Below are 72089 nucleotides of genomic sequence, written 5' to 3'. Positions count from 1 at the left end.
GGTGCTTTGATCTCCCCACCATCATTAGCATTATTAGTGTACCTTATCCTATCCATATCCATTTTTTCAAGGAGGCTAACAAAATTAGTATGAGAACCAAGCATATTAAATTTAGCAAAGACCTTTCTAGCCTCTCTTGCTAGACCACCAAATTCTCTAAGAAGGGTTTCTAAAACAAAATCTTTCTTTTCCCCCTCTTCCAAATCACCAAGTGTAAGAAACATGTGTTGGATTATAGGATTGAGATTAACAAATTTAGTTTCCAACAAGCGAACTAAAGCAGCAGCAGCAATTTCATAAGTAGGAGCAAGTTCTACCAAGTGTCTATCTTCAAAATCTTCAACGGTACTAACATGGGTGAAAAATTCTTCTATATTGTTCCTCCCAATTATAGACCCTTGTCCTACCGGTATGTTCTTTGTGGTAAAATTAAAAGGAAACATGATGAATTAAGTAAAGTAAATGCAAGTAACTAATTTTTTTGTGTTTTTGATATAGCAAACAAGACAAGTAAATAAAGTAAAGCTAGCAACTAATTTTTTTGTGTTTTGATATAATGCAGCAAACAAAGTAGTAAATAAAATAAAGCAAGACAAAAACAAAGTAAAGAGATTGAGAAGTGGAGACTCCCCTTGCAGCGTGTCTTGATCTCCCCGGCAACGGCGCCGGAAATTTGCTTCGGCGCGGAGTTGACGTGGGAGTTAGAAATCTTTGTGGAGTAACTTTTCTTCGGTTCCCCGGCAACGGCGCCGGAAATTTGCTTGATGCGTGTAGTTGACACGTCCGTTGGGAACCCCAAGAGGAAGGTGTGATGCGCACAGCGGCAAGTTTCCCTCGGTTAGAAACCAAGGTTTAATCGAACCGAGTAGGAGTCAAGAAGCACGTTGAAGGTTGATGGCGGCGGGATGTAGTGCGGCGCAACACCGGAGATTCCGGCGCCAACGTGGAACCTGCACAACACAACCAAAGTACTTTGCCCCAACGAAACAGTGAGGTTGTCAATCTCACCGGCTTGCTGTAACAAAGGATTAACCGTATTGTGTGGAAGATGATTGTTTGCGAGAGAAAATAGTAAAACAAGTATTGCAGCAGATTTGTATTTCAGTATTAAAGAATGGACCGGGGTCCACAGTTCACTAGAGGTGTCTCTCCCATAAGATAAAAGCATGTTGGGTGAACAAATTACAGTCGGGCAATTGACAAATAGAGAGGGCATAACAATGCACATACATGGCATGATAAGTATAGTGAGATTTAATTGGGCATTACGACAAAGTACATAGACCGCCATCCAACTGCATCTATGCCTAAAAAGTCCACCTTCGAGTTATCGTCCGAACCCCTTCCAGTATTAAGTTGCAAAGCAACGGACAATTGCATTAAGTATGGTGCGTAATGTAATCAACAACTACATCCTCGGACATAGCGCCAATGTTTTATCCCTAGTGGCAACGAGCACAACACAACCTTAGAACTTTCTCGTCATCGTCCCAGGTGTCAATGCGGGCATGAACCCACTATCGAGCATAAATACTCCCTCTTGGAGTTAAAAGTAAAAACTTGGCCAGAGCCTCTACTAGAAACGGAGAGCATGCAAGATCATAAACAACACATATGTAATAACTTGATAATTAACATGACATGGTATTCTCTATCCATCGGATCCCGACAAACACAACATATAGAATTACGGATAGATGATCTTGATCATGTTAGGCAGCTCACAAGATCCAACAATGAAGCACAATGAGGAGAAGACAACCATCTAGCTACTGCTATGGACCCATAGTCCAGGGGTGAACTACTCACTCATCACTCCGGAGGCGACCATGGCGGTGTAGAGTCCTCCGGGAGATGAATCCCCTCTCCGGCAGGGTGCCGGAGGAGATCTCCGGAATCCCCCGAGATGGGATCGGCGGCGGCGGCGTCTCAGTAAGGTTTTCCGTATCGTGGTTTTTCGCATCAGGGGTTTCGCGACGGAGGCTTTAAGTAGGAGGAAGGGCAGAGTCGGGGGCCTGACGAGGGGGCCACACCATAGGGCGGCGCGGGCCCCCCCTTGGTCGCGCCGCCTTGTGGTGTCGCCACCTCGTGGCCCCACTTCGTATGTTCTTCGGTCTTCTGGAAGCTCCGTGGAAAAATAGGCCCCTGGGTCTTCGTTTTGTCCAATTCCGAGAATATTTCGTTACTAGGATTTCTGAAACCAAAAACAGCAGAAAACAGGAACTGGCACTTCGGCATCTTGTTAATAGGTTAGTTCCAGAAAATGCACGAATATGACATAAAGTGTGCATAAAACATGTAGGTATCATCAATAATATGGCATAGAACATAAGAAATTATCGATACGTCGGAGACGTATCACCAGCCTCGGAAGCCTCTGAGTGATACTGCATGTGGAACTGCTCTTCCAACTGCTTCCAAGTCCGGATTGAGTCTGGTGGCAGCGATGTGTACCACCCGAAAGCCGATCCTGTGAGGGACTGTGCGAAGAACCTCACACGCAGCTCATCTGATGCTGAGATCGTGCCCAGCTGCGCCAAATATCGGCTCACATGCTCGATGGAGCTGGAACCATCTGATCCATTAAACTTAGAGAAATCAGGGAGCCGATATTTGGGTGGTAACGGGATCAACTCGTACTCATTGGGGTACGGCTTGGAATAGCCGATTGTCCTCCTTTTCGGCACCATGCCGAACTGGTCTTTTAAGATGGTACTAATCTGATCCGCGGTGCTGGCTGTAGGAATCGAACTCTGAAGATTCGCCGGAGTGGCATACTTAGCCAGCCATGCTTGCTTTTCCAGCTCTGAGCCAAACTGCAGGAGCTGGGCTCTGGAGGTTTGTCGGAGTGGCATACTTAGCTAGCCACGTCTGCTTCTCAAGGTCTGTTCCCGAAGTTCCTCCTGCTGTTCCAGAAATCCCTGCTGTTGCAGTCTGGTTGGTGAGTGCCCAGTTACTGCAGTCTGGCACGTATGTGCACGTGTATCCGTGAGGGATCTCCTTAGGCGCTTCATACAAGAATTGGTAGTCACTAGGGTCACCACCGATCTTGTAGACGACGTATGCCGGTGAATTCGGCACCTCTGGTGCTGCCAACGCGAATGGCAGCGGTGGACGGGACTGGAGTGGCATCTCTCCTTGCTGAGTCCCTAGAGCTGGTCCTGACGGAGAGTACTGATGCCTCATGATTTCCTGGATCACGCGAAGAGCGACACGCTCCAAAGTGTTCACCAGGCTCTCAGAATGGCGGTGCAGCGAATGAGCTACCATGAAGTTAATCTCCTGACGCAGAGACCTGGTGCGTTCTTCTGACGGGGCGGACATGTCCACTCCATCGAGCGCGCCTTCAGGTGAGAACCCTTTCCACCTGATGCCATGTGAGCGGGTTCTGTGAAAAGAGCCGATGAGATCGGCTTCGAGGATCGCTTTGACCTCGTCATGCTTCTTCTTGAGCTCCTCGGTCAGATCCTCGTACGTGACTGGAGTGCCTTCCGCCATCTCAGATGTAGATGGCGATGCGGTTGATGTCGAAGATGGTCCCACCGGGCGTGCCGAGAATGTGTTGCGGTCGAAACCCACCGGCGAGCAGCGACGGGCAACACGGTAGAGCCGGGAGGCTCCCGGGACTGCGGCTGGCCCTGGTCCCTCCGAGCGACGGCCCGCAAAGACTCGGCACGCACGTCCGATGCTGATGCAAGGGCGTGCCACCCGACCTATACCCGGTCGGGAAGGTGTTGGATGTGCCTCGCTTAGTTTCCTGCATGGCATACACGTAAACATTAAATACGAGCCTCGATCGGCTCTCGGGTTGTCCTGTGAATCGGCTCAAGGGGCCGATCCACCCATGATCCGTACGAGGTGTACGATCAGATGGTGGTCCTGCTTGATCAAAATAAAGCTAAAACGACCTACTATGATTTAGGGTTTTCACCGCATAATCGGAACATCCTACTCGTGATTGAGCACGGCGGCCACGCACGGTGATCGTAAACCGACCCTAGACAAGGCCTAAAAACCAACACGAAGTTGATCCTCGGAACATCCTGTCTAGGGCTAGTAAACTACACCCTACGCGCCACTGGATCCTTCAACCCGTTTGTAAGGCCTAACCATGCAGATATTAAACTAATCCTTGGATAACAAGGAGCAATCATAACGGATCGGATCTACTAAATAATGATCAAGCGGGGTGCCGCCCTTACACCTGAAATAGGTGTAAGGACGGCTAGACGTCTAAGGGTTGCACGACGACAGCATATGATATGATGAACAATGCTAACCCTAACACATCTATGATAACTACGTTGCTCGCCATCAAAAAGGCTTCAGCACGAGCAACGCATGAACAACGAATAAACGTGCGCTGCCTAGATCGCAAGATGCGATCTAGGCAGCATGATGCTTACCCGGAAGAAACCCTTGAGACAAGGGAGGTTGCGATGCGCCTAGATTGGTTTGTGGTGAACGTGATTGTTGTTTATTTCATAAACCCTAGATACATATTTATAGTCCGTAGACTTTCTAACGTGGGAATAATCCCAACCGGGCACGAGTCCAAACTTTATCTATCCGACACGTATCCTACTATGTTACAGATACACGGGCAAACTAGCCCAAACTTTGTATACAAGACCGATTCATGTATATTCTTCAAGCCCATCTTCAATCGCGGCCCACCTCTGATCCGGTCAAATTCTGGTGATAACAGTTATGTCCTAAACCGTGTTCCTGCAAAAAAAACCATGACTCCTTTTGAGGAATGAGAAAGGAAAAAGTCTCAAACTCTCCTACTTACGAACCGGGAATTTTGGCAAAAATAAATGTGTCAATACCCATGAAGCACAAGTTTGGAACAAAAGTCGTGGATTGTATTTTTTTAGGATATACATTTTATAACATTGGCTACAGATTTTTGATAGTCAAATCTGAGGTTTTCAACATGCATGTTGGTACAATTATGGAATCGAATTATGTGATTTTATTTGAGGACATCTTTCCCGTCAAAGACATGTCTAGCTCATCAAATCAGGAGATGCCTGGTTCATAGTCAGGAATTAATTACAATTCATGAACCTACAATTGTGATAGAACCATACTCATGTGGACGATGAGCTCCCAAAAGGATCAAGAGATGGAGGATAGCAAAGTCCTTTTGGTGACGATTTCATCGTATCTCGTGGATGACACTCTCACTTATATTTCAGAACCTTATGCATCTCAGGACGATGAGTGCTAGAAGGAACATGTCCATACACTACTGGGAAAATGTTATAGCCGCAACAACACATTTGACGTAAAATCAAATATCCGCTGATGGTAACCAGTGACGGGCACAAGGAATCTGACCTGGAGGGCTAAAAAAATCGGTGATAGTGGACTATTTGCTGGTGTCATGGGTCTTGTGAATAGGGGTGACAAATAAGAGAAAAAAATTCGTCGATGGTTCGTACCAAAAACTAGTGACACATATGTTTTCGAATGAACATGAGTGGCTATACGAGCAGTTAAGGTCAATCGTTGATCGATTTTCACTTTTAGTAGCGACGTGTGTACTGTTGGATTCGTTGGCTAGACATGATGTATACGTGACCGTCAGTGAATGTCATACATTGCTGAAATGTTTTAGTAGCCCAACATAACGGGCAGCAACACGGCACGGCTACCTAGCAAGCTTCATATTCTTTTCCTTCGTAACGCGATATCCTGTTTGCGGGTGAGCCGGTTCATTCACAAAATCAACCGCATGCCCTCGATCAAACATTCATTCATTTAAGACCACTATTTTCGTGGAAACCCATCAATTAACTCTCTTTTCAACTCCTCTCTTGCGGTTCCACACTCCGATGATTCCACTCCACGATTGGGGTGGCATGACTAGCCGCAGCAGCCGTCGTCTGCTACCCTCGTCGTCGTCGTTGTCACGCGTGACTATGCTGAAAGACGAGGGCACTAGCACCACCAGCCATCGCCAAAGACCATCCTCGTGTGCGACCCCGCTATAAGAGAAAGACACTAGCAGCCACAATAGATGTAGCCGCCAACCCTCCTCGCCGCCGTCGTTGCAGGTTAATCCGGTCGAAGGGAGGACGTCCTCGTCGAGATCCTTCTCCGTGTGCCCCCGCAGCCGCATTGCTCCTAGCACGCGGCCGCTGTATGCAAGAACTGGCGAAGCATGATGACTAACGATAATTTCATCAACCCTACTGACATGGGATGACATATTGGGTCCACCTCTTTGGCATCCCTAGTTCGGATTTAGGAAGGAGCATGTAAAGCCCATATGGAAAGAAGATCTATAAGCATTCTAGGCCCAGGAACTTGACGTGAATAACAAATCGAAGCACATCAAGAAGCCGACATTGACATAGGCTTATATATAATCGAACCGGATTGGACAATGGGAACCCAGTCTCTCATATAAAGGTCGGGAGGAGCCAATGGAGAGGGCACGTTGTTAGATTGATACACAACATATCGTTGTAACCCTAGTTCCGTCCTAGGAACTCGGTGACTTTGAGCATCCAAGAAATAACATCGTACCACCTTGTTTATCTGATAATCCAACGAATTCACCAGCGCTCCTCTTTCCCTGAAACCTAAGTCCATAACCATGGACATTGCCGAGATGGAGAAATGAACCTCGTCAATTGGGCGTCGGAGTCATGAATTCGGTGGCCCCTTCTTCATCAAGCAACAAATCGACGATTATCGGTGACCAGATCCGTTTTGGCTCCATCAATTTTCTTCCACACCCACCCGCCCTTCTCTCTACCTTCGTCAACATTGACAAGGGGATGGATCTAATGCTCGGAAGTTTCAATTTTCGTGTCGGATCCCACAGCGCTTTTCCCCTATCGGATCCGATCTGTTCGGGTCCATCGGCGGCAGACTCTGAACCAGCTGCAACGTTGGCATCATCCGACGACTCCTCAAGTGAGGTAAACGCATATTTAATAATTAAACAACATTAAAACAATGATGTCATCGATTATTTCTCCTGTACATGCATTCAATATTTGTGGCGTGTGGCTGCTAGCTAGCCGCCTAGTCCACGTACGGGCAACAGTAATTAACTAACTAGCTAGTGGAACTGGCACGTGGCCATCCTATAAACTATCCCCGTCACTGAGGTAACTAAACGAGAGCCAGAGACATGATCGCATGCTCCGGCTATATAATATCCTTGTCCTATATATACGTGCGTCTTCGTATACAACCACCACCTGCATCCAGCTCTCGCCTCTCGCACACCACATCGAGTATCAACCTATCTCGTGATTAAAACCCAATCAAGCTGATCACTGGTGCCAGTCATGGATAGCTGCAGCTGGACCCATGGCTACACGGCCAAGAGCAACGGCGGCGGCAACAGCGGTTTCACGTGCGGCTATGCTGCCAGGTGCACTCACAACGCTCAATACTTCATGCTATCGATGGGTTCGATCTATCATCATCTACCAAGGCAAATTTGTCGGGGTTCTTGTTTAGTAAAATTAGATGCCATGGATACACACATCGTCGAACATCTCATCTCATCCATTTCTTGGCCTTAATTTGGTCGTACAGCATCCCCGCAGCGTTTCAATGCAGGGAGCAGGAGCAGCATGAACTGCTCGTCAGCTCAGAGATTCAGCAGCACCTCAACCAGGCAAGCAGAATGAGAGAACATGAATCCAGGCGGGCGGCGGCCAGCTATTAATTGGCGACTCTCGCTGAGGATCAGTGATTAACTTAGGTGCGTTTGTTCGTGCAGATCAGCAGGGAGATGAACGTGGACGACGAGCCAGCAGCAGCTTACAGCCAGCACTGCAGCTCCGTGGTGGACGACTTCGACTTCCTCACAAATTCATACCACGCCACTGGTGGCGGCAGCTTCCCCTCCTCGTCCTCCACTTCCTCCTCGTTCCGCTCCGCCTCGCTCTCTTGCAGCCAGGAGATCAGCTCGACAGCTGCACCGGCGACCGGACTCCAGTTTCCTGAGGTCTCTTCGTTAGTGGCACTGGCACCCGGAGTAGTGCTTCCATACGACGACCAGTACGTTGCCAACCTCCACGAGACACCTGCGGCAATGGCGCCCGGCGGGATGTCAAGGAGCGTGAGCGCGTTCAGGAGCTACGAGCTGCACCTCGCCCCCCTGCGGAGGCTGACGAAGCCGGCATGTGGGCAGAGGATGTTCAAAACGGCTATGTCAGTCCTTGCAAAGATGCACACGGGGATGAGGTACAACCACCAGCAGCAACAGCAGCAGCATCATAGCTACCAGCAGCAGCAGGCGTCGGCGGCCGAGCCGTCGGGAGACAAGCTGCTGCACATGATATCCGAACGCAAGCGCCGGGAGAAGCTGAACGACAGCTTCCACGCCCTCAAGGCGGTCCTCCCTCCTGGCTCCAAGGTATATCTAGATTCTGTATATACATATGTATGCATATATGCATGTAGAATTCTTCAAAAGCTATAGTACCGATGCTTAATTTGTTGCCTCGATTCTCTCCCAGAAATTAGACAAGACATCGATGCTGATCATTGCGAGGGAGTACGTGAACTCTCTCAAGTCCAAGGTCCGCGAGCTGGAGGACAAGAACCAGGCGCTCCAGTCACAGCTGGCCCGGCGTGCCACCGGTGCCGAGGAAGAAGAAGCCGGCGCCGGCGAAAAGGTCGAGATCCATATAACAAGATCCGCGGTGACAGAGCACGATCAGACCGGGGAGGTGTGCACGGTGCATATATCGACAACGCCGGCGCGCAGCACCACAACAGACGTGGTGCTCAGGACCCTGCAGTGCCTGAAAGAGCAGATTGGGGAAGACGTCAGCCTGGTGTCCATGAGCACCGACGACAGGCCTCATCGGGCAAACCTGACATTGCACCTCAAGGTAGTACTGTACATTTGTTTCTCACTTAAAATACACACCGACCTATTTTTTGCCGGCTTAGAATTAATTTAATTTTTACTCTGACGATGTTCTCTAATTTTAGTTGCAAGTTGCAACGCATATTTAATTAGCAATAATCGCGAACAATCCGACATTTTTCTTTTAGTTGTAACTCATGTCGTAGCTGGCTTATTTCACTCCCGTCGCTAGCAGCTTACTTTTTTAAAACATAAGGCTCGACGAGCCCAGCTTTAAATTAACAAAGCCATCAACCGGTCAGGAGTACAAGCCTACAAGGTGACACGAAACAAAGAAAAGGAGGAAAGAGAAAAAACTGGGGATACCAGCTAGAGATACAAGCCTAGATGGTGAAAAGATAAAGCGTAAAACAAAGGAACAAGCAGACCAACAGCTTACTTTCTCAGTTCGAGAATACTATACTATGAAGTTAGAGAGTTTTCTTAATTGTTAGAAATTGCAATCTCTCTTACTATTTGTTGTCATATCTTCATCAATGTGTGCTTATATCTTCATGGACGTGAAACTATTGATGCATGCAATAGTTATTGAGAAAAAAATATGAATTTTCGTAGTATTAACGAATTGGCTCTCTAGGCTATGATCTCTAACCGAGGGAGCAATTCTTAATTGCAATCCACATTGAAATTCACTTGTGGCAAGAAATACCAAGCAATCTAACAGTTCAATGCAGTTGCAGTAAATTATACTACTAGCATGACTAGCATGACTATTGTGCACTTTATTAGCGCAGGACTAGCATGACGAAGTACAATTGCAGTAAATTTTCGTAGTACTAACGAAGTACAACTTATAACTAGCATGACTATTGTGCACTTTATTAGTCACACCCTAATTATTAACCCCTGATTTCGTCGCAGTTGGCCTCGGGGGTCAGATGGGAGGAGGAGGCAGTCAGGAAATCCGTGGAGAAGGCCCTCATGATTGGCAGAGATGATGATTCGACGACGGCCACATGCCGGTCGGGGCCACAGTGAGTGATGGACCTACTTGTCCAGGGACAGAGCCAGGAATGAAGTATTAGAGGGGCAATCTTAGTATGAGGGGGGCACAACTAGCTAAACTCACATAAATAAGGAGCTGACATGGCTTCTGTTCAAAGAAAAATCATGAGCATAGGGGGTTGCGTCCCCCCCTCGCCCCCCCTTGTCTCCGTCCCTGTACTTGTCCATGCTAGCAATCAGCTCGTTCTCATCACTAGTAGGAAAATCCTTATAGGCGAAGCTTAGTTCTGTGGCGCACCGTTTTGAATGCGCCACAGAAACTTATTTTGTGGCGCACCAGGCACGGTGCGCCACAGAAATAGCTTAATTTTGTGGCGCACGCTTGGGTAGTGCGCCCACGAAACTATGTGGGGCCCACATCCTGCCACCACCATTTATTACTGTAGGTATTTCTGTGGCGCACATGTCATGCTGCGCCACAGAAATAACTCTTTCTGTGGCGCAGTGGCTTTGGTGCGCCACAGAAGTAGTTGATTCTGTGGCGCACCTTCTCCGGTGCGCCACAGAATTAAGGGACTTATATCATCTCTCGCCCGTGCCCTCCCCCGCCTGTTCACCTCTCCCCTCCCGAGCCCCTCCCCTCTCCCCTCTCCCCTCTCCTTCGTGGTCGCCTGGATCCGCCGCCGCCGCCTTCCTCCGTGGTCGCCTGGAGGATTCCTCCCCTCTCCCTCTCCCCTCTCCTCCGTGGTCGCCCTGGATCCGCCGCCGCCGCCTTCCTCCGTGGTCGCTCGGATCCTCCATGGTCGTCGCCGCCGCCGTCGCCGCCGCCTTCCTCCGCGAGGGGCGCATGCCGCCGCGGTCCTCCCATCCCCACCACCTGCAGCACAAGCTGCCCCTACGGCGAGGAGGGGCCGCCGCGAGGAGGGGCCGCCGTCGCGGCAAGGTGGAGGATCCGCCGCCTCCTCCTCCTCCTCCACCCCTGCCGTCATCTTCAAGCTCGTCCTCCACCCCTGTCATCGGTGCTCTCTCTCCCCTCCCCTCCTCTCCCTCTTAATTCCTCCTCTGCTGCCCCTATGGCTTGTGTTTGCAAGCTCGGTGATCATTTGATCACCAATTGGTTGATAATTACTTACTACTTTCTCTATCTATGCATGTTGCTTGATATACTTGTGTTGTTGCTTGATTTGTATAGCTTCTCACCATGTACTGGTGGTTGCTTATGCTTTGAAAAGCATATGAATGGATGCATGATGCTTGCCAAGCATCCCCTGTTGCCTAGCGAGTTGACTAATTCATTTATCCGTGAAACTTTATCTTGTTAATGTAGATAATTGAGATGAACTACTTTGCAGTAATGATTCTATTACTTGTATTTACTTAAGCTAGATGGATGCCAACTATTGTTGGGGACCCTAGCTTCATTTTGAATCCTGTTGGGTAATGATAAGTGTGTAGGCTTGGTGGTTTGGATGGTTTGGTGGTTGAATTGGCCTTTGCGATCATGAACTGGCTGGCTTGGTAAATCATCTGAGATGGTTTCCTTCCTAGTTCCATTTGGAAGATGCTACTATTCAATTGGTTGGCATAACCATGGTGACTTGAGTTGGTCAAATTCCTGGTCCTTGCCATTTGTACCAGGCTTCACTTGGTTTCTGATGGTTCAAAAGACTAGGTGATGCTAGGTTATTAAGTTGGCTGTCAAGGTTGGTTTTATCTGGTTAACTTGGATAGGCTATGTGTTCTTGCTTACTTATGCATATCCATCTCTACTGGATTGACTAGCTCGGGCTTGGCCTCTCTTTGCCAGCATCACTTGGTTACTACCAAGTGATGAATAATCCCTTATGGTACCTCAGCTTTGTTTTGAACTCAACTGAGTAATGATAAATTTCTATTTCTTGTTGGCTTTGATGAAAATAGAGATATCCACAGTAGGGGATCATGTAAATGAATGCCACTGTGGTATCCTTTGAAGAAAAGGACTGTTTCTGATGGTTTTAAAAGGCTAGGTGGTGCTAGGTGATTCAGTTGGCTACCAAGACTTGTCTCATCTCGGTTAGCTGGGATATGCTATGTGTTGTTGCTTGTTTAGGCATATCTATCACTTACTGGATTTACTTGGTTCTTGATTGGCCTCTCTTTTGCCAGCATCACTTGGTCTATATACCAAGTGATGAATAATCCCTTTGGAGCATCTGCTCCATGCATGCTATGTGTGTTTGAGCATCTTGACTTATGTCACCATGGTTGCTGGTTTGTTGGTGTTTTTGTACTTGCCGATGATTAGATGGTTGGTCGATCACTCGTACACTCGGGGGTGGAGCAAGTGAGGCTTGGTGTGATGGCACAAATATCAACTTGTGCATCCTACCTGGCCTCACTTACTCTAGCCCTGGATGTTAATATTTGTTTCGACCAACAAAGTATGAGGCATATGATATCTAGTTGAGATACCACTTGGCTCTTTCTTCCATTTTAGTGCCGATGATTAGAATGTTTGGTCACCTATACGCCGCAATATACTTTGTAGACGAGCCCCCCTTTCCCGGCCGCCGTTCCGTGAACGAGTCCTTGACGAGACAACAACGCCGACATGCCTCTCCGGCGCAGCACCACTTTTCTTCTCTCGCTGTCCGATACGTGAACGAGTCCTTAATGCCAAGACGGTGCCGGCCTCCCTAGCATCATGCCGACCCCTGTTGTCGCGCTTCGGGCCGTGTCGATCACGCGCCCTGCACTCTTCGCCTTTTGCCCGGTGAACGAATAGACTAATCGTTGGAATAAGGAAGCCGATGACGGCCGATCGCAATTTAATCTTGCGACCGGCTGTCATCGGTTTCCTTATTCCAACGATCAGCCTATTGGTTCACCGGGCAAGAAGCGAACAGGTGCAGGGCGCGGGACACACGGCTTGAAGCGCGGCAACACGGCCCGGCATAATGCTGGGCAGGCCGGCACGGTCTTTGCATCAAGGACTCGTTCACTGGACAGCGAGGGACTGGCGTGGTTCTGCGCCGGAGATGCAGATCGGCGTTGTTGTGTCGTCAAGCACCCGTTGACGGAACGCCGACCGGGGAAAGGGGCCCTTACGCAAAGTATACGGCGGTGTATACTGCAACTATGGTTTCTGACCATAGTATTTGTGTTGACCAACAATGTATGAGGCACATATTCTATTTTGTCATTCCATTTGCTTTGAGATTTTCAAAATGCCGATGATTAAAATGTTTGGTCACCGTACACTCGGGGGTGGCGTAAGTGAGCCTGGTAAGATAGCACAAATATCAATCTCTTGTGCATCCTACCTGGCCTCGCTTACACCATCCCTGAATGTTAATATTTGTGTTGACCAACAATGTATGAGGCACTTATTCCATTTTGTCATTCCATTTGCTTTGAGATTTTCAAAATGCCGATGATTAAAATGTTTGGTCACCGTACACTTGGGGGTGGCGTAAGTGAGCCTGCTAAGATAGCACAAATATCAATCTCTTGTGCATCGGACTTGGTCTCACTTACGCCATCCCTGAATGTTAATATTTGTGTTGACCAACAATGTATGAGGCACTTATTCCATTTTGTCATTTCATTTGCTTTGAGATTTTCAAAATGCCGACGATTAAAATGTTTGGTCACCGTACACTCGGGAGCGGTGTAAGTGAGCCTGGTAAGATAGCACAAATATCAATCTCTTGTGCATCGGACTGGTCTCACTTACACCGTCCCTGAATGTTAATATTTGTGTTGACCAACAATGTATGAGGCATTTATTCCATTTCTCTTGTGCATCGGACTTGTTGGTCTCACTTTCTTCCATTTTCATCATAGTAGGAACTGGATGAAGGACCCCGATGCAAGCGAGCCTGGTGGGTAGAGATGACGGAGCAAAGGAGGAACCGGATGAAGACTACTTTGTAGGATGAAGACTACTTTGTATCTCGAAATTGTGAATTTTGTATGAATTAAGAGTTGTATGCAAAACATTTGACACTTGCCACTATATATGTATCTCGATCGGGATCTAAGTAATGTGATGATGATGTCTATGTTATATCTGTGCAATGTACATGATATTTATATTATATCTGAATGTTGCTGTATATAACATGTATATCTGTATATTGCTGTCTATAAACTGCATGTGTATAGCAGGCAGCACAAAATCGTGTATAATACAAGCAAATTCTGTGGCGCACTGAAAACCAATTCTGTGGCGCACGCTTTTCTGTGGCGCACCTAAGAACATGTGCACCACAGAAACATTAATTCTGTGGCGCATGGGCAGGTGCGCCACAGAAACCTTATTTTTGTGGCGACGTTTCTGTGGCGCACCTCCCATGCGCCACAGAAGCCATTTTTGGTGCGCCACTGATGAGGCTTTTCCTACTAGTGCATCGTGCTAGTTCAACCACGCCTAAGGATACATCGTACATGGAATATTCTTCCATGCACGAGACGTTCGGTGCATGCATGCACCGTTGATTGTCTTGATTGTTTTGAAATTTAGATACGCGTGAAGCTTTCGTGCACGCGATAAAATATTTTTGCAGATACAATCGACGACTGCTCCATCAGTACCACTCTCACATCGTCTATTAATACACTTATTTTATTTTCAATCTCCAATTTGAAATAGCCTTATATGCCATAATAAATATCAGATAAACAATCCACCTGAATGTGTATATTTTTTCATAAATTTCTTTTAAACAAGTCCAAAATATATTTACTTCCAAAAAATGTGAAATCTGGAATCCTTGTGATAGATCGTGAAACATAATGAAACTTAATAAAAATTATAAACTTACGTTATATAACATACTTATTGAACTTGTCTAATACAAGTTTGAAGTATGGTGGAGTACATTCAAACATGATCATGCACGATAAACCCCTAAAAAAATTAGATACAAAATATGAGTTGAATGAGATGCCTAAAGATTCAAGTCTGAATGACTCCTAATCCATCTAGGGTTCGCACTTGCCGCAATGCGAATGGACACAACGGTGTTGGCATGCCCCTCCCCTCCCGCCCCCCATCTTCACCTATCCTTAGTCATGCAATTAGCCCTTATCAAGGATCCCTCCTCATGGAGATGGAAGGACCTTTATTCCCTTCTTCTTAAGCATCGTCTGGATCACATCTACACTAGATTTTTCCGTGGTCATCCAAAGATTTGTGAGATCTAGTTGATTGCGTTCAATGGGGTCGTTGTGGATTATCACAAGGTAAAATCCTGGTTTTGAGGTTAAGTTTACATGCCATCATGTCAAGATCCGATTTCTTTGTGTTGCCTTCAAGTGCAGACTTGAGAATGCAAGTCAACTCCAAGTGCAGAGTGTTGTGTGAGCAGAATATTTTCTCGACAAGGGTGACTCGAGGCTTATATCAAACTCTCGGGGAATGGAGTAAAGAGTTATCTATTCCTCTTTTCTTCTAGCAATCCTGCAAAATAAAATAAAGTCTTGTATCCCCAACCCCACCGTGTGATTTTCAAGCACAAGGTTTCGTGTAAATAAAAGTAAAATAAAGTAGTAACTAGAGTAACAAAAAATCAATTCAGCTCCCGGGTGCGTATGATCTCTTTACCATAAAAACATATTTCCAAGTGGTAAAAAAATTTGAATTTTTTTTTACATGTGCATCTCATAATATATGTGTGTCCGTCAAGTTTTATGAAAAAATAATATTTTTTGTAGTCTACACAAAAAAGAGAAATTTTTTCTTGTGACAAGTCTTTGTTTTAGCACTGAATTTTGTCCCTTTTTCCATGTCACACGACAAGTCAATTTTTCATGAAACAATTTTGTGAGCGCGTAGCACATGAAGATGTACGTGCGAAATTTTTGTATCAATTTTTTTGACATTTGAAAATGTGTCTAACATGCATTTTAAAATAAAGGGAGCATACGCTCCCATGTGCCAAAACATCAAAGAGTAAAGTGAACTAAACAAGTATAAAGGTTTATTTGTTTTGGGGTTTTAAGTGCAAATAAGATAAATGCATATTTTTGTATTCTCCAATTAAAATAGTGCTGCAAATAAAAAGTAAGATAAATGCAATTAAAAGGTGTTTCTTATGATTAAATTTGGAGTGAGTTCATGGGTTAAGTTAGACCAAGAAGCAATGGCAAGTCTTGCCAGGGGAAATACCCAGTTATGCATGCGTGTACATGCACCCTATATTGAAAGTTGCAAAAAATGTTATTTCAAAGTTTCGGAAAATTTTGAAAAAAATGCACATATGTAGATATTATGTTGATACTAATTTGTGCAGATTTTGGGATAATAAAATGATCATATGTGACCTACACAAAAATGCGAAACTGCAATTCCCTATTTATGTGAATAGTACCTCACCAACCATTATAGTGTCATTTGAATTTTTTGTGATTTTCGTATAGGCCATATACAATCGTATTTTTTCATGCAGATTTGCACAAGTAAGCATCAACATAATATGTACATGAAAAAAATTATTTCATTTTTTTTGATATTTTAAGTAGATATTTCCAATTTTTAAAAAACCGGATGCACATGCACCCCTGTTCACATCCTTCCCCTCCGTCTTGCCAAAGCTTCCTTTGTTCCAACACATCCGTGTAGCTTACATACGGCTCTTCAATCATGTCACTCGTAACAGGGTCACGTCAAGCGATTACAAGAAGCACGACAGGTGCAACCTCTTTTGTGCGCTATCTTTTCAGGTTTTCCTACTCTGTTTGGACTAGATATATTCAATTAGAATGTGTACGAAAAAACTGTAACCTTTTTTGCTAAAAACTTGTCCGTCTCACCGGTCAACTTCCTCTTACTACGGAGTAAAAAAAACTGTCAACGCATCACATGAATCTCCTCTTGTCACTGGCTGCCATCTTTCCTTGTACCGTCACTGGCAACACTAGACGAGAAAGATCAGAACGGTTGCTTGACACGTCGGTTGCCTGCGCCAAACGAATCACACACCCTCTGCTCCAATTTACAAGATACTCCATATTTGAAATATTTTAGTACTCCATTCGTACTAATTTTAGTAGTATGAACTATATGCAGGTTTAAATTAGTAAACAAATACACTAAAACGTGTATATATGTATACACGATTTACAAAAAGAGAGAACTTCTTATAATTGGGAATGAAGGGTGTAGAGAGGACACATGAATATCTTGTGATACAACTTGTGCTGGATTGTTTCTCCAAAAAAAAAAAAAAAAATTGTGCTGGATTGCACCATTCTTTTGTTTTCCCAAACAGTACGTGCCAAACGCAAACATAACCATTAGCAGGATGAAATTACAAAACGAAACCACAGTTGATTACATTGACAATATAGCGTGCTTGAATGGTCTACTATTCAAAGGACAAGTCAGACCAAGCATCGAACTCCGGCGACCCGAGGTCCGCCAGCCCGTCAAACAAGCCCGGCGTCGGATGCATCAGCGGCTGCACCACTGCCGGGACGTCGCGGCTGTCGTTGCCGGTGGTAGCTGCCGCGTCTGAACTCCGGCCCTGCAGCAGAGCCCCGGCGCCGCACCCGTGCGCGGCGGCCAGCAGGGAGTGGCTGGCGGCGGTGGCGTGGGCTCGACGCGGCTGCGGCCGGAAGATGGCGGCCGGGGGGAAGCCGGTGAGCTCCTGAACCTTGGCGCGGAAGTTGGACACGTCGGTGGCCACCACGGTGGTGGACGACCGGCGCGACGCCGAGGTCGAGTGCCTCCTCCTGGGGCGTCGCGGCGGCAGCTGCTGCGCGTCCGGTGGGCCGGCCTGGCCGGCGGCTTGCATGTGCACCGGCGCCCAGGTCGTCGTCGCCGTGTTGCATGGCTGGTACTGGGCGCTAAAGGCCAGGGCTCGCTCCGCCTCGCCCGTGCGGTCTCGGTCGCTGCTGCAGGAGTACATCGGCGAGAGGCCGGCGTCTAAGATGGCCACGCCACGCACGATGGAAGTAGCGTGCGTACGGCTGCGAAGGAGGGCGGTCAGTTTGACGAGTATTTATAGCAATCTTGCCATGAATTGACTGAAGACTCAACAGTAGAAGGGTAGTACGAATAATTCTAGTTCGGCGGAGCAGTGCTGCTGAAGCTGAAACCTGAAGAATCTGGTCTATTTTAGCCCAAACCTGCAGAGTCGTGGTTGTTCTGACTTGCGCAACCAATATACCATCGACAGCGTTGGCTAACTTGAACTTATCTGCATCTACATGATAGGCGTTATCATCCGCATCAAGGTTAGATAGAGTTGTTAAAAAATTGATCGCCTGACGACCTGTGCGAAGGAACACCGATCGAGCAGGGCAGGGCAGATCAAACAGTTGGAGGACCGTTGCGAAATGGGGGTGCCCGACCGGTCATATTGGTTGCCCTTTCGGTCAAGTAGGAAGGACGGACTCGACGTACGACATGGTGTTCTTTATTTGTCTTTCCCTATGGTCTGCTTCTGGTTGTGTGGAACCTTCTGCGAACGAAACTGGCCTGGTCGATCTCACGTGCATAATTCATAGGATTTCACATGTACTGGTAGCCTAGCTAGGATGTCAATTCGCCTTAAGGGTCTCATTGGTTCAAAGGACTTTTTAAAAAATAAATAAAATATCTAATGACTAGATCACATATGTCTACTAAAACAAGCTCTACTATGATCAGTTTTGCCTAGCTGAGGTGATGGAGGGACGACAATAACAGCACACCTTTTGCTCGCTTCAATGGCTGTAATCGTTGCCTTTAGAGATCCTTCTACTAATACTGACGATTATTAATAGACTAGTACCACTTCTAGCAAAAAAAATTGCCATGGCTTTTGGAATCCTAGAGTCATAAAACAATATATGAAGAAATCAGAAATAAAAAGGTGTCAAGTTGTACTGCAGAACAAAGCGCATAAACTTTTTACATGAATTGCATGTCATAGTTGCCATACATATAGGAATTTTTCCAAGAGGTCCAACGCCTTGCTAGGAATCCTATGAATTGCGGCGCATGAAAACAATCCATGTAAGTATTGGAGCTTCATTCTTTTGAACAAATTTACTCCATATGGAATATTCCTATGGATTGGAGCAATCTTTTTTTGTGAAAATCCTTTGAACCAACGAGACCTAAGGGTCTTTTCATTTGCATGATTTTGCAGTTGCAACAATACGAAAAACATGGGACTGGAATGGAATCATATGAAATCCTGCATGGAATGCAAACACTAGAACTGGAACGAAATACGAGCGCGGGGGGGGGGGGGACACTTGGATAGCCCTCATCTCAAGTTTGGAACCAGCCAAAATAGATCGTATTTATAAGTTTTACGAAATTTTAAGATAAATCATGCACATGCATGTACCCTTCATACAAGCGCACCAATTTTCAAGAAAATATATGTATGTATGTGGCCTCCAAAAGAGAGAGAAATATGCAACATGACAGTGAAATCCGACTGTCCACCTGGTACTTTGTATTTTTTTAACCCAAGTTACATACTTTCGAATTTAAGCTTGTAACTTGGTATGCACATACATGTATATATCATCTACATGGAATATTCGGTTTGTAGTTTTATTATTTTGTTTAGTATTTATTTTGATTTTATTATGCATACATGACCGAGATGACCTATGTTCCAAATATCCTGGTTCAACGGTAATAGCAGTTGTTTCATTGCATCATAGAAAAAACAGAGAATTTATGTGACGAATATATGCATGCCATAGTTATCATTGCACTACAAGGAAGAAGCTCTTCTGTGGCGCACCTTTTTGGACTTCTGTGGCGCATATGCCTTGCGCCACAGTTGTCACGCGACAGATATTTTAATTCTGTGGCGCATATGTACTTGTGCCACAAAATTTCTTAAAACTTATGTGGCGCAGTGCGCCATAGATTTTTGTTTTGATTTTTATTAAAAAAATGGCGACTAGCTCTAGATCTAGATCTGGGGACGCCGGAATTTCTCCGGTTTTTTTGGAATTTTGCTAGAAGGTGAGTGGTTGGGTGGGGTGGGGTGGGGCGGGTGGAGGAGGGGGAGGAGGAGGCCGACCGGAGGAGGTGGTGGTGGTGGTAGTGGAGGAGGAGAAGGAGACGGTGGTGGTGGTGGAGGAGGAGGAGGAGGCGGCGGTGGTGGTGGTGGTGGAGGAGGAGGAGGAGGAGGAGGAGGAGGAGGAGGAGGTGGTGGTGGTGGTCGCCGGAGGAGGAGGAGAATGTGGTGGTGGTCGCCGGAGGAGAAGGAGAAGGTGGTGGTCGCCGGAGGAGGAAGCCGTAGGAGGAGGAGGGAGAAGAAGGGAGGAGGTGGTGGTAGTGGAGAAGACGGGAGGGAAAAGAAGTTAGGAGAAGTGGAGGAGATTGAGAAGTAAGAAGAAGTGGAGAAGAAGAGAAGGAGGAGAATGACGCCTCCGAAATTTAAAATTTGGGCTAAAAATTCTGTGGCGCATGTCCATATGGTGCGCCACAAAATTTGTTTTTTGATTTTTTTTTATTTTTGCAGGAAAAAATCTTGAAATGTAGAATTTTCTCCCGATCATTTTAACATATTGTGTGTTTTTTCGAGTTCGTATGCAACCAGGAATCCAGTTTAACGATTTTGTAACGCAATTTTGCAAAAAAAAAGTCAAAATACATGTTTGTTAATTCTCAGTGGTACTAGATGACACCTCGAAGGATTTTATTTTTTGAAATTTCTATCTATTTCTTTTGTATTTTATAACGGTAAAAAAAGGTGATCCAAGGGGGGAGTGGAGTTGTATGGGGAGCCAAAAAAACGCTACACATTTTGTGGCGCATATGGCAATATGCGCCACAGAAGTTCAACTTTCTGTGTCGCATATGGGCATATGCACCACAGAATTGTGGACTCGTACTATCAGGGGTGGCCCCCCACAAGAAATTATGTGGCACATATGCCAATATGCGCCATGAAAATTCAAATTTTGGTGGCGCATGTGAACAGATGCGCCACAGAATTCCCTTCGCCTATGTGTAGTACTGAACCCCCCATGGCCCCATAGAGATTCTGTGGCGCATTGATGTCTACGTTCCCCCTCCTTTCCTGTAGACAGTGTTGGGCCCCCAAGAGCAGAGGTTTGTAGAACAGCAGCAAGTTTTCCCTTAAGTGGATCACCCAAGGTTTATCGAACTCGGGGAGGAAGAGGTCAAAGATATCCCTCTCATGCAACCCTGCAACCACAAAGCAAGAAGTCTCTTGTGTCCCCAACACACCTAATAGGTGCACTAGTTCGGCGAAGAGATAGTGAAATACAGGTGGTATGAATAAATATGAGCAGTAGCAACGGTGCCAGAAAATAGCTTGCTGGCGTGTAGTTGATGGTGGTAGTATTGCAGCAGTAGTAACACAGTAAAACAGTAAACAAGCAGTAGTAACTCAGCAGTAGTAACGCAGCAGTATTTAGGAACAAGGCCTAGGGATTACACTTTCACTAGTGGACACTCTCAACATTGATCACATAACAAAATAGATAAATGCATACTCTACACTTTTGTTGGATGATGAACACATTGCGTAGGATTACACGAACCCTCAATGCCGGAGTTAACAAGCTCCACAATAATGCTCATATTTTAGTAACCTTTAGTGTAAGATAGATCAACACGACTAAACCAAGTACTAACATAGCATGCACACTCGTCACCTTCATGCATATGTAGGAGGAATAGATCACATCAATATTATCATAGCAATAGTTAACTTCGCAATCTACAAGAGATCATGATCATAGCATAAACCAAGTACTAACACGGTGCACCCACTGTCACCTTTACACACGTGCAGGAGGAATAAAACTACTTTAATAACACATCACTAGAGTAGCACATAGATAAATTGTGATACAAACACATTGCAATCATAAAGAGATATAAATAAGCACCTCACTATGCCATTCAACAAGTGAATAAGTATTCTGTGAAATCTAGCCTAAGAGACCCACACGGTGCACACACTCGTCACCTTTACACACGTGGGACAAGGAGTCTCCGGAGATCACATAAGTAAAACTCACTTGACTAGCATAATGACATCTAGATTACAAGCATCATCATATGAATCTCAATCATGTAAGGCAGCTCATGAGATTATTGTATTGAAGCACATAGGAGAGAGATGAACCACATAGCTACCGGTACAGCCCCGAGCCTCGATGGAGAACTACTCCCTCCTCATGGGAGCAGCAGCGGTGATGAAGATGGCGGTGGAGATGGCAGCGGTGTCGATGGAGAAGCCTTCCGGGGGCACTTCCCCGCTCCGGCAGGGTGCCGGAACGGAGACTCCTGTCCCCCGGATCTTGGCTTCGCGATGGTGGCGGCTCCGGAAGGTTTCCGTGGTTTTCGTCGAACGCCCCGAGGTTTTTAGGTCGGGGGCTTTATATAGGCGGAGAGGCGGCGCGAGAGGGCTTCCGGGGGCCCACACCCTAGGGGCGCGCCCCCTTGGCCGCGCCGGGTGTGGTGTGGTGGCCCTGCCCCCCTTCTCTGGCGGTTCTCGTGTGTTCTGGATGCTTCCGGGTAAAATAGGAACCTGGGCGTTGATTTCGTCCGATTCCGAGAATATTTCGTTACTAGGATTTCTGAAACCAAAAACAGCAGAAAATAGCAACTGGCACTTCGGCATCTTGTTAATAGGTTAGTTCCAGAAAATGCACGAATATGACATAAAGTGTGCATATAACATGTAGATAACATCAATAATGTGGCATAGAACACAAGAAATTATCGATACGTTGGAGACGTATCAGCATCCCCAAGCTTAGTTCTGCTCGTCCCGAGCGAGGTAAAACGATAACACAGTATAATTTCTGGAGTGACATGCCATCATAATCTTGATCATACTATTTGTAAAGCATATGTAGTGAATGCAGCGATCAAAACAATGTGTATGACATGAGTAAACAAGTGAATCATAAAGCAAAGACTTTTCATGAATAGCACTTCAAGACAAGCATCAATAAGTCTTGCATAAGAGTTAACTCATAAAGTAATAATTCAAAGTAAAGGTATTGAAGCAACACAAAAGAAGATTAAGTTTCAGCGGTTGCTTTCAACTTGTAACATGTATATCTCAACATAGAGTAATATAATAAGTGCAATAAGCAAGTATGTAGGAATCAATGCACAGTTCACACAAGTGTTTGCTTCTTGAGGTGGATAGAAATAGGTGAACTGACTCAACATTGAAGGTAAAAGAATGGTCCTCATAGAGGAAAAGCATCGATTGCTATATTTGTGCTAGAGCTTTGATTTTGAAAACATGAAACAATTTTGTCAACGGTAGTAATAAAGCATATGCATCATGTAAATTATATCTTATAAGTTGCAAGCCTCATGCATAGTGTACCAATAGTGCCCGCACCTTGTCCTAATTAGCTTGGACTACCTGGATTATCACCGCAATACATATGCTTTAACCAAGTTTCACAAAGGGGTACCTCTATGCCGCTCTGTACAAAGGTCTAAGGAGAAAGCTCGCATTTGGATTTCTCGCTTTTGATTATTCTCAACTTAGACATCCATACCGGGACAACATAGACAACAGATAATGGACTCCTCTTTTAATGCTTTAAGCATTTGACAATAATTAATTCCTTTCTCATTAGAGATTTGAGGATGTTTGTCCAAAACTGAAACTTCCACCATGGATCATGGCTTTAGTTAGCGGCCCAATGTTCTTCTCTCACAATATGCATGCTCAAACCATTCAACTCAGTGTAGATCGCCCTTACTTCCGACAAGACGAACATGCATAGCAACTCACATGAAATTCAACAATGAGTTGATGGCGTTCCCCAAGTAAACATGGTTATCGCACAACAAGCAACTTAATAAGAGATAAAGTGCATAATTACATATTCAATACCACAATAGTTTTTAAGCTATTTGTCCCATGAGCTATATATTGCAAAGGTGAATGATGGAATTTTAAAGGTAGCACTCAAGCAATTTACTTTGGAATGGCGGGAAAATACCATGTAGTATAGGTAGGTATGGTGGACACAAATGGCATAGTGGTTGGCTCAAGTATTTTGGATGCATGAGAAGTATTCCCTCTCGATACAAGGTTTAGGCTAGCAAGGCTTATTTGAAACAAACACAAGGATGAACCGGTGCAGCAAAACTCACATAAAAGACATATTGAAAACATTATAAGACTCTACACCGTCTTCTTTGTTGTTCAAACTCAATACTAGAAATTATCTAGACCTTAGAGAAACCAAATATGCAAACCAAATTTTAGCATGCTCTATGTATTTCTTCATTAATGGGTGCAAAGCATATGATGCAAGAGCTTAAACATGAGCACAACAATTGCCAAGTATCACATTACCCAAGACATTATAGCAATTACTACATGTATCATTTTCCAATTCCAACCATATAACAATTTAACGAAGAGGAAACTTCGCCATGAATACTATGAGTAGAAACCAAGGACATACTTGTCCATATGCTACAGCAGAGCGTGTATCTCTCCCATAAAATGAATGCTAGGATCCATTTTATTCAAACAATACAAAAACAAAAGCACACAGACGCTCCAAGTAAAGTACATAAGATGTGGCCGAATAAAAATATAGTTTCAAGAGAAGGAACCTGATAATTTGTCGATGAAGAAGGGGATGCCTTGGGCATCCCCAAGCTTAGACGCTTGAGTCTTCTTAGAATATGCAGGGGTGAACCACCGGGGCATCCCCAAGCTTAGAGTTTTCACTCTCCTTGATCATAGTATATCATCCTCCTCTCTTGACCCTTGAAAACTTCCTCCACACCAAACTCGAAACAAACTCATTAGAGGGTTAGTGCATAATCAAAAACTCACATGTTCAGAGGTGACACAATCATTCTTAACACTTCTGGACATTGCTCAAAGCTACTGGAAGGTAATGGAACAAAGAAATCCACCCAACATAGCAAAAGAGGCAATGCGAAATAAAAGGCAGAATCTGTCAAAACAGAACAGTCCGTAAAGATGGATTTTATTAGGCCACCAGACTTGCTCAAATGAAAATGCTCAAATTGAATGAAAGTTGCGTACATATCTGAGGATCACTCACGTAAATTGGCATAATTTTCTGAGTTACCTACAGAGAATTAGACCCAGATTCGTGACAGCAAAGAAATCTGTTTCTGCGCAGTAATCCAAATCTAGTACTTACTTTACTATCAAAGACTTTACTTGGCACAACAAAACACAAAACTAAGATAAGGAGAGGTTGCTACAGTAGTAAACAACTTCCAAGACACAAATATAAAACAAAGTACTGTAGCAAAATAACACATGGGTTATCTCCCAAGAAGTTCTTTCTTTTTAGCCATTAAGATGGGCTCAAGCAGCTTTAATGATGCACTCGCAAGAAATAGTATTTGAAGCAAAAGAGAGCATCAAGAGGCAAATTCAAAACACATTTAAGTCTAACATGCTTCCTATGCATAGGAATCTTGTAAATAAACAAGTTCATGAAGAGCAAAGTAACAAGCATAGGAAGATAAAACAAGTGTAGCTTCAAAAATTTCAGCACATAGAGAGGCATTTTAGTAACATGAAAATTTCTACAACCATATTTTCCTCTCTCATAATAACTTTCAGTAGCATCATGAGCAAACTCAACAATATAACTATCACATAAAGCATTCTTATCATGAGTCTCATGCATAAAATTATTACACTCCACATAAGCATAATCAAATTTATTAGTTGTAGTGGGAGCAAATTCAACAAAGTAGCTATCATTATTATTCTCATCAAGTGTAGGAGGCATAGTATAATCACAACAAAATTTACTCTCCATAGTAGGTGGCACAAAAAGACCACTATCATTATCATCATCAGAAATAGGAGGCAAAGTATCATCAAAGAAAATTTTCTCCTCAATGCTTGGGGGACTAAAAATATCATGAAAACCAGACTTCCCAGGCTTAGAACTTTCTATATTATTGTCAACAATGGTGTTCAAAACGTTCATACTAATATTACTACCAAAGCATGCAAAGAAGATTTCATAGGTTTTTTAATTTTCACATCAAACAATCCATGTTTTAAATCAGGAAATAGAATAAGAAGCTCACTCTTGTACATTATGCCAAACTAGTGTAAACAAGAAACAACAAGATGCAATTGCAGGATCTAAAGGAAATAGCTTCGAGCACACACACAACGGCGCCGGAAAAATACTTTACCCGAGACCGTAGTATGAGAGCCTTTTACCTTTCCTCCCCGAGAACAGCGCCGTAAAAGTGCTTGATGTCTACGTTCCCCTCCTTTCTCGTAGACGGTGTTGGGCCCCCAAGAGCAGAGGTTTGTAGAACAGCGAGCAAGTTTTCCCTTAAGTGGATCACCCAAGGTTTATCGAACTCGGGGAGGAAGAGGTCAAAGATATCCCTCTCATGCAACCCCGCAACCACAAAGCAAGAAGTCTCTTGTGTCCCCAACACACCTAATAGGTGCACTAGTTCGGCGAAGAGATAGTGAAATACAGGTGGTATGAATAAATATGAGCAGTAGCAACGGTGCCGTGAAAATAGCTTGTCTGGCGTGTAGTTGATGGTGGTAGTATTGCAGACAGTAGTAACACAAGAAAGCAAGAAACAAGCAAGAGTAACTCAGCAGTAGTAACGCAGCAGTATTTAGGAACAAGGCCTAGGGATTACACTTTCACTAGTGGACACTCTCAACATTGATCACATAACAAAATAGATAAATGCATACTCTACACTTTTGTTGGATGATGAACACATTGCGTAGGATTACACGAACCCTCAATGCCGGAGTTAACAAGCTCCACAATAATGCTCATATTTTAGTAACCTTTAGTGTAAGATAGATCAACACGACTAAACCAAGTACTAACATAGTGTAATATCCCAGGTAATGGGGTTACAAAAATAGAGGAAATAGATGTGTGCATTGCATTCATGCATAGAAAATCTGGGGAATTTTCGCGCTTTAAAGTAAAACTGTCACAGTAACTGAAGTTTCACTTGACCTTGGTGGAATTGAAGTAGCTCATCAAGTCATGTGCTATAAACCTCAGTGTGACCTTTGTTAAAACCTGTTTTGGGTAGAGATGATTTGATCTAAGGGGTTAGATCAAATGGAACTAACACAACAACACTTTAAACAATGATCAATTGCTTGATATTATAAAAGATCATAACATGGTATTCCTTGCCTTAACATAAGAACATCTATTCAATTTGAAATCAAGTAACAATAAATGGAGAACCCATTCTTCCCTTATCTTCTCCATGTCTTAAAACTAACCCATGTCCTTACCATGAACCTCATGGTAATTCTTGAACTAAATTCTTGAACTCAACACCAACACAAGCTTATCATTAAACCCTAGAGATGGGAGAAGCCTATAACCATCAAATAGATAATAATCAAACTCTAAGTTATTAACACTTAAAAGTTAAGAAACTACACTTGAGGTACAATTGAATTCACTTTAAAACTAAATACCAAATATAGCAAAACACAAGGACCTAAGTGCATAAAAGCCACACCTTCTGATTTCAATCATAACTTATTAAATATGTGGAATATCACAAAACTAAATTAGTTTACATTACGAATTATAGTTCAAACTATTTGAATAAAATAAATTATGAGTATTTTGAAACTCATATGATCATGCCTTGGTGAAATCAAACATCACCATTCAAAATTGGGGTATAACCCTTATCTTTGACATTTTGATCCCAATAATAATATAAATACAATCACATATGATATAGTGACTCAATCACAAGCATAAAATCATTCATAAGACAATTAGTAACAAAAGCCACTTGGCTCTCCAAAAATAAATCACATGAGAGGATAATCTTAATGCCACATAGGATGAAAATATCTACATAGCTTGAATCCTAAGCTATGCCACCTCATGCTTAAAGGATTGCTATGTATGAGAGCATGACAACCAAGCACCTTACTCATCAAATTAAAGCAAGAGTCATCCACCCATGTGTCATGATATTAGAGCATGTCCAAGCCTATAAAAGGAACCCTCTACCTCATTCATCTCATCATCTTGCACCATGATGCAAGAAGACCAACACATTGAGCTACTCCATAAAATAGTTAGGATCAAGATGAAGCAGCTAGGAGGTGGAGGCATGCCACAAGATGCGGGTTTATCGGAATCCTGAAGAACAAGCTACAAAACATAGCAAGGTAGAAATTCTAAGGAAGACCACATATTTAGATAATCACATCATCATTCCTTGAGTAGAACATTAGATTATAATCCAAGTCCTTGTGGAGTGAGAGGGGTAATTGGTACAACCATATCTAAATATTTCTAGTAATAACTTAGGAAGCCAAACCTTGATCATTATAAATTGTGTAGTGATCATAAACCCTAAGAACTTGAAGTAGAAGATATAAGCTCATAAGTAAAGCTTAGAGTTAAAGCCTATAATATATATGGTGAGAAACCATTCATCATTATAACCAAAGTTAACTATAAAAATAATTATAGCTACTTTAGTTACTTTAACAATAGATTAAGTATATAATCGAAATCAATTGGTATAAGATAAAACCAATTCACAAGTCCTTAGAGATATTTTTAGCACATGAAATCATGCCATTTAGTCACTTACTTAATAGAACCCCATAAACAAGCCTTACTTAATGACTTGTATCTTACAAAGTAATACCCAATAAAACTCTACATATCATCAAATAAGAACAATATCATTTGGAAACTACTTTGAGTCCTTCCAAGATGATATTCAAATTCATGTCAATAGGAATATTTAAATCCAAATATCAATAGTAATTAAGAAACCAATGTTTTAGTATCATATTAGAATTGTTAATACACAACAACAATCTTTAAGTGCCTGGAATGAATATTACTTGAATTCAATCAATCAAATTTACAAAATATGATTCAATTCAAAACAGTATTTAAATTAACAAAATGGAAAACAGAAAAAAGAAAACTGAAATAAAAGAAAAGGAGAGAAAGAAGCTTACCAGCTTACCTGGCCACGCAGAAGCCCAGCACCAACCCACCCGGGCAGCCCAGCAGCAACCTGCCAAGCAGCCCAACACCACGGCCTCGGCCCGGCCCAAAATACCCCTTCGTCTAAAAGATCCGAGGAGTTCATCCTCATCCTCCCCGTGAGCCGGAGGGCGGCACGACGCCGTGATCGCCTTCTCCCTCGCGCCGGCGCCCTCTCCTCGACCGAATCCGTGACGAGGCACGCGCCCAGTGTGCCGTATAAAAGCCCCGGACGAACCCTAGTCGCCCTCTTCTTTCTCGCCTGTCCCAATTTCCCTCCACACCGAGAACTCGGCTCCGCCGACCGCCATTACCGCCGGCGATAGAAGCCTCTCCGAGCCAAGGTGAGCACACCGGCGTGATCATCGTCCTCGACTTGCTACGCCCACGGGAGCAATCGAGCCGCCGTGCCCGAAATCGACGCCGACGACCTCATCCTCTCCGGCGTCGGCATCAACCAATTCCGGCGAACCTGGCCGTCTCCGTCCAAGCCGTCAAGCCCGGCGTGCTCCTGGTGAGCTCCTGTACCTCACAGCATCCCTAGCTCGCTCAATCATGCGCTGTAGTGGCGTCACACTCTTCACTGCGAGCACCGCCGCTCGGTCTCGCCGACGACGCTTACTCCGGCGACCATTTAGGAGCGGAGCTAGTATCATTGTGCTCACCGCGGCGAGCTGAACCTAGTGGTGTGTTTATCTCGTCCGCGGGAGCCCTGGAGCGGCGGCGCCGTTGCCGTCGGATCGCCGGCAGTGAGCCCCCGAGCCACTCCTTCGATTTTGACTTGGTCCACGTCTGCGTGGCAGCCAACGTGGATCCCTAGCCCACCAGTCAGTCACTGAGTATAGGCTAGTCCGGGTACATTTAGTTAAATTGTTTGTTTTAATTTAAATTCCTAATTACTGAAACTTTGCAGATTTATAGAAAATTCGTTATAACTCAGAAAAAGATAAATAAGATATCAAAATTCTTATTAAGATAAGCTCTATCCAATAAAAATATAAAATGAAATTTTTATTTTTAATAAAAATTCAATTATTTAATAATTGTTATTTAAGCCTTTAATTTTAAATGCTAAATACAATTAAAAATACAGAAATTAAGAAACCAATTATAAATTAAATAAAACCAATAAGCAAATAAAGAAAACATGAAAACTAATTTTCTTTATTTGCAATCCTATTAAATCATTATTAGGGAAATTTAAACCCTAATTAATAATTACCCTAATTAGTAAATTATTTAAAAATAATAAAAAGCCAAATTAAATATTAATTTTATTTCAAAGTTATTAATAACTTCAACTTTAACATGAAGTTATTAATCATAGAATTAAATTGTAAATAGCAAACCCTAAATTCCACATGGAATGATATTACAACCCTATCATTTCATGTGACTCCTAAAACCCTAATGCCATTTAGCATTTAGTTCCATTATTACATGTGAAACCTAAATTACTCCTAACCTAAACCCTAGTTTAGCACATATGATCAAGAGACCTTGATTTCATACCTAGATCCATAATTAGCCACTAAGTGCATATATATCTAGGTCCACATAAAATATATGAACCTATCACTAAGACTTTAGCATTCCATGTGTTCATTTCATCAAACCTAGATGATCAAACAGGAACACCTAAGTTTAAACCCTAGTTCCTATCATCAAAAGTATCAACCTTACTCATACCTATATAGCATCACACCATTGTGATGAACTCCAATAGCAACCATGCTAATATTGACATCACACCCCATACACACTAAACCCTATTAGTGTGAGATAATTATTAAACATCCTATTTAGGAAACCACCATTCCTTCATCCTATTTAGGAAACCACCATTCCTTACTTAATGAATCCAACAACAAAACCTAGACAACCTCAACCCTAATAGTTATACTTCTTATTATTTAAGAAGTATGTTCTTCAAAAGTTATTCTTTTGAAGTAAATAAAAGATCATCATCAACCCTGCTTAATGGGAACCATAAACCCCGACCCAGTTATCACCAGCAAGATGAACCCACCATGATAGCAACCATGAATAACTAATTTCTTAAGTTGTTTATACTTAAATAAAACTATTCAAGCCTTGTTGCTAATAAATCCAACATTCTCAGGATCCATCTAATACTTACTCCAACAACTACATGAAACCATAGTCAACCATAGAACCCCCAACCTAATTATCATACTTGTCCTTTATTAAAGAATATGTTCTTCAAAAGTTATTCTTTTGAATTATATAATAAGTAATCATCAACCATGCATTATAGGACTTAAAATTGACAACTACTCTTTACTTATTATACAGACTACTATACCTGGTTGTATATGATTGTTACTATCCATTTTACCACACCGCTTATAATTCTAAAACAACACAAACCCGAATAAGAACCTTGTTTGTGAATCACTCTAAAAGTGCAACACACCGGAACTAATCACTACCACTGACTAATCCTAAATCATCGGGGTTAGGTCACGCTTAGAGCGATTGCATCTCATTATTATGCATTATTGCATCCTTGCCAATATTTTAAACATCGTCCTTACCGGACGATGATGCTATTTCAGAAGTTGGAGTTACTACGTATCGAAGACCTTGTCTGCATAATCTTGCAGTCAAGAAAGGCAAGTTCATCGCTTGCTCATGTCATTTGAGTATTTCTATCAAACTACTTGCAAAGTATTATGGTTATCACTATTGCATAAAAATCAAAACCACTACTTTCATAACTATGAATATGACTATGTGGTGGGCAATGGAACCATGGATTGTGTTGATATGGTGGAGGTTCCATTGCACGGGTTTATATCCATCTAGGATTAAACAACAAATGTCGCCAGTGATTCTTGTGCCGTAATACCCGTGTTAACCATAAGATCCGGAGTGGGACGGAGTAGTCAAAAGTGTTTCCACCTCTCGTTCATCAACGGATGCGCTTTACCGTAGACACTTGTATCCGTCTGGCGGAAGCGGTAGGCTGGGGAAGCCTTAAGTCCCCACGGCACGGTCCGTAGACACTTGTCGTTCGAAGAACAAGCGGTAGGCTCGGGAAGCCTTAAGTCCCCACGGTATTGCGGTCTATGATGGGTTGCAGCCACCGGCGTAGGAGTGTATGGTAGAGCCCAAGACTCGTTGTCGTGGTCGGGGTCCACCTTGAAATCTACAGGGAATAATGGGACCGACGTGGACCCGTGGTCGGCGCATGCAACAACGGGTGGGTGTTCGAGGTAGCGGAGGAACATGATTGGCTAGACCTTATACCGGGCCTCACACCAAAGGAAGTGTGGACGAGAACTTAAGCTCGGTTGGCACCAAGGTTAAGATCTCTTATGGGTAAAGCAACACACCTCTCGCAGAGTGTAAAGAACCGTGACCTGTCACTCCCTCGTTCCGGATATGGAACTCGCGAACGCGGCCGGAAAGGAGCTCCATGAAGTTCTAGTAAACCGGTGAAGGCCGACGGACATAGTTCTTTTGAATAAAAGCAACCTTTTGAAGAAATGGTTATGAAAACTTGCATTGGTATTAGACTTTCCGGTCTAATGCTGTAGCTAGTGCATTAAACACCTCTTTCCTATAATGAACTTGTTGAGTACGCTCGTACTCATCCCACTCTTAAATCCCCTGCTTAGATATGGAGGCATCGAAGGAGGATCTACAGTGCAACTCGAAGGCCGAGGAGTCAACAACTACTTCACGAGGCAGGACCCTGTCAGAGGAGTCAGATACCACATACAACAAGGAGAAACCTAGATTAGCAATAGAAAGGAACTAGCTTCCTAAACTTAGCTCCTATTTAGCTAGAATCTATTCCTAGCCTCTGTAGCTAGTTAAATACTCTACAAATAGAGTTCGTGATAAGACTAGTCTACGAGTCGTTCTTCCGGAGTTATTTGCAGCTTTACCTCATTGTAAAGTAGGAGGTCTGTGATGATCTTATGTAACAGTAATCAATGTTGTAATTCTATAGACATGCCTTGGACCCGCATATGTTTCGTTGTACCACTCGAGCGATATAATACTAGTGGAACGGTGTTTCATTGGTGTTATATCGGACTTGCATACTACACCATGCAGTGGTATGCCGGGTCACCACAGTTGGTATCGGAGCAAATGCTTTGACCCTAGGATTAAAACCCTTTAAAGGAGACCTATAGGATTGGTAGTGTCTATAGGAAATTGTCCTAGGTAAACCAAATACTTCTTATGACTTGAGATGGATATTCACTTGAGAATAATCCTGACACACTTGAGTCAACATTTCTTATCTAGCTTACCAAGATAAAATAAAGTTAGTTAGCTAATCCCAAACATGTAGTACACCATGAAGTCCTTAATCAATAGATGAGTAGACCACAGTTGGTATACAATCCATGGTAGTCCAAAGAGAGGATACAACCATAAGGAAGTTATCCTATTGGAAGATGTGTACCAACACATGTTATAGTTAAGTAAGAATTACTCAGACCTGTACTAGAAGTAATATCAAGTGATGAAGATAATTGAGATATCCTAATAGAAGATGTAGACCAAGATAAGTAATGAGTAAGTAAAATTATCTAGACATGGGAAATAATGGATAGTAAGTAATAACTATGAGTAATATGAGGTAGTATAGACCATGATGAGTCAATCATGAGAGGTAAGTAAGAGAGATAGAAATAAAACATGTCTACTTACAGAGTAGTGATAGTAATCATATATGATTCACACCGAGAATCATTATGTGATGGACTAGAACCTCATAATTAATTAAGAGGAGTACAATAAGAAGCCAAGTGCAAAACAATAGTGCAAGAATTGTGTTCCAAAAATATGGGAAGTGTGCCAAGCACATCATGACCATATGCTTATGGTAGAAACACTTAGAAGTATAGGAACTATATCCTAATAAATATGTATTCAGAGTAACCATATTAGAACTAGAGGTATCATACAAAATAGTCCTCAATAGCACTTATATATGGAATAATACTAAGTTAAGTAGTACTTCCAAAGAAAATTAGGTTAACCTTAACCATCCCAGACCACTTTGTGTCAAGTTTATCTCATTGCAATTGTGCAATTAAGGTAAATGTTGAGACAAATAGTAGAATTCCATATACTCGTGCTAAGTATCACAATATGAACCTATCTTATGTGGTGTTATATACTACACATCAGAGCCTGATGTTTAGAGATGTCTTACTCAACAATCATATTCAGGCTTATGATGGTGTGTATTATATGCACAAAGCTGAATCTTCTTGGATTTTATTGGATCTTCATTGTTTGACTAGATCCATACATGAAGTTAGACTTTGATATGCAAATGCATGTTGCAATATCAAGTCCTTACTTGATGCTATAGATCTAGAAGGTAATAGTATTCGTGTGAGGAAGTGACGAATTCTGTATATTTTGAAGACAAGATGAAGGTTCATCAGATAAAGGAAACAAAGTTGTGGGAAGCAACCACAATACTCTGAAGGAAGTGCCAATCAACATTCAGGCTTTACCTCAACAGAGGAGTACTTTAGTACGGAAGAAGCATGAAAGTGAGAAATCTGGTAATTATGGTGAAGCTCAAGCAGAACCATAGTCATCATAGAAGAGGGAATGCATGGGAAATCACTTAGGATGCTATATTCATAGTGTCAGCTAGTGGTTTTCTTGCAAAATAAACTCTGAATGAAGGAAGGTGATATATGAAATCATAGCAGACATAAGAAGACCATAGTTGATATCAGAAGACCACAATTGGTATAGTATCAATACTGCGAGATAAAGTAGAAGATGTCTCATCCAGTTGAGTAGAACCTATAATAGAATCCATTTTTAGATATCAAATAGCCACAGTTGGTATAATAACCACAGCTGGTATCAGTTGGTAGTACAAATAGTCCACGATTTAATTAGTTGTAACAAAAGTTTGTGAACCAATAAAAATATTGTCAACCAAATAGCTAGATCTATAAACATTTAGTCGAAGGATTCACATTGGATGTCCACAATTGAGTGGATACACCACCAATATTCTTCGCGAGACCTTAGTAGCAGTAAAACCCATAAGTTAGAACCAGATCAATATTCCAACCATAATTCCAATAGTTGGAAGAAAAGGAGTTGAAGACCATAAGAAAACTCTAAGGGGTAGAGTAAACATTGAGTTGGAGGTACAATAACTCAATATTTTGAGCAAGATAGATGAAGAAGGTCTGAACTGAGAGGAAGTTCGATCTTATTTTCATGAGATTGATGAAAAATACTTTCAGAAGGAAATCAGACCAGAAGCCGAGGTTTATACCTCGAGGAAGTAAGAAGTGGACTATAACTTGAGAAAGTGAGTAGTATTTACTCAGAAGTACGGAAGCTCAAGTAAGTCAAGCATAAAGAAGTTTGATGAAGAAAATACCGGAGACCAAATATCGCTCAAGAAGGCCAAAGACCGAAGGAGATTGACCATATCAAAACTAAATACTAATAGAATGATTCCTTTCATGGAACCTAAAGAATCCAAAATAGTTAATAAGCATCAACTATAAACCATGATTGGATGGACTAAATGAGTCTAATCCATTCCTAGGAAAATAAACCATCACAACCATTTCCATGGTAAGTGCCTTACCAAGTACCAATACTGCAATTTTGGTAGTAAGGGAAAAACAAAGACCTATTTTATCAAATAGGAGATTGTTATCTAATTAGTCCTCAATTAAGACTGTCAGGACAAGAAGAAGTCCCAATCATTGAATATTCAATGATGAAGGAAACAAGCTTATAATCCTGGAGGAAATCATGGAAGTAAAGGAAGTAATAGTTGCTTGATGTCAAACACTAATGGATTCCAGGAAGAATCTGGACAAGGGATGTATTCAATTATATCCAGTAAGATCACCATGGAGTTCGAGAAAAGATTTAGTCTGCACAAGTTAGATCCACACTCCGAAACGTGAGAGAGTTCAAACTTCGAGGACGAAGTTTAGTTTAAGGGGTAGAGACTGTAATATCCCAGGTAATGGGGTTACAAAAATAGAGGAAATAGATGTGTGCATTGCATTCATGCATAGAAAATCTGGGGAATTTTCGCGCTTTAAAGTAAAACTCATCACAAGAATCGAAGTTTCACTTGACCTTGGTGGAATTGAAGTAGCTCATCAAGTCATGTGCTATAAACCTCAGTGTGACCTTTGTTAAAACCTGTTTTGGGTAGAGATGATTTGATCTAAGGGGTTAGATCAAATGGAACTAACACAACAACACTTTAAACAATGATCAATTGCTTGATATTATAAAAGATCATAACATGGTATTCCTTGCCTTAACATAAGAACATCTATTCAATTGGAAATCAAGTAACAATAAATGGAGAACCCATTCTTCCCTTATCTTCTCCATGTCTTAAAACTAACCCATGTCCTTACCATGAACCTCATGGTAATTCTTGAACTAAATTCTTGAACTCAACACCAACACAAGCTTATCATTAAACCCTAGAGATGGGAGAAGCCTATAACCATCAAATAGATAATAATCAAACTCTAAGTTATTAACACTTAAAAGTTAAGAAACTACACTTGAGGTACAATTGAATTCACTTTAAAACTAAATACCAAATATAGCAAAACACAAGGACCTAAGTGCATAAAAGCCACACCTTCTGATTTCAATCATAACTTATTAAATATGTGGAATATCACAAAACTAAATTAGTTTACATTACGAATTATAGTTCAAACTATTTGAATAAAATAAATTATGAGTATTTTGAAACTCATATGATCATGCCTTGGTGAAATCAAACATCACCATTCAAAATTGGGGTATAACCCTTATCTTTGACATTTTGATCCCAATAATAATATAAATACAATCACATATGATATAGTGACTCAATCACAAGCATAAAATCATTCATAAGACAATTAGTAACAAAAGCCACTTGGCTCTCCAAAAATAAATCACATGAGAGGATAATCTTAATGCCACATAGGATGAAAATATCTACATAGCTTGAATCCTAAGCTATGCCACCTCATGCTTAAAGGATTGCTATGTATGAGAGCATGACAACCAAGCACCTTACTCATCAAATTAAAGCAAGAGTCATCCACCCATGTGTCATGATATTAGAGCATGTCCAAGCCTATAAAAGGAACCCTCTACCTCATTCATCTCATCATCTTGCACCATGATGCAAGAAGACCAACACATTGAGCTACTCCATAAAATAGTTAGGATCAAGATGAAGCAGCTAGGAGGTGGAGGCATGCCACAAGATGCAGGTTTATCAGAATTCCTGAAGAACAAGCTACAAAACATAGCAAGGTAGAAATTCTAAGGAAGACCACATATTTAGATAATCACATCATCATTCCTTGAGTAGAACATTAGATTATAATCCAAGTCCTTGTGGAGTGAGAGGGGTAATTGGTACAACCATATCTAAATATTTCTAGTAATAACTTAGGAAGCCAAACCTTGATCATTATAAATTGTGTAGTGATCATAAACCCTAAGAACTTGAAGTAGAAGATATAAGCTCATAAGTAAAGCTTAGAGTTAAAGCCTATAATATATATGGTGAGAAACCATTCATCATTATAACCAAAGTTAACTATAAAAATAATTATAGCTACTTTAGTTACTTTAACAATAGATTAAGTATATAATCGAAATCAATTGGTATAAGATAAAACCAATTCACAAGTCCTTAGAGATATTTTTAGCACATGAAATCATGCCATTTAGTCACTTACTTAATAGAACCCCATAAACAAGCCTTACTTAATGACTTGTATCTTACAAAGTAATACCCAATAAAACTCTACATATCATCAAATAAGAACAATATCATTTGGAAACTACTTTGAGTCCTTCCAAGATGATATTCAAATTCATGTCAATAGGAATATTTAAATCCAAATATCAATAGTAATTAAGAAACCAATGTTTTAGTATCATATTAGAATTGTTAATACACAACAACAATCTTTAAGTGCCTGGAATGAATATTACTTGAATTCAATCAATCAAATTTACAAAATATGATTCAATTCAAAACAGTATTTAAATTAACAAAATGGAAAACAGAAAAAAGAAAACTGAAATAAAAGAAAAGGAGAGAAAGAAGCTTACCAGCTTACCTGGCCACGCAGAAGCCCAGCACCAACCCACCCGGGCAGCCCAGCAGCAACCTGCCAAGCAGCCCAACACCACGGCCTGGCCCAGCCCAAAATACCCCTTCGTCTAAAAGATCTGAGGAGTTCATCCTCATCCTCCCCGTGAGCTGGAGGGCAGCACGACGCCGTGATCGCCTTCTCCCTCGCGCTGGCGCCCTCTCCTCGACCGAATCCGTGACGAGGCACGCGCCCAGGTGCTGTATAAAAGCCCTGGACGAACCCTAGTCGCCCTCTTCTTTCTCGCTGTCCCAATTTCCCTCCACACCGAGAACCTGGCTCCGCCAGTCGCCATTACCGCCGGCGATAGAAGCCTCTCCGAGCCAAGGTGAGCACACCGGCGTGATCATCGTCCTCGACTTGCTACGCCCACGGGAGCAATCGAGCCGCCGTGCCCGAAATCGACGCCGACGACCTCATCCTCTCCGGCGTCGGCATCAACCAATTCCGGCGAACCTGGCCGTCTCCGTCCAAGCCGTCAAGCCCGGCGTGCTCCTGGTGAGCTCCTGTACCTCACAGCATCCCTAGCTCGCTCAATCATGCGCTGTAGTGGCGTCACACTCTTCACCTGCGAGCACCGCCGCTCGGTCTCGCCGACGACGCTTACTCCGGCGACCATTTAGGAGCGGAGCTAGTATCATTGTGCTCACCGCGGCGAGCTGAACCTAGTGGTGTGTTTATCTCGTCCGCGGGAGCCCCGGAGCGGCGGCGCCGTTGCCGTCGGATCGCCGGCAGTGAGCCCCCGAGCCACTCCTTCGATTTTGACTTGGTCCACGTCTGCGTGGCAGCCAACGTGGATCCCTGGCCCACCAGTCAGTCACTGGGTATAGGCTAGTCCGGGTACATTTAGTTAAATTGTTTGTTTTAATTTAAATTCCTAATTACTGAAACTTTGCAGATTTATAGAAAATTCGTTATAACTCAGAAAAAGATAAATAAGATATCAAAATTCTTATTAAGATAAGCTCTATCCAATAAAAATATAAAATGAAATTTTTATTTTTAATAAAAATTCAATTATTTAATAATTGTTATTTAAGCCTTTAATTTTAAATGCTAAATACAATTAAAAATACAGAAATTAAGAAACCAATTATAAATTAAATAAAACTAATAAGCAAATAAAGAAAACATGAAAACTAATTTTCTTTATTTGCAATCCTATTAAATCATTATTAGGGAAATTTAAACCCTAATTAATAATTACCCTAATTAGTAAATTATTTAAAAATAATAAAAAGCCAAATTAAATATTAATTTTATTTCAAAGTTATTAATAACTTCAACTTTAACATGAAGTTATTAATCATAGAATTAAATTGTAAATAGCAAACCCTAAATTCCACATGGAATGATATTACAACCCTATCATTTCATGTGACTCCTAAAACCCTAATGCCATTTAGCATTTAGTTCCATTATTACATGTGAAACCTAAATTACTCCTAACCTAAACCCTAGTTTAGCACATATGATCAAGAGACCTTGATTTCATACCTAGATCCATAATTAGCCACTAAGTGCATATATATCTAGGTCCACATAAAATATATGAACCTATCACTAAGACTTTAGCATTCCATGTGTTCATTTCATCAAACCTAGATGATCAAACAGGAACACCTAAGTTTAAACCCTAGTTCCTATCATCAAAAGTATCAACCTTACTCATACCTATATAGCATCACACCATTGTGATGAACTCCAATAGCAACCATGCTAATATTGACATCACACCCCATACACACTAAACCCTATTAGTGTGAGATAATTATTAAACATCCTATTTAGGAAACCACCATTCCTTCATCCTATTTAGGAAACCACCATTCCTTACTTAATGAATCCAACAACAAAACCTAGACAACCTCAACCCTAATAGTTATACTTCTTATTATTTAAGAAGTATGTTCTTCAAAAGTTATTCTTTTGAAGTAAATAAAAGATCATCATCAACCCTGCTTAATGGGAACCATAAACCCCAGCCAGTTATCACCAGCAAGATGAACCCACCATGATAGCAACCATGAATAACTAATTTCTTAAGTTGTTTATACTTAAATAAAACTATTCAAGCCTTGTTGCTAATAAATCCAACATTCTCAGGATCCATCTAATACTTACTCCAACAACTACATGAAACCATAGTCAACCATAGAACCCCCAACCTAATTATCATACTTGTCCTTTATTAAAGAATATGTTCTTCAAAAGTTATTCTTTTGAATTATATAATAAGTAATCATCAACCATGCATTATAGGACTTAAAATTGACAACTACTCTTTACTTATTATACAGCTACTATACCTGGTTGTATATGATTGTTACTATCCATTTTACCACCTGCTTATAATTCTAAAACAACACAAACCTGAATAAGAACCTTGTTTGTGAATCACTCTAAAAGTGCAACACACCGGAACTAATCACTACCACTGACTAATCCTAAATCATCGGGGTTAGGTCACGCTTAGAGCGATTGCATCTCATTATTATGCATTATTGCATCCTTGCCAATATTTTAAACATCGTCCTTACCGGACGATGATGCTATTTCGAAGTTGGAGTTACTACGTATCGAAGACCTTGTCTGCATAATCTTGCAGTCAAGAAAGGCAAGTTCATCGCTTGCTCATGTCATTTGAGTATTTCTATCAAACTACTTGCAAAGTATTATGGTTATCACTATTGCATAAAAATCAAAACCACTACTTTCATAACTATGAATATGACTATGTGGTGGGCAATGGAACCATGGATTGTGTTGATATGGTGGAGGTTCCATTGCACGGGTTTATATCCATCTAGGATTAAACAACAAATGTCGCCAGTGATTCTTGTGCCGTAATACCCGTGTTAACCATAAGATCCGGAGTGGGACGGAGTAGTCAAAAGTGTTTCCACCTCTCGTTCATCAACGGATGCGCTTTACCGTAGACACTTGTATCCGTCGGCGGCAAGCGGTAGGCTGGGGAAGCCTTAAGTCCCCACGGCACGGTCCGTAGACACTTGTCGTTCGAAGAACAAGCGGTAGGCTGGGGAAGCCTTAAGTCCCCACGGTATTGCGGTCTATGATGGGTTGCAGCCACCGGCGTAGGAGTGTATGGTAGAGCCCAGAGATCGTTGTCGTGGTCGGGGTCCACCTTGAAATCTACAGGAATAATGGGACCGACGTGGACCCGTGGTCGGCGCATGCAACAACGGGTGGGTGTTCGAGGTAGCGGAGGAACATGATTGGCTAGACCTTATACCGGGCCTCACACCAAAGGAAGTGTGGACGAGAACTTAAGCTCGGTTGGCACCAAGGTTAAGATCTCTTATGGGTAAAGCAACACACCTCTGCAGAGTGTAAAGAACCGTGACCTGTCACTCCTCGTTCCGGGATATGGAAACTGCGAACGCGGCCGGAAAGGAGCTCCATGAAGTTCTAGTAAACCGGTGAAGGCTGACGGACATAGTTCTTTTGAATAAAAGCAACCTTTTGAAGAAATGGTTATGAAAACTTGCATTGGTATTAGACTTTCTGGTCTAATGCTGTAGCTAGTGCATTAAACACCTCTTTCCTATAATGAACTTGTTGAGTACGCTCGTACTCATCCCACTCTTAAATCCCTCGCTTAGATATGGAGGCATCGAAGGAGGATCTACAGTGCAACTCGAAGGCCGAGGAGTCAACAACTACTTCACGAGGCAGGACCCTGTCAGAGGAGTCAGATACCACATACAACAAGGAGAAACCTAGATTAGCAATAGAAAGGAACTAGCTTCCTAAACTTAGCTCCTATTTAGCTAGAATCTATTCCTAGCCTCTGTAGCTAGTTAAATACTCTACAAATAGAGTTCGTGATAAGACTAGTCTACGAGTCGTTCTTCCGGAGTTATTTGCGGTTTTACCTCATTGTAAAGTAGGAGGTCTGTGATGATCTTATGTAACGTAATCAATGTTGTAATTCTATAGACATGCCTTGGACCCGCATATGTTTCTGTTGTACCACTCTGAGCGATATAATACTAGTGGAACGGTGTTTCATTGGTGTTATATCAGACTTGCATACTACACCATGCAGTGGTATGCCGGGTCACCACACATAGCATGCACACTGTCACCTTCATGCATATGTAGGAGGAATAGATCACATCAATATTATCATAGCAATAGTTAACTTCGCAATCTACAAGAGATCATGATCATAGCATAAACCAAGTACTAACACGGTGCACCCACTCGTCACCTTTACACACGTGCGGGAGGAATAAAACTACTTTAATAACACATCACTAGAGTAGCACATAGATAAATTGTGATACAAACACATTGCAATCATAAAGAGATATAAATAAGCACCTCACTATGCCATTCAACGAGTGAATAAGTTTTCACGTGAAATCTAGCCTAAGAGACCCACACGGTGCACACACTCGTCACCTTTACACACGTGGGACAAGGAGTCTCCGGAGATCACATAAGTAAAACTCACTTGACTAGCATAATGACATCTAGATTACAAGCATCATCATATGAATCTCAATCATGTAAGGCAGCTCATGAGATTATTGTATTGAAGCACATAGGAGAGAGATGAACCACATAGCTACCGGTACAGCCCCGAGCCTCGATGGAGAACTACTCCCTCCTCATGGGAGCAGCAGCGGTGATGAAGATGGCGGTGGAGATGGCAGCGGTGTCGATGGAGAAGCCTTCCGGGGCACTTCCCCGCTCCGGCAGGGTGCCGGAACGGAGACTCCTCGTCCCCGGATCTTGGCTTCGCGATGGCGGCGGCTCCGGAAGGTTTCGTGGTTTTCGTCGAACGCCCCGAGGTTTTTAGGTCGGGGGCTTTATATAGGCGGAGAGGCGGCGCAGGAGGGCTTCCGGGGGCCCACACCCTAGGGGGCGCGCCCCCCCTTGGCCGCGCCGGGGTGTGGTGTGGTGGCCCCGCCCCCTTCTCTCGGCGGTTCTCGTGTGTTCCGGATGCTTCCGGGTAAAATAGGAACCCGGACGTTGATTTCGTCCGATTCCGAGAATATTTCGTTACTAGGATTTCTGAAACCAAAAACAGCGAGAAAACAGAATCGGCACTTCGGCATCTTGTTAATAGGTTAGTTCCAGAAAATGCACGAATATGACATAAAGTGTGCATATAACATGTAGATAACATCAATAATGTGGCATAGAACACAAGAAATTATCGATACGTTGGAGACGTATCACGCATCCATCCACGTGCGCCACAGAAAGCCACAATTATGTGGCGCACCAGTATTACATGCACCATAGAAATTTAAAATTTATGTGGATCATATTTTTATATGCGCCACAAAAATATTTTTCTGGAGCACGCAATTTTAGGTGCGCCACAGAATACATTTCTACCTATAATGGTTTTCCTAGTAGTGTTTATACGAAGGAAAATTTCATGCCGTTCGATCTAAGTAAAATATTACTATGACATTACATGAAAAGTAACTTATAAGAAAAGTTCCAATGATTTCCAATCCTACAAACACAAACAAGCTTTACAGTATTTTTTTTGTTATGAATAGGATCCTCCAATATTACTATATATGCAATTTCTTTAAATGAAACAAGCTCCAAGAGCCGTGAGGTTAAGCAAGCTAACACGGCAGTACTTGTGTTAGAAATAACGAGAAAAATAAATATCGGATGTCAAGATGGATCTAGTTTGACATCCTAACGGTCAAGGAGGACTTGGATTCATGACTTCAAGGTCAAGAACAGAGCCCTCTTAGTTAAACGGTTTTTCAATCTTCTTATCAAAGATGGGGTGTGGCAAACTCTTCTAATGAGAAAGTACATAGGCTCGTGTGAATTGTCTCGGGTTTATTGGAAACCAAGTGAGTAGCACTTCTAGGCTGCGCTAATGGCGACGAAGAAAATTTCCCATATGGTTCGTGTTCTGTTAACAACGGCTCGAAATAAGGTTCTAGGAGGATAAATGGCTAGTTAACACCACGGTCAAATTATATGGCCCATGGTTTTACTTATAACATAACACCACCAACTAATGTTACTAATATGTTTATTAAATGGTTAAATGGTGTGGATGGTAAAGCTAGGATACGTGTTGGGGTCTTAACTTTATGTTGGTCAATATGGACATGTAGGAATGATATTGTGTTTAACATACAAAAGGAAAATCATTTTGTGCAGGTTCCACGAGTTGCGCATTGGATAAAATTATGGGCATACCTCTCCCAGAGGATCAGCGCGAGTCTATGGTTACTAGATGCAACCGGCTGCTGACGGTTGCATAGAACTTCAATTTCTAGGCTACTAGATGGCGACATATGAGTAGGCTTCAAACTGGATAGCTTTTGTTGCTTTCCATTTTTCGATGGTTGATCATGTCTCAACCTTGACTGATCCATGATAGTAAAACTTTGAATTGCTGAAACTTTTAAATAAATTTAAAGGTTGTATGCATCTATTGATGTAGTGGCCGGGGAGTTTTCCCATTTCGAAAAGAAAGGCAACACCATGGTCCGGGAACAATATCCAGCTCTGTACAATTATGCGCCACAAAAACGATATGATTGCTAAGGTGTTGAAAACATCCCCACCAAGTGTGATTCGGAAGAGATCTCGTTGGTTCTAGACTAGCATCATGTAATATGGTGCTACAACCTCTGAATTTGGTCCAATTGACGCAGGGTCTGACAAGTTTCAGTGAAATTTGCATGAGAGTGGTAAATTCACTGTGGATAATAACAAAAAAAAATGAAAGATGAAGATTCCGCTAAAAACTAAGATTCTTGTGCGTTTTCTTCTTCAAGGGGTAATCCTCACTAAATACAACCTTGCAAGATGTAATTGGCATGGAGGTAATATGTGTGTCTTCTGTCATCGGGACAAGACTATCAACAATTATTCTTCTCGTGTAAATTTGTTATTCAAATAGGTTCTGCCTTATAACCACCACAACGTTGCAAATATATGTGGTTTTAGCTAAATGGTGTGGATCATAGGTTTAAACTACTTATTAGGGGGATCGTTTGCCGTTATTTCGTCGCTATGAATGTGTAGAAATGATAAGGTTTGTAGTGATTAAAAATCTTCTCGCAGGCAGATTATCTATCGGTGCACAACTACACTCCATCATGGTCGTCTCTACAACGTGTGAAGCATCGCGAGCTGTTTATGAAGGTGTCTACATGATTGGAGGATATGACATGGATATTTTTATCCAACAATGAGGACAACGTAATCTACGAATTGGTCATCCATCACCATATGCGTCTTTACGGTTTCTGAGATGATTATTTGTATTGCTCATTTTTTCTTTTTTCTTTGTACACTTTGATTATGTGCGGCCGTGTACATCTTTGTTAGGCAGTGCCCAACATAAAACTTTATTTTTTAAAGTAATAAAACTTCCTTTATCGAAAAACTCCTTATCATCAATCCACGCAAACACTATCAGTGACCCAGCCATACTAAAGCAGATGCATGTACTGAACGGAATGCAAGAAGATTAATTGGTAATTTAGCATGTTGGTACGCACGGCACGTCACGCAAATATATGTGAGAGATGGAGTATAATGCAACGCGTGATGTCAGTACCCACTGAATGCATGGTGTGTTAAACTCTTCCTGATACACATGGAGTCACTCACTCACACTTACTCGCAAAAAAATAATGGGATTGAAGAAGATGGGAATTTTTGACCTGCAAGCTTGAAAACTAGCCGCCGGAACGTGCATACGATTTTGGCGGCGCTATTTTTTAGTGCTGCGTTTGTACGCCGGAGTTGGACAGAGAAGAAAGTCATGTACTCGTGCGTGCGGCAGTCGCTTTCTAGGAAAAGAGAAGGAAGCGTAAAAATGCATGCTTCACGGCCTCCTTATCAATAACGTATCATAAGCTAGCTAAGTGCTCACTAAAATGGTGGGAAAATATGGAAGGATACGCGGTGCACTTTCTTTGGCCCGCGAACACATGATAAAAAGGGTTTTTGGTTCTCTAAACTGTGGTTTGGGTTCCACTTTCATTATAATCATGGTTGTTGCCGAATTTGGCACATGTGGCATCCGCCGAGGAGGACACGTGTCCTAGCCATGCGACGGTTTAATATTCTTTTTTATTTTCCATGTGTGTTTAACCCTTTCTTGTTCAATGAAGAATACTTTTTTTTTTGAGAAACCTATCAAAGAGTGTAACGCATTCCTGAGTCCTGTATAGATAGGCCCGAAAACTATATACCATATTTACGAGGAAACCCATACAAAAGTCGCACAATGCTCCCTTTTGTTCCCCTATCTTTTATCCAAAACTTTGGTAGAGAAGAAGGGCTGAAGGTGTTGGACGATTGACTTGGGTAGACCTTGATGATGGCATAGAGGGCATCGGGTCGCCGTACAAAGACATGTTGATTTGGCGATTTACGGTTTTAGGGTTTGGACTAAATGAGAGACCTGATGTATACTACATGTGTTAAATTCGATAAGACCAATGACCTAAACTCGGAAAAACCAAATACATATAATGCACAGTAAAAGTACTAAATGATCGTTTTATAACTCTCTATGTGTGAAATTTACCTACAAATCATGATTTCAATATGAGTTGAGCATAGACTAGAGATTAGGGACCGAAAGATCTGTCTTGAGAATTTGATGACCGAAATGAACACAACACCGTTAATGTAGTCCAGTCTTGTCTTTACTAGTCTTGCAAGGTTATTTTTTAAATGTAAACACAAATAATTTTTGGAGGAAACTCCATATATACTACTCAAAATTTGACAAGATGTCCATATATGGCTCAAACTATCCGAGTTCTAAATATGCCAGTAAAATCTTGCACTAGATACAATTATTCCACTCTCTGCCCGTAAAAAAATTATTCCACTCTCGCCGGTTGTCCGCTAGCTGACTATCAAGTGGGTGCAAAGAAGATGAATTTTCCTTTACCATGTTATGTTGATTTTCAGTATCGTTTTGCCAACACTTTTGTTTTTGAGAGAGAGAGAGAGATAGAGAGTTACCTCTACTCTTTTGTGCATGATATAAACCATCACATTTTGAGTAATTTTGAACACATATTCAAAACAAGTTTCAGCATCATAATAATATTTTAGGACCTAATCAACAATCCTTATGCATCAAGATAACAAAACAGTTTTGTCTAAGACAGTAAGAGTAGGAGTGCTAAGCACAATGCAAAAACCATCAAACATGCTCGGTGGCAGCTGAAAACAATCAGAAAATTGAAGAACTCCGGAGTGATTATGATGAATTATATTATAACTGAGAAAATCTAGCGGATCCATTTACCGCGGATCCATTTACCCAGAGAATGTGGACGTGGAATGAAGTTCACTTGAAGTTACACCACAAAAGTAACGGGTACCTTCTTGATCGGAGATCCCGTGACTGAAATAGGAAGAACAAGTTGTTGTTCACATTGCTTAGGTTAACAACACATCCACAAACTGTATATCTGGTTGTAGCTGATTAGTTTACAACAAGTTTTTGGAGCCCTGTCACACCGTAGACCATTTCGTGATTCATGCAAGAGTCTTCTAAGTTCTAACATACACCAAACTTGTGTCAGAAGTGACGTCACACCAGGGCTAAGTCAAAGCTTACCGAAAAACTTACTTTATTATATCATCATTTAGAAAAATATAGCAATATTCATATCATTTGATGAAAATTTACATGAATAAGTTCAACTCGACTCTTATGTGCCCGATTTTTTTTCAAAATTTTACAAAACCTGTAAGTTTTTTTGAGGGAAAGCCACCACTGCGGATTATATTAATTTGGGAAACACAGATACACCGTTTGCAATTACATCAATGATAAACTCAGGTGGATCATCTTTCCATATTTGGGGATTATCCACCGCCTCTCTAGCTAGAACATGCGCTGCAAAATTTGACTCCCTAGGACAAAACTTACAGAACTTGTAAGTTTGTTTCTCTACTGGATCTAAAAGTTTGCTATTATCTATTTTGCAGGGATCCCCAAAGGTCACTGGGCGCTTCCGGTCGGATCAGATGCACAATTTCGCCGATTCTCAGGAATCTTTGAGTTGGGCTTCAAGCCCAACTTACTCACGCTGATACTACAACCCATTGATGAGAGCGACACGAGCAAATGGGGAGTCAAAATACTGCGCGCACTTGATGCAGTCTGCACCTGAATTGCTTCCAGGATACTTCTGAGACAGGAGTACAACATTTGCCATACGCGAAGTGATAAACCAAAGCGTCCTTGGTTAGAGATTCCCCAGGTGCTCATAAGAAGTCCTACGAAGCCATGAATGATTTAGAAAACCTAAGACTAGCTAATCTGGATGAAAAGAAAACAGTAAGATACACACTGACAGTTTGTACAAATCCATTCCGACAGCATACCGCATTTCTTAATTGGTTCTAAAAGTAGATTGCTCGCGGGCTCTTTGATTGTCTGTGTCTGGGCCTAAAATGAGGTCAAACCTTCCATGGTTTAAGCAACAGGGAAATATGAAAAGTCAAATAACTAGAGGAAGACCAGGACATTCATGAGAGGTGAAAGCAGCTCGAGCGGATGCCGGACAACGTTCTTCCCTGGAAGGTAATGGTAGATTTCTGGGCAGAGAAAATATTCTACTTCGCACCATCTGATTATGTAAAAGAGTGTATGGAACGTCTTGCAAAAGGTTTCTCACACACATCTGGGTCCTCCTTACTCATGCTGGCATCATCAAGATTAATAGGGATATATAAGAGGACCATGCCCACACCACTTGGAGATCGAGTTGGGAGATATATAAGAGGAACATGACCCAAAGAATTAACGGTATAGCCTCACAGAATATCAGTCAATCAGTTCACTAGTTTCTCACACACAAGCATGAAACGATGCCAAGCAGTGGGCTGACACATGATCTTGTTTTACCTGAACTTCTGAACTTGTAAAACAAACCAGTTCCCGACTGAACATGGACGAGTTTTCTCGAGATTGGAAGGAGAAAAAAAAACTCCCGGTGAGGCATTTCGACAACGCTTGTTGGGCACAGGTTGTGATCTCCTAGCGAACGTCATTGTTGGTGTCGAGTGGTTCGTGCTCTCCTAACCCGAGGTCGACGGCCTCATTGTGCTAAGCCTTGCACTAGATACACATCATAGTGAGTGAATCTACACAGAAAAAATAGACTAGATATATACCAAAATAGATGAATCTTAAAAAATGCTAACGCCGTCTTATATTAGTGAACAGAGGGAGTATTCATAAATAAAAACCTATTGATATAATTCCGCGTCATCTTTTCCAGCATACAAAACGCAGAACAAACTATAAGAATCTCGATCCCCCATTGTGGGCTTCTGGACTTGAGGCTGACCCGAAGAAATTAGCGGAATAACCTCACTGAATTTCAGTTAATCAGTTCAGTAGTTTCTCACAGTGTTGTGGGTTTAGGGCTTCTTGTGACCCTACTGAATATCAATTAATCAGTTCAATAGTTCCTCATACACAAGCATGAAACGATGTTAAGCACTGGGATGAGACATGATCTTGTTTTAGGTGAACTTGTGAAGTTGTAAAACAAACCATTAGCCGGTATGGTAGACATGGAAGAGTTTTCTCGAGATTGAAAGTAAAAAAAAAAAAAACTCCGGGTGAGGCATTTGAACAAACGCTTACTGGGTAGATATGATGGTATCCTAGTGAACGCCATTGTTGTTGTCGGCTGGCTCGTGCTCTCCTAGTCCGAGGTCGACGGCCTCGTTGTGGTAAGCCTTGCACACGAAGTAGATCACTGGATGCGCCACCAGCGCCGCCACCAGCACCGCGCACAGCGCCGCCACCATGGCAAGCGTGGCGGCCACCTGGAGGCCGAAGCCGAGACCCATCCTGCCGTCGAGGACCAGCGACCCAAACACGGCGTGCACGGACTCGAAGCAGTGGACGAGGAAGGCGAAGACGCCGGCCGCGGCGCAGAAGTTGCCGGCGAGGAGCGCGGTGCTCCTGCCGAAGCACCTCCTGGCGCGCTGGTCGGGCTCCAGCACCGACACGACGGCGGCCAGCTGGTAGTCGGCGCCCATGTAGAGCAGCCCGGCGAGGAACCAGTCGCGGGCGTGGCTGAAGTCCAGCGCGCGGGCTCCCGGCGCGGCGACGTGCCCGACCCACTGGAGCGCGAGCATGGCGGCCCCGGCGGCGCCGGTGTAGAGCATGACGACGACGAGCGCGTCGAAGACGTTCTCCGCGAGTCGCCTGCACCGGGCCTCCTCGATCAGGCGCTCCACGAGGGCCTCGCGGGCGCGGTCGTCGTCGTGGGCGCAGCAGTAGAAGGACGCGACGGAGATCGCGAAGGAGGAGGCGGTGGAGCACGAGAGGACGATGAGGAGGCAGAGGCAGGCGGCCTCGAGGAGGGCGAGGAGGAGGAAGGCGCCCCAGCGGGATCCCCAGGCGTCGGCCAGGCGGGCGACGAGGGTGGCGTGCGCGAGCGAGAGCGCGGAGACGTGGAGGGCCAGGGTGACGACGGTGCCGACGAAGCGCGGGGGGCGGGCGAGGACGACGCGGAGGATCTCGCGGCAGATGCCGGCGATACCGAGGTCCCGGAGGCGGTACTCCGATGAGGTTGAGCTGGAGCGCCGTGGCGGTGACGGAGGAGGAGGAAGCGGCCGCACCTTGCCGGAGCGGAACATCCACGCGTAGAAGGCGGAGATGAGGAGCACCTGCGGACTCATGTCGCCGATTTGGTTTCTCTCCGCTCCATCCGCTGCGGTATTTGTTTGCGTGTCAAGTAAGGCGGTTGGCACTAGAGTTTTCTTTTTTGAAATTAGTGAGAATACTCTAGAGGTGAAACCTCTATCTTTATCTGTTTTTTACAAAATTTTATCTCTAATCTACTAGCTAGGTAGGGTAGAGTACTGAAAATTGAACAGAATACACAAAATTAAAAAAAAAGTTAAGCGAATATTAAACTTGCTCAATAGTACTCCCTCCTTCACAGTTTATTAGGCGCGCGCGTACCCCTAGATCACCAATTTAACCTATATAATTTAAATTATATAATATAAAAATTATATCATTAGAAAATAGAACATCTGAACTTTCTAATGATATAATTTTTATAACATATAATTAATGCTAACTTGATCAAATTTGCGATCTAGGGGTACGCGCATGCCTTATAAACTGTGAGAGAGGGAGTACCAAATATGCTTTTAGACATAAATGAGGATTTAAGGTTTAATACATTAATGAGACCAACATGAGGTTGGGTGGTTAGGAGGGTGGTTGTACCCTCCAGCCCACCAGAGTTCAAACCCCAGGTTTGACATCTGTGTGTCTCATAAGGCGGGATATTCATTCAGCGGGAGGCGACGTTCCCGTCGACAGCGAGGCGCCTGAGGTGTCTTCGTCAATTTCAAGATCCAATCCGCCGGCTCAGTCTTCCGGAGGTGCTCATAGGGGTAGGGTGTGCGTGTGTGCATTCATAGGGGGTGAGTGTATGCCCGTGTATGTGAGCGTCTGCGTTTGTACTGTGTTTCTCAAAAAAAAAAGGTTTAATACATTAATCTTCTAGAAACTCTAGTACTGTCAACAAGACCTAAGACGATAAAGGGTGGATTGGTTCTATGCCACTCCTCAATTCACAAGTTGTGTTAATGCTATCACAAAAACTAAAGTTGTGTTTATGCCACTCTCAATTCTTAATACCTCTTTCTATGTCATTTTCAGCAATACAACATGAAAACGGTTCAGTTAATAGTCGTATTTCAGTTTATACCTTCGTATTGACCTAAATAACCCTGTGTTTAGATTTTGGTCGCCCTTTTTGGTGTTTCGGGCGCCAAAAATCCAAAAATTTCGGATTTTGGCAAAAAATTGAACTTCTCAGAAAAATCTGTAGAACTTACAGAAAATCAAAATCACTAAAAAGAGTATACTATTCTAATTTGATACATTTATGTGCAGATTTGCACCAAAAAACTGACATTTTTCGTTCTGTCTAGAAATTGGTCAAATTTTGGCCGAAAATTCGAACATCTCAGAAAAATGTGAAAGAAAGATGCACTTCCATGTACACGAGGATTCACTTTTCAACTTAGCCTTCAAGGGATTTCCATCTAGAAAACAATTAGCTCTCAACACTATGGAGCACACACTAGTACATATCAGAGCATCACACACAGCTGAAATGGCATGTCCTACACGATAAACATACCCCTCACTATGCAAGGGTAGACGATATGCCAAAAGAGCGCACACGGTTTATTTAACCGTGTGTGATGGGTATCCTTTCCCACATGTTTTTTATCCAACCTTGTACGAATATGATGGCCTTCGCAAACGACTTTTCTCTTCTATAAGTGTGTGTATTTCGTACGGTCGCAAACGTCTTGTGTTTCTAGTCATATATGTTCATCTTATTTCGCACACGAACTAGTAGTACCAACATCAGATGTGTGCTCAGCTTAACTCTCATGAAAGTATGGTACCAAATCTCCGATACATCATGTTTATAGACAGAACTACATATAGTAGAGATAGATACACAATAAAGAAGAGAATTTGTGGTTTTTCTTAGTCACGTCTTCGTCTCCGCGATGATAATGTACCTTGCAAGGATATCGGTAGCATCACCATCGATTTGAACCACATTGAAGGGTACAATCCAGTCATGATAGTGCTTCTCCCTTAAAGGTAGAACCTGCAAATATTGCTCAAACACACGATGTTGTGATTTGTTACATATGTGCACTATTTTCATTGTGTAAGTATGAACAAAGTGGTACAATTATTTTTCAACGTATCTTGCAGAGAAATTGCACCAATGTTACATGCGTGTTCTGATAATGTTACACGAGGAAGTAAAAGAATGTTGGTATATTGTAGAGAAATATTGCAAAACTATGTCGCATTTTCAAAAATGTTACATGCACGGAGAAATATGTTACATTCAGGATTATTTTGCACCATTGGTGGAATTTTTTGCAGCATAATTTCGTGACTTTCACAGACTATAGGAAAAAATGTTGGAGACCAATGTTACATACACACAAAAATTGATACATGGTTACATAAAACCGTGGTATTTTGAGAAACAATGAAGTAGTTAACAACACTTTGCTAGCCTTATAGTAGTTTGAAAAGCCAAAGTATCAATGAAACCGTCCCTTTGGGTCCTTCCCCTGTTCAAAAAACAGAATGAAACTGTTTTTTTTTTTCAAAGTATTGGACAAAGAAGTTTGTCCTCTATTTTCTAAAACCTAGAAAGAATTAAAACTGTAGTATTAGTTAGCCAGAGGCTAGAATTAATAATTTATTTTTTGACAATACTGACCTACCAGAAATTGTAATATTTTGGTTGGAGACCTTGTGGTTTCGATTAATCATCAGTTAACTTGACCATCCATTTGCAGAGATTTAGGCAAGATAATGCAACACTACGTACGCTTCTAATAATTCGAAAATCATATTTAAAAATAAAAAGGTTTTGCTACAAGCAGAAGTATATATTTAGATGGACCGATTTGCGCGCGTTTCACGGGAGCTTTTTGGCGTTGGACCCCGGCCCAGCGACCGGAGCGACCCTGCCGTCGTTGCCGGCGAGCTTCATATACTTGTCCTTCCTCGTGAGCGTGGTGCACTCGTACCCGAGCTGCTTGGCGATGACCCGCTGCACATGGTTGGCCACGTCCACGGCGCTCCTCCCGCCGGCCCCGCACGTCTCCTCCGGCCGCAGCGCCGGCAGGAACGTCACCTCGTACCCCGGCCGCGGGTTCATGTAGAAGAAGTAAGGGTCCAGGAACTTCCAGCCCCTCGCCGTCGACCCGTAGTAGGTCCCCTGCTGCGCCTCCAGCGCCACCGGCACGATCCTGTCCGTGAGCTCGGCGAACAGCGCCGAGAACCGCAGTAGGAAGGGCTCCCGGCACGTCGTCCCCTCTGGGCACACCACAACGTCGCGCCCGGAGTCGAGCAGCGCCGCGATGCGCGCCGCGTCCGTGGCCCGGTCCCGCGTCAGCGCCACCGCCGGGATGGGCGAGATTGCCGTGGACAGCTTGCTGACGCTGTAGGTGACGCACGTGACGGGGCGGCCGAGCGCGATGTTGAGGATGATGGGGTCCAGCGCGGTGCGGTGGTTGCAGACGAGGAGGGAGCCTGGCGTTCCCGGGCACGGCGCCGGGGGAGGCGTGCCGCGGACGGCCAGGCGGATGCCCATGAGCGCGTAGGTGTGGTGGACAAGGTGGGGCGGGATGGGGAGGTTGAGGAAGACGCGGAGGAGCGCGACGACGAAGCCCAACGGGAGATAGGCTAGCGCGAAGAACGCTTGCGGCGGGTCAGGGCGGCGTACGAGGCGGCCGTCGTGGAAGATGGTGCGGGACAGCAGCGAGTCCGGGGACGCCCGCGGCGCGCGCTTGTCGGTGGGCACCATGTAAGCTTCCTGCATGCGCGGGAAACAAATGAGTCAGCAGCTGGATGATATTGAATTAAAGAAAGGAAATTTTGAATTGCATTCGACGGTTTAAGTACCTTGCATACGGCCATGAAGTCGTGGTCGCTCTCGCGGTCGCCGAGCCCGACGTCCGGCATATCCCCGCCAGCAAACAGCTTCTCCACCACCTCCCTCTTCCTCTTGCCGACGAGCACGGCCTTGATCCGCCCCGTGAACCGCCTCCCTTCGGCGAAGGTCTCGAGCTCCGTCCCGGCCACCTCGGCGCCGAGGAACTCCCGCACGAACTCGCCCACCATGACGGCCGGGGACGCGGTGACCACGACCCGCCGCTCGGCGCCCGCGCCGCGGAACACCTCCCACGTGTCGGCGCGCACCCCGGCGGCGTAGTGCCGCGGGAGCACGCCGCGCGCCACGGCCTCGACGTCCCGCGCGCGGAGGCCCGCGAAGGAGACGAAGACGAGGAGCGCGATGGCGGCGGCCTCGGAGACGCCGACGTAGAGGACCAGGAGGAGCGGCGAGACGAGCAGGAGCGCTAGCGCGCGGAGGTAGCTCCCGGCCTCCAGCGCGATGAGGAAGTAGTATGGGAACGCCGACGAGGAGGCGAGCAGCGTGCCGTCGAGGTCCGCGGCGGCCGTACGCCGCGTCCGCAGCGACGCGTCGTAGGCCGAGACCGGCGGGAACCTCGGCGCCATGGCGGTCTGTTGTCTTGTCACGCGCGCTTTCGGAGTCCTTTCGCGCGCGGTCGCGTGGGTGCAACTGCAACCTAGAGAAGATTTGGGCTAATTATATAGCTATATGCGACAGAGTTGGTTTCTGTGCTGGTTGAACTGCCGAGCAGCCATGGATGGCGATTAGCGATGGCGATCTCGACGACATGGGTCTTGTTTGGTGAGCCGCTCAACACCAAGATAATTGCAGGGTACCAGCCCTCAGTTTATATCCCATCATTATACCAGCCAACTAGACAACCACACGGAATCGTAAATCCTAGTCGCTCGCGGTAGAACTTAGAAGAGTGAATCAGAGTCAGACTAGAATTATCATCGCAAAGAGATTACTACTTAATTCCGGTTCCGAGTGCCAACAGAATAACAGAATCTATCTCGATTCCTTAACTCCGAATATGACACTCAGTAGGGACGATCCAGCGGTTGCCAAAGTTGTAAGGAAGAGACGAAGATGCTTATTTGGTGGGTTCAGTTGAGCCACCATGTTGAGATTCGCCCACGGATCGATCACATCAAATCTTCTCTTTCTTAATAGATGGATCCATTTTGCTGGTCTCACAGCGAGCCACGTCACCTGATTTAGAATTTCCACCTTCCCCTCATTGTTCCCAGCTGTAGGCCACGTTTTTTATGTGTAGACCGACACGGCACGAGTCTCTGACAAAAGCTGCCGGGTTGGTTCACGCCGTCCTGTACCCCAAACCACGCAAACACCGATGACATTAATCTTCAATTGCATCAACATACTATCATTCAGCAGCCGTATCGTCTTCTTTGGAGCAGTTTCCTCTTCATCTCCCCATATTAGAAATTTGGGAGTGCCTGGGTCTCAGTCGACTGAGAAAATTTTAAGTCTCAGTCGACGCCCAGAAAACCATCGATCGCTGGTCGTTTCCTTCTGTCTCGTGTCTTTCTGCTGTGTCACCTGATTGCTTTCTGGCCCATGTCGATTCCTGCCTGTCACCTGATTGCTTTCTGGCCCGTGTCTTTCTGCCTGTCACCTGATGCACAAGGTATCTTTCTGGGCTTGACCAAGTCACCTGTCTCGTGCAATTATGTTGCTGGCTGGGCTCATGTGGGCTGACCAAGTCATAGCTGAACCCCTTGCGCAAGAAAAAGAAGGACAGGCAGAGATCAGATCGTGGCATCGTCTCCTTCCTCCCGTCGAGACCTTGCTGGCCATGGGGAGAAGAAATCCCAGTAAGGCTTAGCAAAATTCTTCCCCAAAAACGTCCAGGCCGAAAAGGATCTCAAGAAGATGGAGAATGGATCAGGATCTTACCCAGGTATGATCTGCTCGAAATCCAACAATTTTTCCTCCTCAATCTCTGTTGAAAATTTTCTCCCAGATCTGTACTGTACCTTGTGCATCAGAAAAAATCATGTCCTCTTCTCAATTTGTTGTTCCTGTGTTGAAAAAATTGATTCCAATTGAGTAGCAGTTCAAAAGAAAAAGGATTAGATTCCAAGAAATAGAAGTTAAGTTAACTACAGCTAACACAGGTCAAATGTACAATGTATACAGGTAAAATGCACTATAAACAGAAAAGAGAAAAACTTCCGATTCGCATGAACAGTCTACACAGGTGGAACTCTACTGTTAGAACATATATAATGCTATGATAAAACAGCTAGAACAAGGCAAAAACAACGATATTGGCATGCAGTACAACCCTGATTTTAGTCTACAGCTCTCCTGAAACAAAAGGGAACAGTTTGCAGTGCACATATATGTGTCTGCTCTCCTTAACTACTATCTGCACATGACCAAAGTGACAAATCGGAAATGACAGTAATATGCATCCTATCTTTGATCAAATGTTAAGCATTGTCGTACTCATTTTCTAAAAATTTGAATATCAATCTTTGTATTAAATTATTTAATTACAGTTGTACATGCTATTTCAGACATGGAAAACCAGAAAAAGTTAATCATTCTCGAGCCTGTTAGCTAATCACTGCACCAGATAGACGGATACAAGGGGTTTAATTCATAACTTTGCAAGAATTGGGTTGTGCTGAAAAAACAAATTAGCATCAACAATCTGACTCGGAACTACACAGATTCAACCACAAAATTTTGACAGTGAAAAGGCAAAACAAAAGGCATGCTACAACATGTAAGGGGAAAAGAAGCAAGGCACTACCTTCCCTGCAAATTTGATCGAGTGCCATACTTCCATATGTTTTATTGTTTCTTGTTGGCGCAACAAAAGATAACTTAACTGGACTGGACTGAAGCCATTACTTAAGAGTACCTGTGCTTTCTTACATGTAGTATTAGTCTAGCTGCCGACGTCGGCATCCTGCGAGCGCTGCACACCTCCCGCCCCATTTTATATGATGATAGGGACTACACTTCTATTCCTGTTGCAGTTCAAACAAATAGACATATGACAGATTCAGATTATCAGTAAGAATAACAATTGCATGGAAGATTATAACACAATTGCTTAAACATATATAATGCTATGATAAAATAGCTAGAAACAAGGCAAAAACAGCGATATCGGCATACACCACAACCCTGATTTTAGTCTACAGCTCTAACTTCTCTTGTGAGTGTTAGTGTAGTACAGTTAGGATAACATTTCTTATGACTACAAAGTGTACTTACTTAGCAGAGTAGCAGCTGCTAAAAAATCGACATGCTGCTGCATAAGAAGCTTGAGTAGCGGTAATTGGATGGCCATCAGGCCAGTGCTTGTGTGGGAAATGCCTGCAGTTTGAATAGGCAAGAATATATGCATCATATACAAACACGAAAAAAATAACAGATTTTCACAAATTTGTAGGAAATGCAAGAGCAGTTAAAGAGGCAAGTATATATGCATCATATGGTTCATTCCTCAAAGGCAAAAGTCAGGTAATCCTTTTGTTGACATATGGCAGAAGTTGCAATTTTCTATAAGTATGCTATAGAAACAAATTGACAATTTAAAAACGATATTAAAAATGTAGGTTTCATCTTACACACCTTTGCATGGGCAACCTTGGAATTTCGACCAATCATCAACATATTCAGAGCAGCTTCTCTTTAGCAATTCTATTGTATTATCTTCATCTGATCCATAGGTAACAAGATAAGTCAAACTTTAGTTCTCTGACTAGTTTCAGTAACACTTTTACATTCTTGAATCTATTTGTCTGAATCTATTTTTTGAAACAATTCAACATGTTTTGCTTTTATTCAGGTTGAATTCTTTGAAGATCAACAACATGTAGAGTGTACACAGGTAAAATGCAGTATAAACTCAAAAGGAAATCTTTCGATTTGCATGTACAGTCTACACAGTTGGTTTGCACTTAAAAAAGTGAACACATAGGCAGTATTGAAGAATTTTTATTTTATATGATCATAGGGACTACACTATAGTTAACTTAACTTCTATTCCTGTAGCTGACATTTTGAATGACAAATGTTTGTCCTTTCTGCAGGTTCCTCCGCCCTGTCACTTAGACCTACAGCCTGCAAGCATAGATACCCAAGAAAATGCAGTGAGTGTAGAATCTAAAATTATGAAGAAATGAAAGTAGTATATATCTGATTGTATATATCTGATATTAACATTGAAAATGCAGCTGAACCCATCACAAGCGAGTGGCATGACATACTCTCAAATGATGCAGAGCATTGAATCGATGCAACTTTCTCAGGTTAATGCACAAACAAAAAGTTCTATATGTTCTGCTATTATTGAAAAAAATAATTCAAAGATTGATTGAACTGATGTTTTCATATTTTCAGCAAGGTGAAGGTAGTTTCATGGATTTGCTCACTGGACCAATGGGTACTGAGGTAATAAAATGTTGATCAATTTTAACAAGACCTACAAAAACATTTCATGTTTAACATGTATTATATTTATCTAATTGTCCTTTACTGTGAAATTCCAGAATCAAATGTTCATGATAACTGGCAGAAGTGAATATGTTCATAACAGTGATCAAGATTATGCTCATGGAGGTAATGCCTGCAGTTTGAATGACACATACTTGAGAAATGGCCAACCAGATGAGTATTCAGATGCTCAAGGGGATAGTGCATACAAATACAATGATACATGGGTTAATCCCCCGCAGTCAGGTCAGAACTCGGACAACAGTGATGGTGCGGAACAAGAATGCTCTCAGCCTGACATTCCTGATAATCGAGAGGAACCGAATGTTGCTAGCACAGTTGAATTACAAGGAGAAGAAAGTGATGGTGAAGTAAGGTCAGTGGGAGAAGATGTTGTACAAGGATTGTCTCAAGAAGATATTGAAATATTTCTTGAGAATGAAAGTCTAAAGGCCGCTCAAACATGCAGTCAGGAAGTGCGTAGCCACCATGTACCACATATTGATCAGGTTTTTGATACACATGAGGCTGCTTTTGAGTTCTACAACACTTACTCAGAGATAATTGGGTTTTCAGCTAAAATAGCACGAAACTATCATTGCAGAAAGAATAATAAAGCAACTAGGTATACTTTCAAATGCAACCGCTCTGGGAAAGTTTTGGATGAAGAAACTAAAGAAGAAAGGAAGAGAAAAAGAGATCTGAAGAGGCAAGAAACTAAAAGGAAGAAAATGCAAGAGAAAGGAGAGACTGAACCTTTGAAGCCTTCACCACCGCCAGGTGTTCCACCTAAAGATCAACCTAAAAAGAGGAAAAGAAACAATGTGGAAATTACAGGTTGTCTTGCTGAAATGATTGTGACTCTCAAAGGAGATAAATGGGTGATAACTAGTCTGAATATGGAACACAACCATGAGTTGAGCCCGCCCGAAGAATCTAGATTTTTGAGGTCACATAAACACATGACAAATGAAGAGAAGCTTTTCATAAGGACATTTAATTCAGTGAAGCTTTCGACTAGAAAAATCATGGCAATACTAACTTACTTGAGAGGTGGTTGTTCCAGGGCTGTTCCATATACCAAAAAGTTTGTGAGCAACTTAAGAACTGCAATGAGAAAAGAGAGCAGGCTTAATGACATGATGCAATCTCTTGAATATTTTAAGAAGAAACAATCTGATGATCCAAGGTTCTACTATGATTTCAAAGTGGACAAGAAAACAAATACAGTGGAGAACATTTTCTGGTGTGATGCTACATCTAGAAGAATGTATGAGCTATATGGTGATTGTATCAGTTTTGACACCACATTCAAGACCAACAGATACAACATGCCGTTTGCCCCTTTTGTTGGAGTAACGGGACATGGTGACAACTGCCTTTTCGGTTGTGCCATCCTTCAGAATGAAAGTGCAGAGACATTTGAGTGGTTATTCCTAACTTTCTTGAAATGCATGGGAGGAAAGTCTCCAAAGACAATTATAACAGATCAAGATGCAGCTATGGCAAGAGCAATTCCTGCGGTTTTCATACACACTGTACACAGAAATTGCCTTTTCCATGTTGTAAAGAAAGCTGAAGAGAAGCACCCAAGAAGTTTTGGAAAAATACCTAATCTACACAATGAATTCAAAGACACTATCCATTTCTCATTGACAGTGGCAGAGTTTGAAGCATCATGGCAAGAAATGATACAGAAATATGAAGTCGGCAACCTTAAGTACTTGAAAACAATGTGGGAGAATAGAAAGAAGTTTATACCTGTATTCTTCAAGAATGACTTCTTCCCGTTTATTCACAGTACAGCAAGGAGCGAAGGCACCAATGCTGTTTTCAAAGATAATGTTGGATCAACATACAGTGTCAGCAGCTTTCTGACTGAGTATGATAAGATAGCAGAAAATATTGAACAAAATGAGATACATGAAGATTCCATCACAAGGACAACAACACCTACATATTGGTGTGGAAATGATATGGAAGTGCATGCTGGAAAGATATATAATAGGAAGATATTTTATAGGTTTCAGAAGCAACTGAAATTTACTTCCTATTTACATGTACAAGAGGTTGAGACAAACAAGAAATATGAAGTGTTCAAATCTGGCCTGGCTGCAACGAGAGATTACAGAACAAGAAAATACCTAGTTATTGTTGATTTATCAAGTGAAGATTTCACATGCATTTGTTCCAAGTTCAACAAGGATGGAATTTTATGCTCTCATGTTCTTAAAGTTCTTATCCATCTAAACTTTGTACAAATTCCAGAAAAATATTTTATTGCTAGATGGAAGCCAAGAGAGAAGAAAGATATAAGAGATTTGAGGTACAATGTACCTTTGGAGATGACAGGAGATTGCAGCCAACTGAGATTTAATGTGCTATCCAAGGTTTGCATCAATGTAGCATCTGATGGCTCGAAAAGTAATGAGAAATACCTGTTTGTCACACAAGAAGTCAAGAAGATTGCAGAAAGATTAGATGCAATGACATTGGCTGAGGAGAAAGCAAAAGAAGTAGATCCCAAAGATAAAACTAATGAACAAGTTGGTGATCTTGGTGATATTCAAAGTGAATATGGTTACTTAAATGATCCCAAGGTTGTGAAGTCTAAGGGAAGACCAACTAGTTCAGCAAAGCAAAAGGCGGATGGAAGGTACAGGACATTTGCAGAGGAGTTTTTGGGGAAACAACAGATTACATGCAGCCACTGCGGGTCACATTACCATAATATTCAAACATGTGGAAATTTACACTTGGATGCATCATTGTTTCCAAACAACAAGAAGTCGAAACCTAACCCTAGAGGTATAAACTATGTGCATAAAGAAGTTGGTTTAATTTTGTCATACCTATTTTTTCATCTAACAAGTTTGGAATTAAATGTATTTCAGCGAAGAAAAATGATACAGATGCAAGTAGCAAGAAGGCAAGAAAGACAAAAGAGAAGTAATGGAAGACTTACATCATACGGACAGCATGATTCGTCTGGATGATTGAGTGTGATCCTTCAGATTCAGAAAGTGAAAAACAGGAACAGTTAGAACAACTGGTATAAGTTGTACTAAGAAAGAGATTTAAACTATGACTGAGTATGAATTGTAATTCTTAATATTTCACTTTGTGTTTAAGAAGTATTCTAAGTGATGTGCTATGCATTATGTTGAATGATATGTTCTTTAGATAGGACACACAGATTAAAAACATATGATGTACTCTAAATGAGTAGCTAAGTGTATTTTGCAAGAAGCACAAAACAACCAACATGCTAAAAAGTTGTTTCCTAGCACATACGTTATTTGCCTTATAAAATAGCTTGCGTAAAACAGTATTTTGTACTATTTAAAAAATTTGCACAAACAAGCACATTTCCAACTACATGTAGCCATTTCCTCAGAAAAGTTATATCAAGAAATATCAGTACAAAAGGAACAGATTTGCTAAGATCACCATGCATTCGTGAGTAAAAATATGACAGTAAGTAGATAGTGGACGACAAAAACAAACCTGGAAGTTTTGACAGTAAGTAGATAAGGCAGCGTCCGATATTCTTAAACAGTGGCACAACGGTGGAACTCAGCGCTGAAACTCAGCATATCTTTTTTGCATAGTACAAAATTAAAACAACATTGCCAAAGTGCAAAAAGGAAAATGATTGCAGAAAAAATGTATGATGTGCCAAATTTACTTTGAATTATAGAAAAAGAGAAACTCTATACATATATCATGAACATATATGAACACACATAGTTGTAGAGTGCAACAGATATAACTGAAAAGAACAATTGTGCCTTGCCCAAAACATAACATCACCAGATGGGGTCCTGTCAACTCATAAACCTAGAAACTATAGCACATAGTGGTTGTGCATTTAACCAAAAACTATATCTTCGATTTGGCCCTCAAAATTTACCAGTGAGTTCGACGCAAAAACTCTCTTTACATAAAAATAAAAATAAACTTGGAACTACTAAAGCCTTTTTCTAACATATTGAAAATACACAGGAGAACTTGATATCTTTATCACCCCATCCTTGCATATGAGCCATGAACCTGGAGAAAACAAACAAACAAAGCAGTCAATTACTGGAGTGAAATAAAAGATAGTACAAAGATTTATGACTAAACACCTGACAGCTCATAATCATAAGCTCTCCACTTCATATTAATCATAACCATTGTATGTACCCATTTGCATTAACTATTATAAGTTGAAAGCATGAACATGTGTATTGATGTTAAATTCATATTGGGAATCAGAAAGTAACAAACTTAGAAAAATTCATGAAAGCAAAAAAAGGCATAGCCTGCCATCACAGCTTACATGAGGTTTAAATGTCATCACAGCTTCCTGGATTTCATGCATCTCGTTGTGTTCGCAGAACATCATCTCATTAGCCATCTGAATTCGAAAATCAGGAATATCTTTGTGTGAAAATTTTCCCATCAAACTAGTTCTTGGCTTAAATAGTTCGATACTTTTCATCAAGAATATTCCGTAGTCTTTCCTGATTTTTATAAAAGAGAGAAAGAGCAGATTTCAGTCATATAAAACAAAACAGTAATGAAAGACAAAGTAGAAACGGCATAAGACTGTAAAAAACATAAACGTACCCATTTCTTTGCTTTGGTACAGGTGGGTAGATGACTTCAAATTCTTGAAAGTTAATGTCTTTCAAGTGGCATTCACTCCAAGTTCTTCCAAAGTTCATAATCTTCCACATAACACAAGGTAAATGTATTACAAATAACCATTAGATATAAAAATTAATAGTGTTTACTGGGAAAAAGTAAGAAAGAAACCATGATAGAAAAGGTACCATTCGATTATCAACTTCTTGGTGTAAATCTGAATTCTTGTCAAAAAGGGAGTCCATAAAGATGAACTTTTTGTCCCTTATGTCAACAGTGAATAGGAACCAGTGATAGTTGTACAGGGATGGGAAGTGCAACTGTCCAAATAAGGAAAAGTGGTTTGGTTAAACTTATAAAAGAAAATGATTTATGAAAAAGCAAAGAAACAATGAAAAGATTAAAAAATAAAAAATACCGAATCTGTCAAGTGTAGTTTCCTTGCTTTTCCAGCTCCTTCAAAAGCTTTTATGGCTTGTTCTTTCATGTACAATCTTCTTGATTCATTCTCCCATTTTTCAAGAAAATATTCCTATTTCAGTATATAGAAGATAAATTAGATTGTTATGCAGTAATTATTAAGAGGACATAGATTAAAAGTATAGATAGAAATAACTTACACTTGATGTATGGAAGAATGTGTGTCTGTTTGAGGTTTTTGGGTGGTTAGACAAGAATAGGATATGGCAATACAAGTTTATGACCCAAGCTTCAACATTTCCTCCAGGTTTGAAAGAATTCCCAAAAGTTTCCATACTGACCTTACAGTTACCAATTTGAATAGCCATCTTACTGTTTTAGATAATATAAGAAAAGCATGTAAGGAAAAAATAGAATGTTCAACAACTAAATAATATGTAAAAAAAGACAGAAACGGTACATTGTTCTCTACTTACTGCTTGTAACCATCCATATTTGCGAGACGGATAATTGCTTGATAGTGCTTTTTTTGATCTTGATCTTGTTCATAACTCGATATGTTTTCATCATAAGGAGATGAAACATATCTGCTTGGCATTACTATACGCCTTGGTGGCAACATTGATGAGGAGCTTGCTTGGGATTTCTGGTTAGATAGGTTTTCCTTGTCATACATTGCATCAATGGCCTCAGATGTATGCCTCCGGATTGGGCTTAGCCGATGTTTTCCAATGTAAACATCATCATAATTGTCTTGCGAGTTGTTGATTTCGCTGCCTCTGATTTCCTTCAGAAAAACAACCTCTGGAGATTCTTGCGAGCTCTGATTTTTGAAAAAATCAACATCAGTACAACATAATATCTATAGATGTTAATGCAAAAGGTAGATAGCCATATAGAGGTAAAAAATATATATAGATGCATATATTACAAAATTAGAGATACACCATGTATATAAGAATTAAGATAAACACAGAATTTGTTATATGCACACATACTATTGATATTATGTCATTTCCTCCGTTTCTTGCAGGTGAATTGGGGCTGGGAACAGAATTTGTCCTTTGTGGAGATGTTGTTGTTCGAAAAGAATCAACCTTTCGAGCAGAAGGTACATGAACAACATGGAAAGTGGTTTGAGGATGTTGGAATCCTTCTTCATTTATACTCGCAGACTGCCTTTGAGCTAACTTTCTCATATGTTCATGTCTAAGCACCTAAAAAATACCAATCCATGTTATGTGTATGTGAAACAGAGGAAAAAGAAAATCATACTTGATTGCATTACAAACAAAAAATTAGAAAAAACAAATCACCTGTCCTCTTGGGCTTGCAAGCCAACTTTCCCTGAATGATAATGATGGTCTACCATCATCAATCTGTTATGCAGAAATAGATAGTTTAGATAAAACATATGTAAAAAAAAAGTGAAAGAACACACACTAAAGCAAAGTCAAACCGCAGAAAATTCATGTTCACAACAAATGTAGGAATCATATTTGAGTTGCATGCTTCTTGAAGAAATTTGCAACTCAAATATGTCCAACTCTTATTGGGTTGCACATTTCTTTGAGAAACGTGCAATCCGGGGTTGAGTTGCATGTACCTCGAAGAAATGTGCAAGTGCACAACAAACAAACCAAAAAATACATAGGACAAGCAACTCAAAGTGCAAAAACTCATGTTCAGAACAAATGTACAAACCATATTTGAGTTGCAAGCTTCTCGAAAACATTTGCAACTCAAAAATGTGCAACTCTTATTGGGTTGCATGTTTCTTTGAGAAACGTGCAACCCGGGGTTGAGTTGCATGTACCTCGAAGAAATGTGCAAGTGCAACTCAAATTGTACAACCCATATTTGAGTTGCAAGCTTCTCGAAGAAATTTGCATCTCAAAAATGTGCAACTCTTATTGCGTTGCGCGTTTCTTCGAGAAACGTGCAACCACATATTTCTTGACAAAGAAGTGTAATTTGCAAATCACAAGATACAATGAAGAATAAGTGCAAGTGAACCATGGATTAGATGCGTATTTCTCAAAAGAAATGTGCAAGTGCACAACAACAATCCAAAAAATAGATAGGACAAATCCACCCCACCCACCGCCACCTCCACGTTTAGTTTCATATTTCTTTGAGAAAACATGCAACCCAAGGGTGAGTTGCATATTTCTTGAAGAAATGTGCAAGCACACAACAAATGAAGAAATCATATTTGAGTTGCAAGCTTCTCAAAGAAAGTTGCATCTCAAAAATGTGCAACTCTTATTGGGTTGCGTGTTTCTTCGAGAAACGTGCAACCACATATTTCTTGACAAAAGGTGTAACTTGCAAATCACAAACATACAATGAAGAAAAAGTGCAAGTGAACCAGGGATTAGATGCATATTTCTGGAAGAAATGTGCAAGTGCACAACAACAAATCCAAAAAAAAAGATAGGACAATCCCACTCCACGCACCGCCACCTCGACGTTTAGTTTCATATTTCTTTGAGTAAAAATGCAACCCAAGGGTGAGTTGCATATTTCTTGAAGAAATGTGCAAGCACACAACAAATGAAGAAAATCATATTTGAGTTGCATGCTTCTTGAAGAAATTTGCAACTCAAAAATATGTGCAAATCTTATTGGGTTGCACGTTTCTTTGAGAAACGTGCAACCGGGGGTTGAGTTGCATGTACCTCGAAGAAATGTGCAAGTGCACAACAACAAATCCAAAAAATAGATACGACAAGCAAGTCAAAGTGCAAAAACTCATGTTCAGAACAAATTGTACAACCCATATTTGAGTTGCAAGCTTCTCGAAGAAAGTTGCATCTCAAAAATGTGCAACTCTTATTGGGTTGCGCGTTTCTTCGAGAAACGTGCAACCACATATTTCTTGACAAAAGGTGTAACTTGCAAATCACAAACATACAATGGGAAAAAGTGCAAATGAACCAGGGATTAGATGCATATTTCTGGAAGAAATGTGCAAGTGGACAACAACAATCAAAAAAATAGATAGGACAATCCCACTCCACGCACCGCCACCTCGACGTTTAGTTTCATATTTCTTTGAGTAAAAATGCAACCTAAGGTTGAGTTGCACATATCTTGACTAACCCGGGGTTGAGTTGCACATATCTATCTCGATGAAAGGTGTAACCCCAAAGATAATGTAGACACTACTTTGACATATTTTAAAAGAAGGAAAAGTCAAACTAGATATAACTCTCTTCGAGAAATTGTCGTGCAACCCGTTTGGGCTGCCGGGTTGCACGTTTCTTGATGCAATGTGCAAGTGAATCCATGATTAGTTGCATGTATCTCGACGAAACGTGCAACTCAACCCTCGTGCTTCTTTGAGATATGTGCAACCAGGGTTGAGTTGCACGTATCTCAACAAAAGGTGCAAGTAGACATCAATTGAAAAAATGACATAGCAAAAAGTCAAAAGTTATATGTATATCAACGACTTGTGTAACCAGATAGAAGTTGCATGTTTATCAAAGAAATATGCAGAAGTTGGTTTGAATGTCACGTTTGTTGAGCAGGTTGTAATAATAAATTAAAGTAGACAGTAGATACACATTTCATATGTTTAATTACACACAACTCTTCAACAAAAGAAAATATGCAACCCTGGTAGGGTTGCAGTTTTGTTCAATAAAAAAAAAAGACCAAATCTTACAGGCTCTAGTGTGAGACAACTATCTTCTAGTTACTCGCCGAATCCAATTTCTAACAATAGGACTTGAGCTGGGACACTCAAATAAAACAAAAAGAACACACTTATTCACTCACAGAAAAAGATCGAGACCTCCATATCTTACTAGTTTGGGCAAGAGCCACAAGTCAATCATTGAATCAACAGGTAAAAGGTTTTGAGCATTCACTATTCGTTCGGCTTACTACGCCCGTCTTTCGTTGAATCAAATACCAGAACTGAACTATTTGCATTGGCAAAACAGAAGCAAAAAAGGAAAAATAGAAAAATAACATACCTCAAAATCATCAATGCCGATATTCTCAAAACCATCATACTGATGACTCGAATAACTTTGAATTCTTGACTCAGAACTTAATTCTAGATTGCTGTTGATTGCAGATAACTTGCTGTTTATGTTTCTGCCTGACAATGACTGGGCTTCATAGTTATGTGTTCTCTGACCACATTGGATGGAACTGGTCTTGCGATCAGATGAATTGTCTGTTCCTGAATTTTCTTTTCCTTCTTATAGAACAGCAAATTTAATAATTAGATACAAGTATTTGGGATAAATGTGGTCAAATTCAAACCAAATATTTAATATTAGCAAAACTGAAACACAACAGTTATCTCTTACCCATGTTATTAATTCCTGTAAACATCGCATGAAGTTTTTGTGGAGTGGTAAACTCTGAGTTGACAATTTCTTCCGCTTCGTCCTTCTTGTGCGATAAGTCATGATCTGTGTGAACTGGATAAAAGAAATGTAAAAAATAGAAGTTATGAGGTTAGTTCTAAGAGTAGTTTAAATAAAAGAAAGCGTGGTGGAAAAAATAGAAGGTTTGGCACATCAAAAATTACCTCTGGATGTGTGGGCATCACAATTCAAACCTACAGCATCTTTTCCATTGTTCAACATGTGATCTAAGCTAGCGCTATTACCATATGATTGTTCAGCAACAAATTTTTCTTTGCTTTCATCCTTGATATAATAAAGACAAAATAAACATGAGATATGAACATAAAAAAGAATTATTCACAAAGAAAATAAAAACATATGTTCTTCCAACCTTTCTGGTTTGATGTGGTACCTCTGGGTCTTTTATTTGTAAGTTAAACAATGCACTATTAACATCGTGCATAGGTTCAACAAGTCGTGAAATTATCTGTATTCATTTATTTAGAAGAAGGATAACATATTAAAAAAAGCTATTATAATGTAGAACTATTTTAAAAACATACAGATAGTGGTATAGAAGAGATAACTAACCTGATCTGTTGTTGCAATCATTGGATCTTTTTGAAGTTGCTTGGTCTCTGGTAGTTGTTCTTCGTGAAGCAAATTAGTTGCATTTGCCGAATTGTTGGACTGTTGGCTGCCAGAACATTTAACTGAGTTCCCTGTGATGATGAAAAAAGAGAGAGAAGAAAAAGGTTTAGGCATATAATAACTGAAATGTGGTAGCTCTGGGTCTTTTATTGACAAAACCAACCTTGGTTTCCTTCCTGGTTTTTGCTTGTATCAGTTGAGGGCAGTTTCAAAGTGTCACCAGATTCCATGTTAGTACCAACAGATATGTTTTCATCTTGTGAAGAGCAATTCAATTTCTCAGTGCTTTGTGAACATATGCATTTATTCTCTACCAGGCATTGTAGTACATTAATGAGAAGATCTTGAACTTTGGAACAATTTGAGTGTGTTTCATTTTTAGCAAATTCCTCAAACAATGAGGAGATACTGGTTTTTACCTGCTTGAAATAGACACCAGAAAAAATGTAAGTGCACGAAAACAATCAAGTAACGAAATTATTTCAGAGAAAAGAGGAGGAAAAGAGTAACCTTATCACTCAAAGAGGACTGTTGGAAAGAATCAAGAGACAATCTAAAATGCTCGATAGAGAACCCACTGGAAGCAGCACTGAAGGAAGAAGCTTGTCCATAACATGTATCCTTAATATCATTGATCTTTTTCAAAGAAAAGAAAAGGGTAACAACATATTAATTTCTCTTACATATATACCAGAAACAGAATGAATTGATAAGAAATTGATAAGCAAACAGAAATCATGTCATTCCTTGTTGTTTGATGCATACATATGAATTCATATTATACTTACTTGCAGCTTGCCATAAAAGTTGTCCTCATCCATGTCCCACTTGATGTACTCTTTAATCATATCTCCTTTCCACACTGATATCCTTGGGAGAGAAGATTGGATTTGGACAGATCCAAAGTCTAGAAAATCAAGATATCGCACTCGATGTAGGCAGATTTACAAATGTTATACTTGAAATGAAAAACTAGGAATAAACAAATTAAGATAAAATAGTACATATAGAAGATCCGAGAGGCTCACCGCGATATAGAAGTTGCATACGAGCTAAGGTTGATGATGAATTTTGGTATTTCTTGATATACCATAAATTCCACTCTTGAAAGTATTTTGCCCAATTGTAACTCTTGATGATGTCAACATTCATAAGGGCGCCAAGATAAGCTGTGCTCGGTTTTGTACTTGAAGTTGGACAGTAGAAAGATGAAAGGGCTACAATCATGAAGCACCTTATGAACTCAACCTTCTCTTGGCCCTTTTTTATCTTATCGCGAAAGAACTTGATGGGTGGCATTTCTGATAATCCAAAAAACTGAAGGAATTGACCTGTCGTGACCTTGGATTCTGGAGGGACAGGAATACCTATGGCTGGAACACCGAGGACATGACCAAATGATTCTGGACTGATTGGAATAAATTTCTGCTGAAAAGCAAATCCTTCTTTCTTTATATCAACATGATCGGCTAGCCATTGAACAAACGACCATGGAACAGTACCACTAGTAAGATCAAGTATGGCTCCAAAATCTATTTCTCTTAGATACCCCTTCTGGATTTCATCAAAATCTTGCATTATCTGAACTAGTGAACTCACATTATATCTGCTTTTTGCAGATAAAACATCTTTGTCAACAACTTGTCTTCCTTGTCTTCTATCTCGAACAATTTTCTAATATATTAAAAAAAACAAAAAAACTATGAGTTGCATGGTACAGATCATAAACAGAAAATCAAAGATAAATAAACTGCAAAAATTAGAAAATAAATTAAGCACAGATTGACAACTCACCGTCCTTTTCTGCTTGTGAATATTACTAGGTCTGCGCTTTCGTTTTAGACTTCTTTTTATCTGAACAAGATTATATTAACATGATTAAGGTTACTCTTTTCATATATATATTTTGACAAATGGCTAGGCAATAGAAGGTTGAATGGCAGAAACAAAAATGGATGAATCTTACAATTGAACTCACAGCCTCAAGTACAATTATTTCTTCTTCGTAGTCACATCCATCCTAAAGAAGTTTCAGAGAAAGTATAAATTGCATGAACAAAACCAATTGAATGGCAGAAACAAAATAAGTAAATAATAAAGCGAGACTTATAAAAAATTTGTTACCTCATCGCTACTATCAGAGTTACGGTTTCTCAGCACAAGATGTGTGTCATTCTGATTAATCAAAGAAATCCCTTGTTCTGTAGCTTCTTCCATTGTTCTAGTCCAATTCAAAAATACAAACACAAAACCACATGATAATTAAAAAGAAAAATACAAAACCACAAAATGTAGGTCATGAGAAATCAGCTAGATATCGGGCGTGAACAATGGAAACACATAGAAAACATGCCACAGACAAAGTCGCCCCCATCATCGAACTCCGATTCTAAGTAGTTGGCTAGCCTCGCAGACATATAAATCCTAAGGATTGCAGTTTTAGAACGAGTAAACAGTAGGAATACAATATGCAGGCTCATATAAGCTATTGGTACTCTTACTTAATTCACTAATTTCCAGTGTCCCTGTGATACTAGTTACATGTTGTGTACCAACTTCTCAAGAGAGTATTCCTAACAGACTGGTATTTGGTAACGAAGCTAATAGCAACTAAAAGTCAATGTACCGACAGACTTCAACGTAAGACATCCGACCATGTGCGTTCAGGGTGAGTCTAGGAAGTAACTAAATATTTAAGACCCAAATGTGTATAGAAAGTAAATGGAAATTAAACAAGCAATAAAGAAAGGCACTAGTAACTCAAAACATCCAACCATGTGCATCCAGAGTGAGTCCAGGAAGTAAATAACTAAATACTGAAGCCCAAATGCTCGATGCCTAATGCAAACAGAAAGTAAGTGGAAGCTAAACAAGCAAGAAACAAAGGCACTAGTAATTAAATGTCCAAAATGGCTATATTCTAACGATGTGCAAAGTCAAATGTCAAACAGAAAATGGGAAATGAATAACCGTGCAAAGCACCCATAATCAAGCAACGAAAATTGCTGGA

At 41.7% G+C, this 72089-nt stretch overlaps 3 protein-coding genes across 3 annotated transcripts; 1 reads left to right on the top strand and 2 right to left on the bottom strand.

The window, feature by feature from the left end:
- The first annotated feature begins 7313 nt into the window (after positions 1-7313).
- Positions 7314-9889, top strand: LOC124690677 (putative transcription factor bHLH041). The gene is made up of 5 exons (XM_047224035.1): positions 7314-7399; positions 7567-7648; positions 7754-8392; positions 8496-8873; positions 9773-9889. Exons 1-5 carry the CDS (start codon positions 7314-7316, stop codon positions 9887-9889), a joined length of 1302 nt encoding a protein of 433 aa, XP_047079991.1.
- A 7319-nt stretch (positions 9890-17208) lies between these two features.
- LOC124690676 lies at positions 17209-17751 on the bottom strand. Its single transcript, XM_047224034.1, has one exon. It carries the CDS (start codon positions 17749-17751, stop codon positions 17209-17211), a length of 543 nt encoding a protein of 180 aa, XP_047079990.1.
- A 35774-nt stretch (positions 17752-53525) lies between these two features.
- On the bottom strand, positions 53526-55129 carry LOC124688363 (glycerol-3-phosphate 2-O-acyltransferase 6-like). Its single transcript, XM_047222051.1, has 2 exons — positions 54515-55129; positions 53526-54425 (listed from the first exon to the last, which is right to left on the bottom strand). Exons 1-2 carry the CDS (start codon positions 55127-55129, stop codon positions 53526-53528), a joined length of 1515 nt encoding a protein of 504 aa, XP_047078007.1.
- Between the last annotated feature and the right edge of the window lie 16960 nt (positions 55130-72089).

This window comes from Lolium rigidum, chromosome 2 (genome assembly GCF_022539505.1).
Source record: "Lolium rigidum isolate FL_2022 chromosome 2, APGP_CSIRO_Lrig_0.1, whole genome shotgun sequence".
NCBI lineage: Eukaryota > Viridiplantae > Streptophyta > Magnoliopsida > Poales > Poaceae > Lolium > Lolium rigidum.
The sequence above is the reverse complement of the archived record's forward strand: the minus strand, read 5'-3'. Positions and strand labels throughout refer to the sequence as shown.

Excerpts from the sequence above, each read along its gene's own strand:
- LOC124690677 (XM_047224035.1), top strand. The coding sequence starts at position 7,314 with ATGGATAGCTGCAGCTGGACCCATGGCTACACGGCCAAGAGCAACGGC. Across the intron at positions 7,400-7,566 it reads ACGTGCGGCTATGCTGCCAG|CATCCCCGCAGCGTTTCAAT; the intron begins GTGCACTCACAA and ends TTGGTCGTACAG. Across the intron at positions 7,649-7,753 it reads TTCAGCAGCACCTCAACCAG|ATCAGCAGGGAGATGAACGT; the intron begins GCAAGCAGAATG and ends TTGTTCGTGCAG.
- LOC124690676 (XM_047224034.1), bottom strand. The coding sequence starts at position 17,751 with ATGTACTCCTGCAGCAGCGACCGAGACCGCACGGGCGAGGCGGAGCGA.
- LOC124688363 (XM_047222051.1), bottom strand. The coding sequence starts at position 55,129 with ATGGCGCCGAGGTTCCCGCCGGTCTCGGCCTACGACGCGTCGCTGCGG. Across the intron at positions 54,426-54,514 it reads ACTTCATGGCCGTATGCAAG|GAAGCTTACATGGTGCCCAC; the intron begins GTACTTAAACCG and ends CCGCGCATGCAG.